The sequence below is a fragment of the Procambarus clarkii genome, chromosome 37 (genome assembly GCF_040958095.1).
Source record: "Procambarus clarkii isolate CNS0578487 chromosome 37, FALCON_Pclarkii_2.0, whole genome shotgun sequence".
Taxonomy (NCBI): domain Eukaryota; kingdom Metazoa; phylum Arthropoda; class Malacostraca; order Decapoda; family Cambaridae; genus Procambarus; species Procambarus clarkii.
In genome coordinates, this window is record NC_091186.1 from 10,559,029 (window position 1) to 10,619,976 (window position 60,948).

A 60,948-nucleotide genomic window follows, 5' to 3' on the forward strand; every position below is an offset into this window, starting at 1 on the left:
TCCCTAACCAGAAACACAAGAAATACAGCTGTAGTCCGTCCCGGGCCAGGCACTAACCCCAACAACCTCCCTAACCTGTCGATGGTAATACATCGGAAAGCGTCAACATTACGGTGTTTTAATCGTCACTAATGCGCCTCATTTGTAACGTATTAATTGATTGCCTTGTATTGGGCATTATTTCTAGTGATCTATTGCTCTGTATTTGAACGGGCTCAGCCATAGCCCGTGCTACTTGGAACATTTTGTTCCAAGTAGCGAATCTTAAACAACAACATCCTCTGTATTTTTATTTCTCTACTTCTGTTTATCTCTTATCTCTATCTCTGTCCATCTCAGCCTGTCTGTGTTTCTCTCAGTCTGTCTCTCTGTCCCTTTTATATTATTAACGTCTAGGAATGTATTATGAGCAGCATAAATAATACTAAATTAGGCCGTTATCCACCACTAGAACTAGTAAACAATCCGGTTAATGAGATTATTGCTAGCTGTTTACTAGATACATGTTGTATTTTACCGTTCAGTAACCAAGAGTCTTGGGAGGGAGGGGGGGGGGGAGACTGTTGACGGCTGAGCGGCTTGTGTTGTGGCTGCCGGCTCCAGCGCGGTCCACGATGTTGGGTCAGGTGCGACACTTTGAGAACACTGTCCGTATACATGAGACTTTTTCATGTTGAAGGCTCTGACGCTCTAGGCACACTAGGCCGGCAGGACACTAGTGGTTACAGTGGGTGATTGTGGGAGACAGTGGGAGACAGTGGGAGACAGTGTGAGACAGTGTGAGACAGCGAGAGACAGTGGGAGACAGTGTGAGACAGCGAGAGACAGTGGGAGACAGTGTGAGACAGCGAGAGACAGTGGGAGACAGTGGGAGACAGTGTGAGACAGCGAGAGACAGTGGGAGACAGTGGGAGACAGTGTGAGACAGCGAGAGACAGTGGGAGACAGTGTGAGACAGCGAGAGACAGTGGGAGACAGTGGGAGACAGTGTGAGACAGCGAGAGACAGTGGGAGACAGTGTGAGACAGCGAGAGACAGTGGGAGACAGTGGGAGACAGTGTGAGACAGCGAGAGACAGTGGGAGACAGTGTGAGACAGCGAGAGACAGTGGGAGACAGTGTGAGACAGCGAGAGACAGCGGGAGACTGTGTGAGACAGCGAGAGACAGTGGGAGACAGTGTGAGACAGCGAGAGACAGTGGGAGACAGTGTGAGACAGTGTGAGACAGCGAGAAACAGTGGGAGACAGTGTGAGACAGCGAGAGACAGTGGGAGACAGTGTGAGACAGCGAGAGACAGCGGGAGACTGTGTGAGACAGCGAGAGACAGTGGGAGACAGTGTGAGACAGCGAGAGACAGTGGGAGACAGTGTGAGACAGCGAGATACAGCGGGAGACAGTGTGAGACAGCGAGAGACAGCGGGAGACTGTGTGAGACAGCGAGAGACAATGGGAGACAGTGTGAGACAGCGAGAGACAGTGGGAGACAGTGTGAGACAGCGAGATACAGCGGGAGACAGTGTGAGATAGCGAGAGACAGCGGGAGACTGTGTGAGACAGCGAGAGACAGTGGGAGACAGTGTGAGACAGCGAGATACAGCGGGAGACAGTGTGAGACAGCGAGAGACAGCGGGAGACTGTGTGAGACAGCGAGAGACAGTGGGAGACAGTGTGAGACAGCGAGAGACAGTGGGAGACAGTGTGAGACAGCGAGATACAGCGGGAGACAGTGTGAGACAGCGAGAGACAGCGGGAGACAGTGTGAGACAGCGAGAGACAGTGGGAGACAGTGTGAGACAGCGAGATACAGCGGGAGACAGTGTGAGACAGCGAGAGACAGCGGGAGACAGCGACCACGGAGAGAAGAAGAGGAGAGAGAGAGAGAGACGGGGAGCGACAGGTGTGAGGAAGATGGCGTCAACACCTGTACGGGTCCACCTGTCCACTTCCGGCCACCTGCCTCGCTGCAGAACAACAATGAACACTTACTGAGGGAGATGCTATCTGCGGGCTGCAGGTGCAACGCTGCCGGGGGGGAGGTGAAGGGGGTTCCTTACCTGGCGATGATTTCGGGGCTCAACGTCCCCGCGGCCCAGTTCCCAACCAGGTCTCCTGGTTGCTGGACTGGTCAACCAGGCTGTTGGACCTGGTTGATCAGGTATCCTTTGGAGGTGCTTATCAAGTTCACTCTTGAACACTGTGAGGGGTCGGCCAGTTATGTCCCTTATGTGTAGTGGAAGCGTGTTGAACAGTCTCGGGCCTCTGATGTTGATAGTTCTCTCTTGAACACTGTGAGGGGTCGGCCAGTTATGTCCCTTATGTGTAGTGGAAGCGTGTTGAACAGTCTCGGGCCTCTGATGTTGATAGTTCTCTCTTGAACACTGTGAGGGGTCGGCCAGTTATGTCCCTTATGTGTAGTGGAAGCGTGTTGAACAGTCTCGGGCCTCTGATGTTGATAGTTCTCTCTTGAACACTGTGAGGGGTCGGCCAGTTATGCCCCTTATGTGTAGTGGAAGCGTGTTGAACAGTCTCGGGCCTCTGATGTTGATAGTTCTCTCTTGAACACTGTGAGGGGTCGGCCAGTTATGTCCCTTATGTGTAGTGGAAGCGTGTTGAACAGTCTCGGGCCTCTGATGTTGATAGAGTTCTCTCTCAGAGTACCTGTTGCACCTCTGCTCTTCAACGGGGGTATTCTGCACATCCTGCCATGCCTCCTGGTCTCATGTGGTGTTATTTCTGTGTGCAGGTTTGGGACCAGCCCCTCTAATACGTCCCACGTGTAAATTACTATGTATCTCTCCCACCTGCGCCCGGGAGAATATTTTCTCCCATAGTTCAGAAGCAGGAAGTTGTCGTCCTCCCCCCGTGTGGGGAGGGGGAGGTGGAGGGGGAGGGGGGGGGTGGAGATGAGAGAAAACAGGTGAATGGTGGAGGGGGATGTTGGGTGGGGGGGGGCAGTGGTGAGGGAGATTAGGGTGGGGGGCTTGGGTTAGAATTTAGACGATGGGAGAGATGAGGAGGGGGTTATATATGAGGGGAGGGGGTGGTATGTGAGGGGAAGGGGGGTTATATATGAGGGGAGGGGGTTATATATGAGGGGAAGGGGGTATATGAGGGGAGGGGGTTATATATGAGGGGAGGGGGTTATATATGAGGGGAAGGGGGTATATGAGGGGAAGGGGGTTATATATGAGGGGAAGGGGGTTATATATGAGGGGAAGGGGTTATATATGAGGGGAAGGGGGTTATATATGAGGGGAGGGGGTTATATATGAGGGGAAGGGGGTTATATATGAGGGGAGGGGGGTTATATATGAGGGGAAGGGGGTTATATATGAGGGGAAGGGGGTTATATATGAGGGGAGGGGGGTTATATATGAGGGGAAGGGGTTATATATGAGGGAAAGGGGGTTATATATGAGGGGAAGGGGGTTATATATGAGGGGAGGGGGTTATATATGAGGGGAGGGGGTTATATATGAGGGGAAGGGGGTATATGAGGGGAGGGGGTTATATATGAGGGGAGGGGGTTATATATGAGGCGAAGGGGGTATATGAGGGGAGGGGGTTATATATGAGGGGAGGGGGTTATATATGAGGGGAAGGGGGATTATATATGAGGGAGGGGGTTATATATGAGGGGAAGGGGGTATATGAGGGGAGGGGGTTATAAATGAGGGGAGGGGGTTATATATGAGGGGAAGGGGGTTATATATGAGGGGAAGGGGGTTATATATGAGGGGAAGGGGGTTATATATGAGGGGAAGGGGTTATATATGAGGGAAAGGGGGTTATATATGAGGGAAAGGGGGTTATATATGAGGGGAGGGGGGTTATATATGAGGAGAAGGGGTTATATATGAGGGGAGGGGGTTATATATGAGGGGAGGGGGTTATATATGAGGGGAAGGGGGTTATATATGAGGGGAAGGGGTTATATATGAGGGGAGGGGGTTATATATGAGGGGAAGGGGGTTATATATGAGGGGAAGGGGGTTATATATGAGGGGAAGGGGGTTATATATGAGGGGAAGGGGGTTATATATGAGGGGAAGGGGTTATATATGAGGGGAAGGGGGTTATATATGAGGGGAGGGGGTTATATATGAGGGGAAGGGGGTTATATATGAGGGGAGGGGGGTTATATATGAGGGGAAGGGGGTTATATATGAGGGGAAGGGGGTTATATATGAGGGGAGGGGGGTTATATATGAGGGGAAGGGGTTATATATGAGGGAAAGGGGGTTATATATGAGGGGAAGGGGGTTATATATGAGGGGAGGGGGTTATATATGAGGGGAGGGGGTTATATATGAGGGGATGGGGGTTATATATGAGGGGAAGGGGGTTATATATGAGGGGAAGGGGGGTTATATATGAGGGGAAGGGGTTATACATGAGGGGAAGGGGGTTATATATGAGGGGAGGGGGTTATATATGAGGGGAACGGATTTATATATGAGGGGAAGGGGGGTTATATATGAGGGGAAGGGGTTATATATGAGGGGAAGGGGGTTATATATGAGGGGAAGGGGGGTTATATATGAGGGGAAGGGGGGTTATATATGAGGGGAAGGGGGTTATATATGAGGGGAAGGGGGGTTATATATGAGGGGAAGGGGTTATATATGAGGGGAAGGGGTTATATATGAGGGGAAGGGGGTTATATATGAGGGGAAGGGGTTATATATGAGGGGAAGGGGGTTATATATGAGGGGAAGGGGTTATATATGAGGGGAGGGGGGGTGGGGGGGGTGGAGGTGTGATCAGAAAAGACAAAAAAATTTACATTTAATTGTAAAACGGAAATGCGAGAAGGTTACCTGTCCCCCCCCCCCCTCCACCCCTCCCCCCTTCCCCCCCCCCCCCCCCCTCCCAGGTCTTTGTGTAGGAGAGATGTGTCATGTCCGCTGTGCTGGCCCTCTGTATGCTCCCTCCACCCCCCTTTCCCTTCTCCATCTCGTTACTTCCCTCCCACCCTCCCTCTTCCTTCCCTCTCTCTCTCTCTCCATCATTCCCAGCTTATCACCCTCCCTCCCTCCCTCCCTCCCACCCTCTCCACTAATAATAACCCACAGTAATCTCTCTCCCTCTCCCTCTCTCTCTCTCTCTCACACCCATGTTCTTACATGTCCACCAAATCTGCTCCATATTCTTAAGACTATAGACGACATATTCTTACTCCCACGTCGTCACCTGACATACAACTCCCAGGTTAACTTTCACATTCTTGTACCGTGGAATGTCTGCTCTAGAGAACTTCTGTGTACTACACAGTAGGCCTACTGCCTCCGCCAATCTGGGGCAGACATACCCCTTCACTCTGGGGCAGACATATCCCTTCACTCTGGGGCAGACATATCCCTTCACTCTGGAGCAGACATATCCCTTCACTCTGGGGCAGATATATCCCTTCACTCTGGGGCAGACATATCCCTTCACTCTGGGGCAGACATATCCCTTCACTCTGGGGCAGACATATCCCTTCACTCTGGAGCAGACATATCCCTTCACTCTGGGGCAGATATATCCCTTCACTCTGGGGCAGACATATCCCTTCACTCTGGGGCAGACATATCCCTTCACTCTGGGGCAGACATACCCCTTCACTCTGGGGCAGACATGCCCCTTCACTCTGGGGCAGACATACCCCTTCACTCTGGGGCAGACATGCCCCTTCACTCTGGGGCAGACATGCCCCTTCACCCTGGGTCAGACATATCTCTTCACTCTGGGGCAGACATATCCCTTCACTCTGGGACAGACATATCCCTTCACTCTGGGGCAGACATATCCCTTCACTCTGGGGCAGACATATCCCTTCACTCTGGGGCAGACATATCCCTTCACTCTGGAGCAGAAATATCCCTTCACTCTGGGGCAGACATATCCCTTCACTCTGGAGCAGACATATCCCTTCACTCTGGGGCAGACATGCCCCTTCACTCTGGGGCAGACATGCCCCTTCACCCTGGGGCAGACATATCTCTTCACTCTGGGGCAGACATATCTCTTCACTCTGGGGCAGACATATCCCTTCACTCTGGGGCAGACATATCCCTTCACTCTGGGGCAGACATATCCCTTCACTCTGGGGCAGACATATCCCTTCACTCTGGGGCAGACATATCCCTTCACTCTGGAGCAGAAATATCCCTTCACTCTGGGGCAGACATATCCCTTCACTCTGGAGCAGACATATCCCTTCACTCTGGGGCAGACATACCCCTTCACTCTGGAGCAGATATATCCCTTCACTCTGGAGCAGACATATCCCTTCACTCTGGGGCAGACATATCCCTTCACTCTGGGGCAGACATACCCCTTCACTCTGGGGCAGACATGCCCATTCACTCTGGGGCAGACATGCCCCTTCACCCTGGGGCAGACATATCTCTTCACTCTGGGGCAGACATATCCCTTCACTCTGGGACAGACATATCCCTTCACTCTGGGGCAGACATATCCCTTCACTCTGGGGCAGACATACTCCTTCACTCTGGAGCAGACATATCCCTTCACTCTGGGGCAGACATACTCCTTCACTCTGGAGCAGACATACTCCTTCACTCTGGAGCAGACATATCCCTTCACTCTGGGACAGACATACTCCTTCACTCTGGAGCAGACATATCCCTTCACTCTGGAGCAGACATATCCCTTCACTCTGGAGCAGACATATCCCTTCACTCTGGAGCAGACATACTCCTTCACTCTGGAGCAGACATATCCCTTCACTCTGGGGCAGACATACTCCTTCACTCTGGGGCAGACATATCCCTTCACTCTGGGACAGACATATCCCTTCACTCTGGAGCAGACATACTCCTTCACTCTGGAGCAGACATACTCCTTCACTCTGGAGCAGACATATCCCTTCACTCTGGGGCAGACATACTCCTTCACTCTGGGGCAGACATATCCCTTCACTCTGGGACAGACATATCCCTTCACTCTGGGGCAGACATATCCCTTCACTCTGGGGCAGACATACTCCTTCACTCTGGAGCAGACATATCCCTTCACTCTGGGGCAGACATACCCCTTCACTCTGGCCCAGAACCGCCGCGCAGAACCTCTCTAAACTGCTGCTCTCAGCTCACGAACGCTCGCCGACTGACATATCCGAAATCCGACCAAATCCGACTCTGGAAACTCCTCTAAAATTTCATTTCGTCGTTTATTGATATCATGAAATGATATCAACATGAAATGATATCATGGAATGATATCAACACCATCATTTCTAACTACACAACCCGTCCTCCGGTTTAGACATGAGGTATTGTGACGGGTGCCAATAGTCACGAATCCGTACGGTGTTAGCGTGTAGATAGTGCTATACTAGTTAGGATTTTCTTTTAAGTTAAATGAAGCTAAACACACATAAATATTCCTGGGTCTATTATAGTACACATATGTACTATGTTAGGCCTCAAATATCGTGTATTAGGCCTAGGGAGGTTAGGATAGGATAGTTTGTCATAGCAACACAAGTAGAAAATTGTTTTCCGGTTTGTTCAACTCAATAGTTGAGATTTGTACTTACTAATGTCGCTGTAAGTGGGTATATGTACTATGGTGCTCATGGTTGCTATTAGTACTACCACAACTGGTGGTAGTAACCAGTACCACCACAACTGGTGGTAGTAACCAGTACCACCACAACTGGTGGTAGTAACCAGTACCACCACAACTGGTGGTAGTAACCAGTACCACCACAACTGGCGGTAGTAACCAGTACCACCACAACTGGTGGTAGTAACCAGTACTACCACAACTGGTGGTAGTAACCAGTACCACCACAACTGGCGGTAGTAACCAGTACCACCACAACTGGTGGTAGTAACCACTACTACCACAACTGGTGGTAGTAACCAGTACTACCACAACTGGTGGTAGTAACCAGTACTACCACAACTGGTGGTAGTAACCAGTACTACCACAACTGGTGGTAGTAACCAGTACTACCACAACTGGCGGTAGTAACCAGTACTACCACAACTGGCGGTAGTAACCAGTACTACCACAACTGGTGGTAGTAACCAGTACTACCACAACTGGTGGTAGTACCCAGTACTACCACCAGTTGTGGTAGTAACCAGTACTACCACAACTGGTGGTAGTAACCAGTACTACCACAACTGGTGGTAGTAACCAGTACTACCACAACTGGTGGTAGTAACCAGTACCACCACAACTGGTGGTAGTAACCAGTACTACCACAACTGGTGGTAGTAACCAGTACTACCACAACTGGTGGTAGTAACCAGTACTACCACAACTGGTGGTAGTAACCAGTACTACCACAACTGGTGGTAGTACCCAGTACTACCACCAGTTGTGGTAGTAACCAGTACTACCACAACTGGTGGTAGTAACCAGTACCACCACAACTGGTGGTAGTAACCAGTACTACCACAACTGGTGGTAGTAACCACCACCACAACTGGTGGTAGTAACCAGTACTACCACAACTGGTGGTAGTAACCACCACCACAACTGGTGGTAGTAACCACCACCACAACTGGTGGTAGTAACCAGTACTACCACAACTGGTGGTAGTAACCACTACTACCACAACTGGTGGTAGTAACCACTACTATCACAACTGGTGGTAGTAACCAGTACTACCACAACTGGTGGTAGTAACCAGTACTACCACAACTGGTGGTAGTAACCAGTACCACCACAACTGGTGGTAGTAACCAGTACTACCACAACTGGTGGTAGTAACCAGTACTACCACAACTGGTGGTAGTAACCAGTACTACCACAACTGGTGGTAGTAACCAGTACTACCACAACTGGTGGTAGTAACCAGTACCACCACAACTGGTGGTAGTAACCAGTACTACCACAACTGGTGGTAGTAACCAGTACTACCACAACTGGTGGTAGTAACCAGTACCACCACAACTGGTGGTAGTAACCAGTACCACCACAACTGGTGGTAGTAACCAGTACCACCACAACTGGTGGCAGCCAGGTGTGGCAGTAGTCACGTGTGCCCCCCCCCCCCTCCCTAAGGAGATGGTTCACAACTGCCTGAAGCACTTCCAGAAACCACCGGACTAACTGCCTTACCGCACACGATGGACTGAAAAGCTGTCTCGAGAGAGATACGATGTCGTGTGGTGTTGAAGATGAAGATCTTAGTACCTGAGAGGTCGTAGACGTTCTCCCTGAACGTCTACGTTCAGGGAGAACGTAGAAACTCTCCCTTCAATTACCCGAACTCTATATTCCTCTACCATGCAGAAAATGGTCAGTTTGCCTCCTGGAAAATGGTTGGGTGAAGCCAATATTGGTGGTACCAGATGTGTGGGGTGGTAGGAGGGGGGAGATTGAGGGCCGGCACACACCTGCTGGTGGAACAAGTGGTACCACCACCACCACCACCTTCCCTCACCCCCACCACCGGCACCACAACTGGAACAGAATTAACACAACTGCAAAGGACAGCCTGGCTCTTCTCTATGTCCCTCTCTTCCAGTTGTGACTTATCACTTATACCTTCCAGACGTTGATAGGCCTTAACTTATTCTTCTCTCTCTCTCTCTCTCTCTCTCTCTCTCTCTCTCTCTCTCTCTCTCTCTCTCTCTCTCTCTCTCCCTCTCCCTCTCCCTCTCCCTCTCCCTCTCCCTCTCCCTCTCCCTCCCTCCCTCTCCCTGCCACACATACACATTCCAGTAGCATACCCGGCCAGTCTTGGCCCGTCGCATCAAAGAGAGGGACAGACAGACAGCGTGTGGGTGAGGAAGAACGCTAGCAAACATTGGTCCAGCGTGACCACGAATTAATGACTCCCGTTGTGCCCGCGTCCGGAGTATGGCGCCCTCTGTCTCCTTCACTTTCTCCTCCCTCCCTCTCTCCCTCTCCCTCTCTCTCTCTCTCTTGGACCGAGTTTGTGTCGGTCTGTTAGCTTGATACCTTCCCCCTCTCTCCCTCCCCCCCCACCACCACCCTATTACCCTTCAGGAGCGACCACTTGGCTGCCCTGACCAACCAGGCCTCGTTAGAGCGGGCCCTCACGCCACTAAGACGGGTCGTAGAGGGGCTGGGGGGGGGGGCGCCCTGCTGGACCCCCTTGTTTACGTCTGTGGTGGGGGGAGGGGGGAGGGTGCGGTCTGGTCTGTGGTGGCCACAAACATCCCTATACTGTGTTATTTACACTTTACATGTATATGTAAATATGGACACATTTACATGTTAATGTTTGAGTTTGGAGATGTCTGTTATGGACCAATAGGAGCTGTCTGGTGTGGACCAATAGGAGCTGTCTGGTGTGGACCAATAGGAGCTGTCTGGTGTGGACCAATAGCAGCTGTCTGGTGTGACCAATAGCAGCTGTCTGGTGTGGACCAATAGGAGCTGTCTGGTGTGGACCAATAGGAGCTGTCTGGTGTGGACCAATAGGAGCTGTCTGGTGTGGACCAATAGCAGCTGTCTGGTGTGGACCAATAGCAGCTGTCTGGTGTGACCAATAGCAGCTGTCTGGTGTGGACCAATAGCAGCTGTCTGGTGTGGACCAATAGGAGCTGTCTGGTGTGGACCAATAGGAGCTGTCTGGTGTGGACCAATAGCAGCTGTCTGGTGTGACCAATAGCAGCTGTCTGGTGTGGACCAATAGGAGCTGTCTGGTGTGGACCAATAGGAGCTGTCTGGTGTGGACCAATAGCAGCTGTCTGGTGTGGACCAATAGGAACTGTCTGGTGTGGACCAATAGGAGCTGTCTGGTGTGGACCAATAGGAACTGTCTGGTGTGGACCAATAGGAGCTGTCTGGTGTGGACCAATAGGAACTGTCTGGTGTGGACCAATAGGAGCTGTCTGGTGTGGACCAATAGGAGCTGTCTGGTGTGGACCAATAGGAGCTGTCTGGTGTGGACCAATAGGAGCTGTCTGGTGTGGACCAATAGGAACTGTCTGGTGTGGACCAATAGCAGCTGTCTGGTGTGGACCAATAGCAGCTGTCTGGTGTGGACCAATAGCAGCTGTCTGGTGTGGACCAATAGCAGCTGTGCGTATGCGTATATCTTCAGGTTATCATGAGATGATTTCGGGGCTTAGCGTCCCAGCGGCCCGGTCCTCAACCAGGCTTTCTTTTTGTTACACACCCCCAGGAAGCAGCCCGTAGCAGCTGTCTAACTCCCAGATACCTATTTACTGCAAGGTGAACTCTGCCCATTTGTTTCCGCCTCCACCGGGGATTGAACCCGGAATCTTAGGACTACGAATCCCGAGCGCTGTCCACTCAGCCGTCAGGCCCCCCACTGGTTGATGCGTATGTCCCAGGGTGTTCGTATTGTCACGGCCTGTGTCCACCCCTCAGCGTGTAGTTGTCTGCCACTGTCACAGTCTTCTGTATCAACTAATCTTCAGTAAGGCCCGGCCTGGCCCGTGTTAGGTCAGCCCAAGTTGGCCGTGGTCCTGGGCCACACCTCTGGTCTGGATAGTCTGGTAGTGTACTGTCTAAGGGGGTCTGAGGCGTGCAAGGGGGGGCCAGGGGGGCACTTCAAGGAGTAAGGAAGCGGCTGAGTAGAGAGATGACACAAAAGTTATCAAACAAACACACAATATATTGCACGGTATAGTTCACTGCTTACAACTCCAGGTCATTGTGAGTGTTACAACACTGTATGATATCATCCCCCTGGGGCTCCGACCCCCCCCCCCCTCTGTAGCTCTTGACCAACACTGGAACACTGCACACACACCTACCACACCTGTTAGCAGGTGACATTATATATATGTAACTAGGAAACCTGGACTCCCTTAGTAACGTACTCAGTAGACCTTTACCCCTTCTTGCAACCTTGTAAACACAACCCCGGGGCTTATCTTAAAGTTTGGCGGGAGAAATGCCTCAGTAAATCAAGGTCTACACCCCAGCTGCTCCGTGTCAGGCCAAGATGGCGTCCCTCCCTCACCTGGCACCCGCCCCTCAATACTTTATCCTTCAACATGTCTTCAACAAACCCCCTTAATGACTCTATTAACCATATTACCTGCGCAGGGTATGTGATTAAGTCCACTTTTCCTTCACACAGTTTTGTTGTAAAGTAAAACATTATTCCCGAACAATCTCCAGCTAATAGGTACTACTTTACAGGGCGGAGTAATCTCCGTCACCCGCGGCCTCCCAGGTGCCAGCTGTAGATTTATTTCAAGAAAACACTCTCCAATGCCCCCACACAACTCTGTATTAAAAGATAATTCATTACCAAGACTGTCTCCCTTTACACCTCTCCCACAGGAGGTAATTCAGGAATTGAATTGAACTATCAGGAGAAAGCCCCCAAGCCAATACGTCTATATAGCCCTGGGATAGGTCAGGATAAGGATTTGGGATAGGACAGGGGGAAAGGAATTGTACCCAACCACTTAGACGGACGAGGATTGAGCGCCGACCTGCAAGAAGCGAGACCGTCGCTCTACCGTCCAACTTAAGTGGTTGGGCATACAGGAGTAGAAAAAGGGAGAAAATGGAATAAAAAAGTTAGTGAAGGGATAACTATGTGAGACTTTGGTTAGTGAAGAGAAGAGGAGGAGGAGGAGGAGGTGGAGGAAGGTGTTAGGGAGGGTTGGGGGGGGGGGCACACGCAAAGGGGAGATCAAGGGGGGGGGAGGGGGGAGGAGGTGACGCCCACACAGTCAACACAGACATTATCAACGCTCCCGGGAGACAAAGGTCTCTTCTTTGACACGATTTCGTCCTTCGTAACCACCCCCTCGCCCCTTCCTCCTTCCTTCTCTTCCTTCCCCTCCTCCTCCTCCCTAATATTAATGGTGACACCCTTTGTCCCAATCCCTTATATTTCCCGGGCAAAGATCTCTCCCTCCTTCCCTTACCTTACTGACCCACAGACGTCAAGGAAGGGACGTTTAATGGGTAACTAAGGTATTGCGACTCTAAATGGCAATTTGTCGCACCCGAGGGCGCACCCAATTGGTCGCGGGGCGCTCCGCCTCCATTTTCTTTCAGGGCTCTCGACCGGTTTAATTTTACATTATGTATATATTTTTGGTGTAAATTTATTGTTTTGTGCAGTCCTTTCTGCATTAATATAGTGTATTTTGAAGCTTTTGTTTCGGTGTAATTGTGCAGCTTTTTACCGTATTTTCTATTGTTGTGTATTCTTTTGTATTTATATTTTGTAATTTGGAGTGATAGTTTGGGCAGGAACCCGGGGCACTGTGAGGAGTGTGTGGTGTTAGGGGTATATTGGTAGTTGAGAGGTAACTACCAGCGGGTAACTAGTACGACCATACAGCAAGTCCAACCACTTGGCCTGTCAGGGATCGAACGCCAACCTTGAAAGAAGCGAGGTTGTTCACGTGCTGACTACTTAAGTGGATGGACCTTGGAGAATAGTGGTTTAAAGTGATATATATCTTATGATGTATTAAGTTGTGTTGGGCTCAGCTGGGTGAGGTTAGTGTTGTTTATGATGTGGATAGTAGCCGTGGTGGAGGGAGCTCCACTCTCTGTTGACCCTACCACCAAAAAGACCAGTCTCCGTGGTGCAGTGGTAAGACACTCGCCTGGCGTTCCGCGAGCGCTTTGTCATGGGTTCGTATCCTGGCCGGGGAGGATTTACAAATCCTTAACTGTAGCCTCTGTTTAACTCAACAGTAAAATGTGTACTTGGTTGTAACAACGATTCTTCGCGGCGGGGATCGTATTCCAGGGACCAGCCCGAAACGCTACGCGTACTAGTGGCTGTACAAGAATGTAACAACTCTTGTATATATCTAAAAAATAAAAAAAAATACAGTAGTTAGACCCAATCTACACTTCGGAATCCCGGTGCGTCCGTGAACAAATCCGGTTTATAAGGTACAAGAGTAAGTTGACTTTCTCCACTACTCTTTACACGACTTGATAATTGGGCCAAGACTGACCCAAACGTCGTCAGTGGTTTGATATTATTTAGAGATGTTGGAGGGCAGGGGGGGGTGTTCAGTGTTCACGTCGTGGACGCTTCTGGGACAGACCGTAGTGCGTTGAACACCTCGGGTGCCGAGGCTGGTGTACCGGACACTATCTTAACACACAAGAGACGTGGCTGCCAGTGGGAGAACACGTGTCCCCTCTACCTCCCTCCCGCCCGCCCGCCCGCCATCTTGATGACGGCCCCCAAGCCAATAACAATAGCCAATATTTCCTAAAGCTGCTCCACCTTCGATATTCCCGGAGAGAGAGAAAAACACTTGGTGGGGAAACTGAGGTAAAACACTTGGTGGGGAAACTGAGGCAAAACAAAGCAGGTTTCCCAGGGCGTGAGGCAACAGAGAGGGAGGGGGGGGGGGCAGACACGAGTCCTGGTACAGATATAAAAGATATCCTTCAGCTCACAAGAGTGAAGGTATCCATCAGTTCACACGCACACACACACACACACACACACACACACACACACACACACACACACACACACACACACACACACACACACACACACACACACACACACACATATGAGCCACAGAGACGTTAGAAAGAATTTTTTCAGTGTCAGAGTAGTTAATAAATGGAATGCATTAGGCAGTGATGTGGTGGAGGCTGACTCCATACACAGTTTCAAGTGTAGATATGATAGAGCCCAGTAGGCTCAGGAATCTGTACACCAGTTGATTGACAGTTGAGAGGCGGGACCAAAGAGCCAGAGCTCAACCCCCGCAAGCACAACTAGGTGAGTACACACACGCGCGCGCGCGCATTTATCACATAGACCCAACAAAACACCTAAACTACTGGGACCGTTTCAAAGGTCTCCAAATATACTCTGGAAAGGAGACGAGAGAGATCTGCAACCCTCCGAATTAACAGTACGATTTAATACTAAGTGTAATAAGTACTTTTCCTGACTATCATACATAGTACATAATTGCACTTAGGGAGCTGTTACATTTACCTCCTCATTTATTCTCCTCGTTTTCTGTTAAGACATTCAGAATGTTAGGATGAAATTTTCAAGTTCAATTTGCTATACACAAGTTTTAAATATCAGGAATTTATTTTTCAGTTTTATTAAACAATAGAGATTTTATACAAAATTTTAAAATATCCTGAGTTACTTTACAATTTATTGAAATATTTTAGTTTTGTTTTATTAGTTTTATAAAACTGTAATATCAATATAGCTATAAGTTAAGTACTAATTGTAATTAAGAAGCAATAAAATGCTCATCTTCAAACACTAAGAAGGTTAGGTTAGGTCGTGGCTTTCTATTCAACTTTTCAGGTATAATATATATATATATATATATATATATATATATATATATATATATATATATATATATATATATATATATATATATATATATATATATATACATAAAACACAAGACGGTCAATATAACACAAGACGGTCAATATAACACAAGACGGTCAATATAACACAAAACGGTGGTATAATGCATCACGCCCGCACGGAACCTGTTCATCCCACAGACAGGTGTTGGGGAAGTGACGTCACGTGACCAGGAGCTCGGAGGGGGGGGGGGGTGGGGAGAGTGCAGACACCTGTAGTGAACATGTGTGTGACAACACCACGTAATGTTGTGTCGTATCAACACCCGCCATTAACGACGCGGCCGCTATTGGCGCCTCACTTTACAGCCAACGGCGCCGGCCTGGAGAGAGAGGGGCGAGGGAGAGAGAGAGAGAGTGAGAGAGAGAGAGAGAGAGAGAGAGAGAGAGAGAGAGAGAGAGAGAGAGAGAGAGGGGGGGGGGGGGGAGAGAGAGGGAGAGAGAAAATCAATACGAGCGGATCTTAAGACCGGAAGTCTGCTAACGCCAGGTGCATGAGGGGAAGTGAGGGACACACACACACACACACACACACACACACACACACACACACACACACACACACACACACACACACACACACACACACACACACACTTCTGTTTCTGATATATGTGAATGATCTTCCAGAGGGTATAGACTCATTCCTCTCAATGTTTGCTGGTGATGTTAAATTATGAGAAGGATTAAGACAGAGGAGGACAGCATGAGGCTACAGGGTGACCTGGACAGACTGGAGGAATGGTCCAACAAATGGCTGTTAGAGTTTAACTCGAGCAAGTGCAAAGTGATGAAGATAGGCGTAGGGAGCAGGAGGCCAAACACAAGGTACCAGCTGGGAGAGGATATCCTTCAGGAGTCAGGACGGGAGAAAGATCTGGGGGTTGATATCACACCAGACCTGTCCCCTGAAGCCCACATAAAAAGAATAACATCAGTGGCGTATGCAAGGCTGACAAACATAAGAACTGCCTTCAGAAACTTGTGTAAGGAATCATTCAGCTAGTATACCACATATGTCAGACCAATACTGTAATATGCAGCTCCAGCCTGGAGTCCACATCTTGTCAAACACAAAACGAAGTTAGAAAAGGTTCAGAGGTAAGCCACCAGGCTAGTCCCCGAGCTGAGAGGAATGAGCTATGAGGAAAGATTACTGGAACTGAACCTCACGACACTAGAAGACAGACGAGTTAGGGGAAACATGATCACTACGTACAAAATTCTCATATGAATTGACAGGGTAGATAAAGATAAACTGTTTAACACTGGTGGGACGCGAACAAGGGGACACAGGTGGAGACTGAGTACCCAAATGAGCCACACGGACGTTAGAAAAAACTTTTTCAGTGTCAGAGTAGTTAACAGGTGGAATGCATTAGGCAGTGATGTGGTGGAGGCTGACTCCATACACAGTTTCAAATGTAGATATGATAGAGCCCAATAGGCTCAGGAATCTGTACACCAGATGATTGACGGTTGAGAGGCGGGACCAAAGAGCCACAGCTCAACCCCTGCAAGCACAACTAGGTGAGTTCACACACATCTTAAAAAACACACAAGGAAGCTGGAAAAGGTGTAGAGGTTTACAACGAGACTCGTCCCAGAGCTGCGAGGGACGACGTTCGACGACAGACTGAAGGAACTAAACCTGACCACGTTAGAAACAAGGATGGAGATGGCGGGGACATGATACAGACGTATAAAATATTTAGAAGGATTGACAAGGTGGAAACATGAATTGTTTACAATGAATAACAACAGAACAAGGGGGCAGATGGAAGCTTGAGACTCAGATGTGTCATAGAGATGTTACAAAGTTTACCTTGAGCGTGAAGGGAGTGAGTAAATGGCATGACCTAAAGGAGCAGGTTGTAGAGGCTAACTACATTCATAACTTTAAAAGCAGGTGTGATAGGGAACTAGGCCAGGAATCATTGTATTAGACAACCAACGGCTAAAAAAATCGGGGTCCAAGAGCTAAAGTGCGATCCTGCGGGCACAAATAGGTGAGTACACACACACGAAACCAGAAAGGAAGGAACACGCAACAGGCGGGGCCCAAGAGCTGACGCAGCCTTATGCAGAGCCTGCTTGCAAGACTGAGCCTTAGGCCTATACAGGGACACAAACTCCCCATAACGAGAGGAAGACGACGGCCAGCCGTGCCTCAGGTGTGGCAGCTCTCATCTTGCTCACCACAACAGTCCTCTTGCTCAACTCAACACAGTCTTCACGCCAGCCGCCCCAACGTAACAACTGCGGTGGTTTAGACCAATTAAACCGTCAATATTTGACGGGTGTTGGCCAGTCAGCGCCACTGTTCACGCGGGAGACTTCAACGCTCACCAGATACGTATCCAAGCCAATGTCTGCTTCTGGGGTACTCACCTACTTGTGCATGCGGGGGGTTGAGTTTTGGCTCTTTGGTCCCGCCTCTGGACTGTAGGTGTGGGTGTTGACGTAGGTGTGTGCATGAGGTGTACTTGTGGCGGGGTAAGACACCTCCTCCAACCTCACAACCCTCACTGACGGGTGTAGGAGCGCTGTGTATGGAGTGAGGTGAGGTATAATACCTGCACAAGTCTTTCCTCATAGCTCACACCTCTCACCTTTGGGACTATAGTCTAGTGACATACCTCACAACTTTCTGCAGCTTCGTCTAGTGTTTAACGAGATGAGGGCTCCATGCTGGAGTTGCATACTCCAGGATTGGTCTGACATATGTGGTAAACAAGGTCCTGAACGACTCTCTTCAGATTCCTGAAGACGGTTCTTATGTTGACCAACCTTGCATATGCTGCTGATGATGTTATTGTAACTGGTAAGTTGTAGTAACCTCGGCCCCGGACCTTGGCCCCGCTCCTTGGCCCCGCTCCTCGGCCCCGCTCCTCGGCCCCGCTCCTCGGCCCCGCTCCTCGGCCCCGGACCTCGGCCCCGCTCCCCGCTCTTATTTTCTCTTTGATTCCGGGAGAATTTATTGTCTCATTTGGTTCCTTCTGTCCGGTATCTTAGTCCCAACACCAGACTCCATTACTCTGCACATGTTTCAATTAAATTCTAGTAGCCACTTGTTTGATCATTCCTTCAGTTTGTTCAGGTCGTCTTGTAATTTCTGGCAGTGTTCCATCCTACTTATACGCCTCATAATTGTTGTGCAAACATTGAGAGACAGATGTTTATTCTCCTTAAAAAGACGCCCAACCACTTGGGCTGGACGGTAGAGCGACGGACTCGCTTCATGCAGGTCGGCATTCAATCCCCGACCGTCCAAGTGGTTGAGCACCATTCCTTTCCCCCGTCCCATCCCAAATCCTTATCCTGACCCCTTCCCAGTGTTGTATAGTCGTAATGGCTTAGTGCTTTCTCCTCATAGTTACCTTCCCTTCCCTAGAAGGACTTTCACAGAGATTAGTAATGGGACTGAGGCTATTATTGATGTGTAGGACGCCATGATGGTGAGATCCCTTCGCTCTGAGCACTCTTCTGGCTCTGTGTGTGTGTCTCTGTGTTGTGGAGGTGCTCCTTAAGACACCGGAACATCCTCCGTGTTGCTGCTCCCTGTTTCTCCAGCTTGTCTCCTGTAGGGCACTGTATCGAAGGCTTCCTGCCAGTCAAAAAATAAACCCGTCCACCCATTCTCTGTCGTAGATTTGCTATCTGTGAATTCATGAATCTTGTATGGTGTCTCTCTCTCTCTCTCTCTTTGTCTCTCTTTCTCTCTCACACACACACACACACGCGCCCACACGCACACACACACACACACACACACACACACACACACACACACACACACACACACACACACACACACACACACACACACACACACACACACATATCCGCCCTCCACCTCCCGCCATTCATCTCAACACATGCAGTAAGACACAGCAGGAAGACAGGTGTCGCCACAGCCCCACACACACACACACACACACACACACACACACACACACACACACACACACACACACACACACACACACACACACACACACACAGACACAGACACCCTCACACACACACACACACACCCTCACACACACACACACACACACACACACACACACACACACACCCTCACACACACACACACACACACACACACACACACACACACACACACACACACACACACACACACACACACACACACACACACACACACACACACACACACACACACATACACACACACACACACACACACACACACACACACACACATACACACACACACACACACACACACACACACACACACACACACACACATACACACACACACACACACACACACACACACACACACACACACACACACACCCTCACACACACACACACACACACACACACACACACACACACACACACACAGAGACCAGCCGCATCACCACCACCCGCCACACTGGTCTTAACACCACCACCACGAACACCACCCTAGATACCAGGAGGCTAAAGAGGAGCAGGAGACGAAGAGAGAGAGACGCGTGCCTCTCCTCAACAGGAAGAGGAGCTCCAGGGAGGGGTGATGGGGAGGGGTGATGGGGAGGGGGTGTGGGAAGCGTTATACTTGTGCCCTCAGTAATGGTGGGAACCCGCGCGTGGCCTCTGACTAAGGGAGGGGGAAGCAGGGGAAGGGGGGGGAGGTAGCAGGGTGCAAGGAGGGAATTGAAGAGAGTTAAGGAAGGGAGAAAGAAATAAGAGAGGGTGAGGTAGAGAGGGGGTGAAGTAGATGTAGAACCGAAGTAGACAAGATAACAACGTCTACCCGTCTACTAACCTTCCCACTTGTCTCATACAAATGTTTTCCTCTAACGACACTTTTTGTTTCTTAGAATTTCCCTATGACTCTCCGAGGTTATTGTGCACGATGTTATACTTGAGTGGCGCCTTACCAGGGGCACCATCTGAGCACCTTGTTGCTGGCCAAGTGTGAAGGCAACTGTTTTGAGCAAGTGGTCCCAGTACTGGGCCTTGAGGGACCCCGCTCCTCACCCCAACCCTGATTCACGAAGCAGTTACGCAAGCACTTACGAACCTGTACATCTTTTCTCAATCTTTGGCGACTTTATGTACAATTATTAAACAGTTAATGAGCCCCGAAGCACCAGGAGGCTGTTTATAACAATAACAACAGTTGATTACCAAGTTTTCGTGCTTGTAAGCTGTTTATTAAATGTAAACAAAGCCGTCAAAGATTGAGGAAAGATGTACACGTTCGTAAGTGCTTGCGTAAGTGCTTCGTGAATCTGGCTCCTGGCTCCTTCACTATAACCCTCTGTTTCCTATACGCCGGGTACTCTTCTGTTTTATTTTCGTTCAGTGATTTCTCAGTTGCTCACGGCGGCTTTGGGCTTTTGCTGAGACGGTATAGAAAGGCTTTTAATTTAGCCATGTTGCAAGATGTTTAGCACATGCATGTCTATCTTGGGTAATCGAGGTTGGAACTTCACAACATGAGGTTGTTGTTGTTATCAACAACCTCCTAGTGCTTTCCAGCTCGTAGACTGTTTAGTACAGGAAAATACAGCCGTCGGGATTGAGGCAAGATGCAGCGGTTTCGTTAGTGGTCCCGTAAATGCTTGAGGAATTCTTCTGTGAGGAATTTGAGGGTTACTTGTTAACCTTGTCCTGTTACTGTGGTACCTGGAGCTGCGTGCTAACTCCAAGATATATCTAAGACTATTAATCAATGTTTACCTTGCAGTATTTACCTATCACTGCCTTACCTACCAGTACCTCACCTACCAGTACCTCACCTACCAGTACCTCACCAACCAGTACCTCACCTACCAGTACCTCACCTACCAGTACCTCACCTACCAGTACCTCACCTACCAGTACCTCACCTACCTGTACCTCACCTACCAGTACCTCACCTACCAGTACCTCACCTACCAGTACCTCACCTACCAGTACCTCACCTGGTAGTACCTCACCTGGTAGGGACTACAGGAAGAGTGAGATCTAACTGCACCCAACTTTTGGGGTTCAAGTTCTCGTTATAGCTATTCTCCGTTCTAGCGGAAGTGGCTTCGTCACCTTGGTGCTCTCATTTGCCTCTCTCTCACGCGACTCTAGCATCCACCCCTAGCGTCTCCACCACTTTTCTCCCCTGCACCTACAAGGAGCTGGGGTATGGGGACCAGGAGCTGGGGTATGAGGACCAGGAGCTGGGGTATGAGGACCAGGAGCTGGGGTATTGTTACGTTATCGACACCGTCGCTGAAGTATGGAGTAGCGATTTCTGCGCCATCTATGGACCTGCACTTCAACTCCCCGGTATTGGGTGCAACGCAGACAACGCCATCTGTTGGTGGTGCGAGGCATCGGTGAAAGGCTCCGGTCTCCTGCCTCAGTTAGAAGGTGAAGTCGATGATGATTACCTCTGGTGGGCGGCGTAATGGTATCAACGCCATCTGTTGGTGGTGCGAGGCATCGGTGAAAGGCTCCGGTCTCCTGCCTCAGTTAGAAGGTGAGGTCGATGATGATTACCTCTGGTGGGCGGTGTAATGGTATCAACGCCATCTGTTGGTGGTGCGAGGCATTGGTGAAAGGCTCCGGTCTCCTGCCTCAGTTAGAAGGTGAAGTCGATGATGATGACCTCTGGTGGGCGGTGTAATGGTATCAACGCCATCTGTTGGTGGTGCGAGGCATTGGTGAAAGGCTCCGGTCTCCTGCCTCAGTTAGAAGGTGAAGTCGATGATGATTACCTCTGGTGGGCGGTGTAATGGTATCAACGCCATCTGTTGGTGGTGCGAGGCATCGGTGAAAGGCTCCGGTCTCCTGCCTCAGTTAGAAGGTGAGGTCGATGATGATTACCTCTGGTGGGCGGTGTAATGGTATCAACGCCATCTGTTGGTGGTGCGAGGCATTGGTGAAAGGCTCCGGTCTCCTGCCTCAGTTAGAAGGTGAAGTCGATGATGATTACCTCTGGTGGGCGGTGTAATGGTATCAACGCCATCTGTTGGTGGTGCGAGGCATCGGTGAAAGGCTCCGGTCTCCTGCCTCAGTTAGAAGGTGAGGTCGATGAGGATGACCTCTGGTGGGCGGCGTAATGGTATCAACGCCATCTAGGTTGTGGCTACAAGTTAGTTTCAATTCCCTGGTGGAAGGGTATTATCCAAGGGTGACCCAGTATACTGTCTGTCTAGTTAATGACGTTTTATGTTCACAGAGGTGACGTAAGAAGGTGATTGCGTCGAGGGGGCAGTTCAACTTGGGCAGTCCAGAACTCTTGACTTGGTCCTGTGAGAGGACAAAGTGGCCGCCGTCGGGTACAGCAGTGTGTTAGCTGCGGGTTTATGCGGTGTTGTATGGGCTGACGTACCCGGGATTGGCCAGGAAGAGTTATGAGGTGACAGTGGTGCGTCTGTTGAGAAGTGCTGCTAGTGAGCGACTAGAGACTTCTGCCAGGGTGTCCACATACAGGGGTGTTAGCTACCCCTGGCTGTCATTATTTGAGACCCCTGTCAGCGTGTTGCTGAAACCCTCTGCCAGTGTGTCTCTGGAGAGCGGAGGTGGGGTATGGGCACGTCGTGACGATACTGTGTGTGGGGACTGGCCCATGTTGAAGGTGAACTCGCCGGTGTTTACCATTAAGTGTGGACGACGGGTACCTGGAAAGTGGGTTTACCGGGATTTGATGAACACTGCCGATGTGTTGTGTCCTGAGTGGAAGACACTAAAGGAGCTGGCTTGCACCATTCTTGTTGCTTTGGTGTCAGGTTCTGTTTTACTTGAAAACAGATTATCTGCTTGTCTTGAATGCGTGCGTGTACTCGCCTAGTTGTGCTTGCAAGAGTTGAGCTTTGGCTCTTTGGTCCCGCCTCTCAACTGTCAATCAAGTGGTGTGTCTACACCATCAGGCAGGAGGAAGGGCTGGAGGAGGGGGTGGTGGAGGAGGGTAGGAGTAACAATCACCCCCCCCCTTCCTCGTTCCTCCTCCTGCTGCACCTCCTCCTCCTCCCCCCTGAGGCACTGGCCGGGGCGGAAGTGGTTTGGTCATTACCTGGCGTGTGGCAGCAGGACTCCAAGACACCCGGCAGGTGTGGGGGGGGGGGGGGTGGCGCGTGCCGCTGGTGGGGGGGGGGAGGCGGCTGGCGTCGCACAGGGGAGGGAGAGGGGAAGAGACACTTGTATACACGTCAACATGTATACAAGTGAGATAGAGATCTTTAGTATAAACAGGGTGACATGTTCTCCCTTATGTATGGCAAGTTATTGACTCATGTTGCTTGTCTCTTTCCCTACCTCCCTCACCCTACCTCCCTACCTCCATCCCTCCCTCCCTCCATCCCTCCCTCCCTCCCTCCCTCCCTCCCTCCCTCCCTCCCTCACTAAAGGAACCATTTGGCCCGGATGTTCCGGATCCCAAGATCACCCTCACCCCCCTCCCCCCTTGCGTTATTTTAATTCACGTTATTCCTATTTATCACGACTTTTACCTGTTCCGTATTTGTCAAAGTTCTGTCATTATTAGTTCTACGACGGTTAACTCTGTTCGTTATTTGCCAGCACCAACAGTGAGGTTACCTACGTCGGAGAGTCCTCATGGTAGGAGGGAGGGAGAGAGAGAGAGAGAGGGAGAGAGGGAGAGAGAGAGAGAGAGAGCGAGCGAGCAGGTGGGAGCGTGGGAAGACAAGAACCAGCTGAGCATAAGCCATAATCAACGAGAAGGTGAAGCTGAAGAACTGTTTTTCCAGCGTCCCCTTGTCTCTCCTGGCTGTCAGCTACTGTTGTCCCCTTGTCTCTCCTGGCTGTCAGCTACTGTTGTCCCCTTGTCTCTCCTGGCTGTCAGCTACTGTTGTCCCCTTGTCTCTCCTGGCTGTCAGCTACTGTTGTCCCCTTGTCTCTCCTGGCTGTCAGCTACTGTTGTCCCCTTGTCTCTCCTGGCTGTCAGCTACTGTTGTCCCCTTGTCTCTCCTGGCTGTCAGCTACTGTTGTCCCCTTGTCTCTCCTGGCTGTCAGCTACTGTTGTCCCCTTGTCTCTCCTGGCTGTCAGCTACTGTTGTCCCTTGTCTCTCCTGGCTGTCAGCTACTGTTGTCCCCTTGTCTCTCCTGGCTGTCAGCTACTGTTGTCCCCTTGTCTCTCCTGGCTGTCGGCTACTGTTGTCCCCTTGTCTCTCCTGGCTGTCAGCTACTGTTGTCCCCTTGTCTCTCCCCTGGCTGTCAGCTACTGTTGTCCCCTTGTCTCTCCTGGCTGTCAGCTACTGTTGTCCCCTTGTCTCTCCTGGCTGTCAGCTACTGTTGTCCCCTTGTCTCTCCTGGCTGTCGGCTACTGTTGTCCCCTTGTCTCTCCTGGCTGTCGGCTACTGTTGTCCCCTTGTCTCTCCTGGCTGTCAGCTACTGTTGTCCCCTTGTCTCTCCTGGCTGTCAGCTACTGTTGTCCCCTTGTCTCTCCTGGCTGTCAGCTACTGTTGTCCCCTTGTCTCTCCTGGCTGTCAGCTACTGTTGTCCCCTTGCCTCTCCTGGCTGTCAGCTACTGTTGTCCCCTTGTCTCTCCTGGCTGTCAGCTACTGTTGTCCCTTGTCTCTCCTGGCTGTCGGCTACTGTTGTCCCCTTGTCTCTCCTGGCTGTCAGCTACTGTTGTCTCTCCTGGCTGTCAGCTACTGTTGTCCCCTTGTCTCTCCTGGCTGTCAACTACTGTTGTCTCTCCTGGCTGTCAGCTACTGTTGTCCCCTTGTCTCTCCTGGCTGTCAGCTACTGTTGTCCCCTTGTCTCTCCTGGCTGTCAACTACTGTTGTCCCCTTGTCTCTCCTGGCTGTCAGCTACTGTTGTCCCCTTGTCTCTCCTGGCTGTCAGCTACTGTTGTCCCCTTGTCTCTCCTGGCTGTCAGCTACTGTTGTCCCCTTGTCTCTCCTGGCTGTCAGCTACTGTTGTCCCCTTGTCTCTCCTGGCTGCCCAGCTACTGTTGTCCCCTTGTCTCTCCTGGCTGTCAACTACTGTTGTCCCCTTGTCTCTCCTGGCTGTCAACTACTGTTGTCCCCTTGTCTCTCCTGGCTGTCAACTACTGTTGTCCCCTTGTCTCTCCTGGCTGTCAACTACTGTTGTCCCCTTGTCTCTCCTGGCTGTCAACTACTGTTGTCCCCTTGTCTCTCCTGGCTGCCCAGCTACTGTTGTTGTTAGAGATGAGGTAGAGATGAGGTAGAGATGAGAGATGAGGTAGAGATGAGGTAGAGATGAGAGATGAGGTAGCCGGAGCGTGAACTCATGACGTGACGGTAGCAGCGGAGTCTTTCTAACGGTTGTCAACACTCCGGCTGTGAGGCGGGGGTGAGGGGGGTTGGGGAGGGGGGTAGGGGAGGAATGTATGGGGTGTTTTACATGGTTATGAGGCGGGGGGGAGGGGGTGTGGGGGGAGAGGCAGGAAGGTGTAAGGAATAATCTTGCTAATGCTATATTTTGGAGCTGTTGTAAAGGGAGGGGATAGGAGGCAGGGACAGGAGGGTAGGGGGATAGGAGCCAGGGACAGGAGGGCAGTGAGACAGGAGGCAGGGACAGGAGGAAGGGGACAGGCAGGATTAACAATGTGACAGACGACCAACAACACGTCCCCAGCAAGATGGTGACTGGGAGCTGTCTGTCTACACACCGAGACAGCTCCCTATACCAGCCCTCTCCACCTGTCTACTCTCACACCACTCACCTGTCTCTACTCATCTGCAAAGACTGAGCCTCAGCTCCTGGGCTCCGCCGCAGTCCCTTCATAACAACCAAGGAGTTTTGAGCAGGTAGGCCTAATAGGGTGGAAAGGCCTATCACATGGGTGGAAGTCATCGCGTGACGGGCCCGTCACATCCTGAGAGTGACGGGGCCCGTCACATCCGGGCCATCGCTGCCGTCACAACCTCTTGTGGTCAGACATAAACGATCTTTTCACAACTTTGTTATGACTTGTTGGGTATAAGTTTAATACTGACTTACTTAGGCCGCATTCCCTCCCTCCCTAAATCCTTCCCTGCCTCCCTTTCTTACTTCCTTCCTCCCTTCCTTCCTCCCTCCCTGCCTCTCTCCCTGCCTCCCTGTCTCTCTCCCTGCCTTCCTCGGAGCCTGCCATCCACCTCAACACTCCGGCACACGCCGACAGTGATGATCAGCTACGCTCAGCTGGGTGGAAAGATGAATGTGGTCTCTCTCTCTCCACCACCACCTGCCTCCTTCTGCCACCACCTGCCTCCTTCTGCCACCACCTGCCTCCTCCTGCCACCACCTGCCTCCTCCTGCCCCAAATCCACGCACACTCTCCCACAATCATCCACAACATCCCACAATCTGGGATGGAAAATGAAAAAGGAATCTGTTGCAGCTGAATGTGTCAAAGGCTATTGGACCTGACAGAATCTCACCGTGAATACAAAAGGAAGGTGCAGAAGCACTAAGTGTGTCACTCTCTATGGTGTATAACAGGTCACTGGAAACAGGAGACCTTCCGGAAAGTTGGAACACAGCTAACGTTGTCCCAATATACAAAAAGGGCGACAGGCGAGAGGCACTGAACTACAGGCCTGTTCCCCTAACTTGTATACCATGCAAGGTGATGGAGAAGATTGTGAGGAAAAGGCTCGTAGAGCATCTGGAGGGAAACAGCTTTGTGATACACCACCAGCATGGGTTCAGGGATGGTAAATCGTGCCTCACAGACCTAATAGAATTCTATGACCAGGCAACAAAAATTAGGCAGGAAAGAGAAGGGTGGGCAGACTGCATTTTCTTGGACTGTCAGAATGCCTTTGACACAGTACCTCACAAAAGGCTGTTACAAAAGTTGGAGCAACAGGCAGGAGTAAAAGGTAAGGTGCTCCGGTGGATAAAGGAGTATCTAAGCAATAGGAAGCAGCGAGTAACGGTGAGGGGAGAGACATCAGAGTGGCGAGATGTCACCAGCGGAGTACCACAGGGCTCTGTACTCAGACCCATCCTGTTTCTAATATATGTAAACGACCTTCCGGAGGGTATAAGACTCATTCCTCTCAATGTTTGCTGATGATGCAAAAATTATGAGAAGAATCAAAACAGATGAAGATAGACAGAGACTACAGGACGACCTGGACAAACTGGAGGAATGGTCTAGAAAATGGCTGCTAAAGTTCATCTCAGGAAAGTGTAAAATAATGAAATTAGGCGAAGGGAGCAGAAGGCTGAACACAAGATACCATCTGGGAGGTGAAATCATGCAAGAGTCAAATAGAGAGAAAGATCTGGGGGTCGATATCACACCAAACCTGTCCCCAGAGGCCCACATCAAAAGGATATCATCAGCGGCATATGCTAGACTGGCCAATATAAGAACTGCCTTTAGAAACTTGTGTAAGGAATCGTTCAGGACCTTGTATACCACTTATGTAAGACCAATCCTGGAGTATGCAGCTCCAGCCTGGAGTCCATACCTAGTTAAACACAAGACGAAGTTAGAGAAGATTCAGAGGTATGCCACCAGACTGGTCCCGGAACTGAGAGGAATGAGTTACGAGGAAAGGCTAAGGGAGCTGAACCTCACAACCCTGGAAAACAGAAGAGTAAGGGGAGACATGATAACCACCTACAAAATTCTCAGGGGAATTGACAGGGTGGACAAAGACAAACTCTTTAGCACAAGTGGAACACGAACAAGGGGACACAGGTGGAAACTTAGTACCCAGATGAGCCACAGAGACGTTAGAAAGTTTTTTTCAGTGTCAGAGTAGTTAACAGGTGGAATGCATTAGGCAGTGATGTGGTGGAGGCTGACTCCATACACAGTTTACAATGTAGATATGATAGAGCCCAGTAGGCTCAGGAACCTGTACACCAGTTGATTGACAGTTGAGAGGCGGGACCAAAGAGCCAAAGCTCTATCCCCGCAAGCACAACTAAGTGAGTAAAACTAGCCGAGTACAATCATCAACAACCTCCCACAATCATCCACAACTTCACACAACCTCACACTCCCTCCCACAACCTCTCACAATCATTCCCAACCTCACACAACCTTCCACAATCATGCACAACCTCACACAACCACCCACAACCTCCCACAACCCCCACAATCACCCACAACCCCCACAATCACCCACAATCACCCACAATCACCCACAACCACCCACAATCACCCACAATCACCCACAATCACCCACAACCACCCACAACCACCCACAACACCCACAACCTCACACAACCACCCACAACCTCCCACAACCCCCACAATCACCCACAACCACCCACAACCACCCACAACCACCCACAACACCCACAACCACCCACAACCACCCACAACACCCACAACCACCCACAACACCCACAATCACCCACAACCACCCACAACCACCCACAACCACCCACAACCACCCACAACCTCACACAACCACCCACAACCTCCCACAACCCCCACAATCACCCACAACCTCCCACAACCACCCACAACCACCCACAACCACCCACAACACCCACAACCACCCACAACACCCACAACCACCCACAACCACCCACAACACCCACAACCACCCACAACACCCACAACCACCCACAACACCCACAACACCCACAACCACCCACAACACCCACAACCACCCACAACCTCACACAACCACCCTCAACCTCACACAACCACCCACAACCACCCACAACACCCACAACACCCACAACCACCCACAACACCCACAACCACCCACAACCACCCACAACACCCACAACCACCCACAACCACCCACAACCACCCACAACACCCACAACCACCCACAACCACCCACAAGCACCCACAACACCCACAACCACCCACAACCACCCACAACACCCACAACACCCACAACCACCCACAACCACCCACAACACCCACAACCACCCACAACACCCACAACCACCCACAACACCCACAACCACCCACAACCACCCACAACCACCCACAACCTCACACAACCACCCACAACCTCACACAACCACCCACAACCACCCACAACCACCCACAACCTCACACAACAACCCACAACCACCCACAACCTCACACAACCACCCACAACCACCCACAACCTCACACAACCACCCACAACCTCACACAACCACCCACAACCACCCACAACCACCCACAACCTCACATATATATACTGGAGGTTCGGATAAGCCAAAGTCGTTAATTACCAAAGCGGTGATGACCAGTTTCCGGGAGTAGTTGGGGGAGGTAATTGTGGCAGCATCCCCCCAGAGGGAGGGAGAGAGGGAGGGAGAGAGAGAGGGAGAGAGAGGGAGGGAGAGAGGGAGAGAGAGAGGGAGGGAGAGAGGGAGAGGGAGAGAGGGAGGGAGAGAGGGAGAGGGAGAGAGGGAGAGGGAGAGAGGGAGGGAGAGAGGGAGAGAGAGAGGGAGAGAGAGAGGGAGAGAGAGGGAGGGAGAGAGGGAGAGAGAGAGGGAGGGAGAGAGGGAGAGGGAGAGAGAGGGGGGGACAGGTACCCGCCACACGGGACAGCTGTGCAGCAAGGAACCCCTCAACACCTGTTCTCTCAGATTACAATACAATACAGGTGATAATATGTGGGAATGTTGGTGCAGGTGTGTGGAACAGGTCTAGACAACAGGTGGCAGGTGTGGAGGAGGGGGCACAGGTGTACATCGGCACCAATACTCAGGGGGCCTCGTGGCTGAGTGGACAGTGCTCTGGGGTCGTAGCCTTAAGGGCCTGGGTTCGATCCCCGGTAGAGGCAGAAACAAATGGGCATAGTTTCTTTCCCCTTGTTGCACCTGTTCACTTAGCAGTAAATAGGTACCTGGTACCTATTTACTATAAGGTACCATCTGGGAGGTGATATCCTGCAAGAGTCAAATAGAGAGAAAGATCTGGGGGTTGATATCACACCGAACCTGTCCCCAGAGGCCCATATCAAAAGGATATCATCAGCGGCATATGCTAGACTGGCCAACATAAGAACTGCCTTTAGAAACTTGTGTAAGGAATCATTCAGGACCTTGTATACCACTTATGTAAGACCAATCCTGGAGTATGCAGCTCCAGCTTGGAGTCCATATCTAGTTGAACACAAAACAAAGTTAGAGAAGATTCAGAGGTATGACACCAGACTGGTCCCGGAACTGAGAGGTATGAGCAAAGGCTACGGGAGCTTAATCTCACGTCCCTGGAAAACAGAAGAGTAAGGGGAGGCATGATAACCACCTACAAAATTCTCTGAGGAATTGACAGGGTGGACAAAGACAAACTGTTAACACTGGTGGGACACGAACAAGGGGACACAGGTGGAAACTTAGTACCCACACGAGCCACAGAGACGTTAGAAAGAACTTTTTCAGTGTCAGAGTAGTTAACAGGTGGAATGCATTAGGCAGTGATGTGGTGGAGGCTGACTCCATACACAGTTTCTAGTGAAGATATGATAGAGCCCAATAGGCTCAGAAATCTGTACACCAGTTGATTGACAGTTGAGAGGCGGGACCAAAGAGCCAGAGCTCAACCCCCGGAAACACAATTAGGCGAGTGCAATTAGGTGAGTATACACACACACACACACTCTCTCACTCACACCAGGGCAGGTGCGACCAAGGAAGCATCGATCGATATGTAGCCAAAAAATTCTCCCACGATACATCCTCTTCCTCTCTCTCTCTCTCTCTCTCTCTCTCTCTCTCTCTCTCTCTCTCTCTCTCTCTCTCTCTCTCTCTCTCTCTCTCTCTCTCTCTCCTTATCTCTAACCTCCCCTCCCTCTTTAAAAACTTCAAACACACACACACACGCAAATCAAAACGCCGAAAAACTTTTTGGACTGCCAAAAAGCCTTTGATACAGTACCGCACATGAGACTGCTGTTCAAACTCGAGAGGCAGGCGGGGGTGGGGGGAAAGGTCCTAGCATGGATAAGGAACTACCTAACAGGAAGGAGCCAAAGAGTTACGATAAGGGGCGAGAAGTCGGACTGGCGAACAGTAACAAGTGGAGTACCACAAGGATCGGTGCTGGGACCAATTCTATTTATTGTATATGTTAACGACATGTTTACAGGAGTAGAGTCCTACATGTCGATGTTTGCGGATGACGCAAAGTTGATGAGAAGAGTTGTGGCAGATGAGGATTGTAAGATCCTCCAAGAGGACCTGAACAGGTTGCAGAGATGGTTAGAGAAATGGCTACTGGAATTCAACACGAGCAAATGTAAAGTTATGGCAATGGGACTAGGAGATAGGAGACCAAAGGGACAGTACACAATGAAGGGGAACTGCCTACCTGTGACGACGCGCGAAAGAGACCTGGGCGTGGACGTAACACCTAATCTATCTCCTGAGGCACATATAAATAGGATAACGACAGCAGCGTACTCTACACTGGCAAAAGTTAGAACATCATTCAGAAACCTAAGTGAGGAGGCATTTAGGGCGCTTTACACTGCCTACGTGAGGCCAGTCTTAGAGTATGCCGCCTCATCATGGAGTCCCCACCTGAAGAAACATATAAGGAAACTGGAAAAGGTTCAGAAGTTTGCAACGATACTCGTCCCAGCGCTACGAGGGATGGGGTATGAAGAGCGCCTGAAGGAACTGTGCATTACGACACTAGAAAAAAGAAGAGAGAGGGGGGACATGATAGGAATATATAAAATACTCAGGGGGATTGACAGAGTGGACATAGACGAAATGTTCACACGGAATAATAACAGAACGAGGGGGACATGGGTGGAAGCTGGAAACTCAGATGAGTCACAGAGATGTTAGGAAGTTTTCTTTTAGCGTGAGAGTAGTGGGAAAATGGAATGCACTTCAGGAACAGGTTGTGGAAGCAAATACTATTCATAATTTTAAAACTAGATATGATATGGAAATAGGACCGGAGTCATTGCTGTAAACAACCAATGCTCGAAAGGCGGGATCCAAGAGTCAATGCTCGATCCTGTAGACACAAATAGGCGAGTACAAATAGCTGAGTACATATATATGTACGTAGTAGCCAGAATTCAGTACTCGGCCTACTGTTCAAGGCCTGATTTGCCTAATAAGCCAAGTTTTCCTGAATTTATATATTTTTCTAATTTTTTTTATAAAATGATAAAACTATCCATGTCAATATGTATGAGTTCATTTATTTTAAATTGCATTGAAACTAACGTAGATATATGACTGAACCTAATGTACCCTGCCTAATCAGCCCTAACCTAACCTGCCTAATCTAACCTAACCTAAACTAACATAACTAAGTCAATAATTTACCTTCTTAATATAATATAATAATAATAATTCAAATAAATCAATTGGAATAAATTTTTAAAAAATAAAGAAAATCGCTCAACCTATTAGGCAAATCTGGCCTTGCATAGTAGGCCGAGAAGTGCGTTCTGGCTACTAGGTACGATATATATATATATATATATAAACAATGGAAGGGAGTACCACCTCTAGCTGGAAGAAGGGGGACCCATAGCCTCGGAGGAAACCACACATAACGCATTAGAGGGAATGTTTAGATCCCCTCCAATACAGTTTCTGTGTGCTTTTCTCCTACCACCCCCTTCCTTTTTTATTTTTTGTGCTTTATTATGCATTTGATGGTTACAAGATATACATGGGTTGATACAAAAATAATAATGCAAAAAGGTGCTTAAAGGTTATGGATCTCTTGAAAAACACAACAATGGGAAACATTGATGAATGTCACAGACGGGTTCGATCATTGTTGCAAGTCAAACACTTCTTCGAATTCCTCTGAAGTTGGACTAGTGCCCAAGACGCAACAGGCATTTCCCCTCTGAATCGCAACACTGAGGCGCTGGAACAAGAAACTTTTTGCTCTCTGGTCTTTTGTAGCGCTGATCAATTTGTCCCCCAATTCCTTCAGGAACTTCAATGCACATTTTCCCCACGAACCGAGGGTCTCCGAGCCGATCGGAACAAAGCTGTCATATATATATATATATATATATATATATATATATATATATATATATATATATATATATATATATATATATATATATATATATATATATATGTGTGTGTGTGTATATCACGAAAATAAACACGTGATTAAGAATGTGACAATGTCAGACCACGGAGGAAAATGAAACAGGAATTTCCTTAAGTACTTTCGTATATTAAATACATCTTCAGAAGGAATGAAAGAAGAAAGGATTCCTTCTGAAGATGTATTTAATATACGAAAGTACTTAAGGAAATTCCTGTTTCATTTTCCTCCGTGGTCTGACATTGTCATATATATATATATATATATATATATATATATATATATATATATATATATATATATATATATATATATATATATATATATATATATATATCTTGAAGTGGTGCAGAGGTAACCTGCTTATGGAGCTGCATGAAATTCTCTGCCTTTGCCGGAGAGAAGGAGAGGTGCCACAGGACATGAGGGACGCCAACATCGTCACGCTGTACAAGAATAAAGGTGACAGGGGTGACTGCAACAGTTACTGGGGCATCTCCCTCCTCAGCATTGTCGGAAAGCTGTTTGCTCGAGTCGCACTGAAGAGGCTCCAAGTACTTGCAGAGTCTGTCCAGAATCACAGTGTGGATTCCTAGCTAACAGGTCTACCATGGACATGGTCTTTTCCCTCAGACAACTGCAGGAGAAATGCAGGGAACAAAAGCAGCCACTCTTTGTAGCCTTCATAGATCTGACGAGGTCGCCTTCGACCTCGTCAGCAGGGATGGCCTGTTCAAGATCCGCCCCAAGATCGGATGCCCACCCAGGCTCCTCAGCATCACCAGATCCTTCCACGAGAGCATGAGGGGCACCGTGGTCTTTGATGGCTTAACATCAGACGCCTTCGTCATCCGAAGCGGAGTAAAGCAGGACTACGTCCTGGCTCCAACCCTATTCATGATTTTCTTCGCAGTTATGCTGCAGGACGCCTTCGGATCTGCCACGGAAGGCATCTACCTCCGACCAGGTCGGACGGAAAGCTCTTCAACCTCGCCAGGCTAAGAACCAAGACAAATGTTCAACTGAGGTGTCTGCGCGACTGCCTTTTAGCCGACGACGCATCAGTCACTGCCAACTCGCCTGAAAACCTCCAACGGCTCATGACCCGCTTCAACGAGGCCCTGTCAGGCCTTCGGACTCACCATCAGCCTGAAGAAAACACAAGTCCACAAGGAGTGGACTCCACAAGGATCTGACATCGGCATCGATTACAAAGTGGAAATCGTTCACGACTTCGTATACCTGGGCTCCACAATCTCTGACTCCCTCTCTCTTGACACGGACCTCAACAAACGCCTCAGTAAGGCATCTACTACCATGTCCAGACTGACAAAAAGAGTGTGGGCCAACAATAGGCTAACTGAGTATACTAAGATTCAGGTTTACAGAGCCTGTGTCCTGAGCACTCTCCTTTATGGCAGTGAGTCTTGGACACTCCGCGCCCGTCAGGAAAGACAGCTGAATGCCTACCACATGTGCTGCCTTAGACACATCTTGGACATCACCTGGCAGGACAAGGTGACAAACAACAACGTCTTGAGGAGAGCAAGAATCACCAGCATGTACACAATGCTGAAACAGAGACGAATGCGCTGGCTCGGGCACGTTGTGCGAATGGGCGACGGCAGGATCCCCAAGGATCTCCTGTATGGAGAGCTGAGGCAGGGAAAGCGTCCAACAGGCAAGCCCCAGCTACGGTACAAAGACGTATGCAAGAGGGACCTGAAAGCCATGGACGTCGATCTAGCTATATGGGAGACACTGGCTGCAGACCGTTCAGCCTGGAGGCAGTCTGTTCAAAGAGGTCTCTCCAAGTTCGAGGAGTCACTTGCTAAGGAATCGGAGGCAAAGAGACAGAGAAGGAAAGCCGGTAGCCAGGAAGACAGACCAGAATCGGACTTCGTTTGTGCTCGGTGTGGGATGGACTGCCACTCTCGGATTGGCCTCATCAGTCACACCAGACGCGGCACCAGGATTGACCACTAGGGCGCAACTCCATAGTCTCCGAGACTGAAGGATACCTACTACTGTGTCAATATATAACAATATTAATTTATATTTGAGAAAATTCCCATTTTGAATAAACAGCATGTTTGTATATTCTGTTCATTTAAAACGGGAATGTTCTCAAATATAAATTAATATTGTAATAACATATTGTGCATATATAGGCATAGGTTAGGTTAGGTGTATAGGTTCTGTTGGCGATTATTTGTATTTGTAGTACGTGGGTGGAGCATTTACAGCGTTGTGGTTCGAACAAAATTCGTCAGTGAAACACTTGTTCCGGATATGTTCGAACGTCAGCAGTTGTGAGTCGTGTGTAAACCGCTTTTCATTCATAAACAGGGGGTTTGGCGGGTGGATGGAATCACTTTTGGGTCTTTGTTTGGCGGACGGGCTGGTATTGGAGATTGTGTTCATTTTTGCACATTCATTCATTCACATTGGGGGGTGGATATTGTGTCCACCCCCACCCCCCTGGTGTGGTTGTGTCCACCCCCACCCCCCTGGTGTGGTTGTGTCCACCCCCACCCCTCTGATGTGGTTGTGTCCACCCCCACCCCCCTGGTGTGGTTGTGTCCACCCCCACCCCTCTGGTGTGGTTGTGTCCCCCCCCTGGTGTGGTTGTGTCCACCCCCACCCCCCCTGGTGTGGTTGTGTCCACCCCCCCTGGTGTGGTTGTGTCCACCCCCCACCCCCTGGTGTGGTTGTGTCCACCCCCACCCCCCCTGGTGTGGTTGTGTCCACCCCCACCCCCCCTGGTGTGGTTGTGTCCACCCCCACCCCCCCTGGTGTGGTTGTGTCCACCCCCACCCCTCTGGTGTGGTTGTGTCCACCCCCACCCCTCTGGTGTGGTTGTGTCCCCCCCCTGGTGTGGTTGTGTCCACCCCCATCCCCCCTGGTGTGGTTGTGTCCACCCCCACCCCCCTGGTGTGGTTGTGTCCACCCCCACCCCTCTGGTGTGGTTGTGTCCCCCCCCCCTGGTGTGCTTGTGTCCACCCCCACCCCCTGGTGTGGTTGTGTCCACCCCCACCCCCCTGGTGTGGTTGTGTCCACCCCCACCCCCCTGGTGTGGTTGTGTCCACCACCACCCCCCTGGTGTGGTTGTGTCCACCCCCACCCCTCTGGTGTGGTTGTGTCCCCCCCCTGGTGTGGTTGTGTCCACCCCCACCCCCTGGTGTGGTTGTGTCCACCCCCACCCCCTGGTGTGGTTGTGTCCACCCCCACCCCCTGGTGTGGTTGTGTCCACCCTGGTGTGGTTGTGTCCACCCCCACCACCACCCTGGTGTGGTTGTGTCCACCCCCACCCCCACCCTGGTGTGGTTGTGTCCACCCCCACCCACCTGGTGTGGTTGTGTCCACCCCCACCCCCCCTGGTGTGGTTGTGTCCACCCCCACCCCCCCTGGTGTGGTTGTGTCCACCCCCACCCCCCCTGGTGTGGTTGTGTCCACCCCCACCCCCCCCCCCCCTGGTGTGGTTGTGTCCACCCCCCACCCCATGGTGTGGTTGTGTCCACCCCCACCCCCCCTGGTGTGGTTGTGTCCACCCCCAACCCCCTGGTGTGGTTGTGTCCACCCCCACCCCCCCTGGTGTGGTTGTGTCCACCCCCACCCCCCCTGGTGTGGTTGTGTCCACCCCCACCCCCCCTGGTGTGGTTGTGTCCACCCCCACCCCCCTGGTGTGGTTGTGATCACCCCCACCCCCCCCTGGTGTGGTTGTGTCCACCCCTACCCCCCCTGGTGAGGTTGTGTCCACCCCCACCCCCTGGTGTGGTTGTGTCCACCCCCACCCTGGTGCGGTTGTGTCCACCCCTACCCCCCCTGGTGAGGTTGTGTCCACCCCCACCCCTGGTGTGGTTGTGTCCACCCCTACCCCCCCTGGTGTGGTTGTGTCCACCCCCACCTCCCTGGTGTGGTTGTGTCCACCCCCCCCTGGTGTGGTTGTGTCCACCCCCACCCCCCCTGGTGTGGTTGTGTCCACCCCCCCCTGGTGTGGTTGTGTCCACCCCCACCCCCCACCCCCTGGTGTGGTTGTGTCCACCCCCACCCTGGCGTGGTTGTGTCCACCCCTACCCCCCCTGGTGTGGTTGTGTCCACCCCCACCCCCACCCTGGTGTGGTTGTGTCCCCCCCCCCCTGGTGTGCTTGTGTCCACCCCCACCCCCTGGTGTGGTTGTGTCCACCCCCACCCCCCTGGTGTGGTTGTGTCCACCCCCACCCCCCTGGTGTGGTTGTGTCCACCACCACCCCCCTGGTGTGGTTGTGTCCACCCCCACCCCTCTGGTGTGGTTGTGTCCCCCCCCTGGTGTGGTTGTGTCCACCCCCACCCCCTGGTGTGGTTGTGTCCACCCCCACCCCCTGGTGTGGTTGTGTCCACCCCCACCCCCCCTGGTGTGGTTGTGTCCACCCCCACCCCTCTGGTGTGGTTGTGTCCACCCCCACCCCCCTGGTGTGGTTGTGTCCACCCCCACCCCCCTGGTGTGGTTGTGTCCACCCCCACCCCTCTGGTGTGGTTGTGTCCCCCCCCTGGTGTGGTTGTGTCCACCCCCACCCCCTGGTGTGGTTGTGTCCACCCCCACCCCCTGGTGTGGTTGTGTCCACCCCCACCCCCTGGTGTGGTTGTGTCCACCCTGGTGTGGTTGTGTCCACCCCCACCACCACCCTGGTGTGGTTGTGTCCACCCCCACCCCCACCCTGGTGTGGTTGTGTCCACCCCCACCCACCTGGTGTGGTTGTGTCCACCCCCACCCCCCCTGGTGTGGTTGTGTCCACCCCCACCCCCCCTGGTGTGGTTGTGTCCACCCCCACCCCCCCCCCCCTGGTGTGGTTGTGTCCACCCCCCACCCCATGGTGTGGTTGTGTCCACCCCCACCCCCCCTGGTGTGGTTGTGTCCACCCCCAACCCCCTGGTGTGGTTGTGTCCACCCCCACCCCCCCTGGTGTGGTTGTGTCCACCCCCACCCCCCCTGGTGTGGTTGTGTCCACCCCCACCCCCCCTGGTGTGGTTGTGTCCACCCCCACCCCCCTGGTGTGGTTGTGATCACCCCCACCCCCCCTGGTGTGGTTGTGTCCACCCCTACCCCCCCTGGTGAGGTTGTGTCCACCCCCACCCCCTGGTGTGGTTGTGTCCACCCCCACCCTGGTGCGGTTGTGTCCACCCCTACCCCCCCTGGTGAGGTTGTGTCCACCCCCACCCCTGGTGTGGTTGTGTCCACCCCTACCCCCCCTGGTGTGGTTGTGTCCACCCCCACCTCCCTGGTGTGGTTGTGTCCACCCCCCCCTGGTGTGGTTGTGTCCACCCCCACCCCCCCTGGTGTGGTTGTGTCCACCCCCCCCTGGTGTGGTTGTGTCCACCCCCACCCCCCACCCCCTGGTGTGGTTGTGTCCACCCCCACCCTGGCGTGGTTGTGTCCACCCCTACCCCCCCTGGTGTGGTTGTGTCCACCCCCACCCCCACCCTGGTGTGGTTGTGTCCAACCCCCACCCCGCCCTGGTGTGGTTGTGTCCACCCCCCCTTGGTGTGGTTGTGTCCACCCCTACCCCCCCCTGGTGTGATTGTGTCCACCCCTACCCCCCCTGGTGTGGTTGTGTCCACCCCTACCCCCCCCTGGTGTGGTTGTGTCCACCCCTACCCCCCCCCTTGGTGTGGTTGTGTCCACCCCCACCCTGGTATGGTTGTGTCCACCCCCACCCCCACCCTGGTGTGGTTGTGTCCACCCCACCCCCCCTGGTGTGATTGTGTCCAAGCCCCACCCCCCCTGGTGTGGTTGTGTCCACCCCCACCCCCCTGGTGTGGTTGTGTCCAACCCCCACCCCCCCCTGGTGTGGTTGTGTCCACCCCCACCCTGGTGTGGTTGTGTCCACACCCCCCCCCCCTGGTGTGGTTGTGTCCACCCCTACCCCCCCCTGGTGTGGTTGTGTCCACCCCCACCCCCCTGGTGTGGTTGTGTCCACCCCCACCCCCGCCTGGTGTGGTTGTGTCCATCCCCACCTCCCTGGTGTGGTTGTGTCCACCCCCCCTGGTGTGGTTGTGTCCACCCCCACCCCCCTGGTGTGGTTGTGTCCACCCCCCCCCCTGGTGTGGTTGTGTCCACCCCCACCCTGGTGTGGTTGTGTCCACCCCCACCCCCCCCTGGTGTGGTTGTGTCCACCCCCACCCCCCCCTGGTGTGGTTGTGTCCATCCCCACCCTGGTGTGGTTGTGTCCACCCCCACCCCCCCTGGTGTGGTTGTGTCCACCCCCACCCCCCTGGTGTGGTTGTGATCACCCCCACCCCCCCTGGTGTGGTTGTGTCCACCCCTACCCCCCCTGGTGAGGTTGTGTCCACCCCCACCCCCTGGTGTGGTTGTGTCCACCCCCACCCTGGTGTGGTTGTGTCCACCCCTACCCCCCTGGTGAGGTTGTGTCCACCCCCACCCCTGGTGTGGTTGTGTCCACCCCCACCTCCCTGGTGTGGTTGTGTCCACCCCCCCCCCTGGTGTGGTTGTGTCCACCCCCACCCCCCCTGGTGTGGTTGTGTCCACCCCCCCCCCCTGGTGTGGTTGTGTCCACCCCCACCCCCCCTGGTGTGGTTGTGTCCACCCCCACCCCCCCCCCTGGTGTGGTTGTGTCCACCCCCACCCTGGCGTGGTTGTGTCCACCCCTACCCCCGCCCTGGTGTGGTTGTTTCCACCCCCACCCCCACCCTGGTGTGGTTGTGTCCAACCCCCACCCCCCCCTGGTGTGGTTGTGTCCACCCCCCCCCCTGGTGTGGTTGTGTCCACCCCTACCCCCCCCTGGTGTGGTTGTGTCCACCCCTACCCCCCCTGGTGTGGTTGTGTCCACCCCTACCCCCCCTGGTGTGGTTGTGTCCACCCCTACCCCCCCCTTGGTGTGGATGTGTCCACCCCCACCCTGGTGTGGTTGTGTCCACCCCCACCCGCCCCCTGGTGTGGTTGTGTCCACCCCCACCCCCCCCCCCCCTGGTGTGGTTGTGTCCACCCCCCCCCTGGTGTGGTTGTGTCCACCCCTACCCCCCCTGGTGTGGTTGTGTCCACCCCCCCTGGTGTGGTTGTGTCCACCCCTACCCCCCCCTGGTGTGGTTGTGTCCACCCCTACCCCCCCCCCCTGGTGTGGTTGTGTCCACCCCCACCCCCCCTGGTGTGGTTGTGTCCGCCCCCACCCTGGTGTGGTTGTGTCCACCCACCCTGGTGTGGTTGTGTCCACCCCTACCCCCCCCTGGTGTGGTTGTGTCCACCCCTACCCCCCCCCCTGGTGTGGTTGTGTCCACCCCCACCCCCCCTGGTGTGGTTGTGTCCACCCCCACCCTGGTGTGGTTGTGTTCACCCCCCCTGGTGTGGTTGTGTCCACCCCCACCCCCACCCTGGTGTGGTTGTGTCCAACCCCCACCCCCCCCTGGTGTGGTTGTGTCCACCCCCCCCCTGGTGTGGTTGTGTCCACCCCTACCCCCCCTGGTGTGGTTGTGTCCACCCCTACCCCCCCTGGTGTGGTTGTGTCCACCCCTACCCCCCCCCTGGTGTGGTTGTGTCCACCCCTACCCCCCCCTTGGTGTGGATGTGTCCACCCCCACCCTGGTGTGGTTGTGTCCACCCCCACCCGCCCCCTGGTGTGGTTGTGTCCACCCCCACCCCCCCCCTGGTGTGGTTGTGTCCACCCCCCCCTGGTGTGGTTGTGTCCACCCCTACCCCCCCTGGTGTGGTTGTGTCCACCCCCCCTGGTGTGGTTGTGTCCACCCCTACCCCCCCCTGGTGTGGTTGTGTCCACCCCTACCCCCCCCCCCTGGTGTGGTTGTGTCCACCCCCACCCCCCCTGGTGTGGTTGTGTCCACCCCCACCCTGGTGTGGTTGTGTCCACCCCCACCCGCCCCCTGGTGTGGTTGTGTCCACCCCCACCCCCCCCCCTGGTGTGGTTGTGTCCACCCCCCCCTGGTGTGGTTGTGTCCACCCCTACCCCCCCTGGTGTGGTTGTGTCCACCCCCCCTGGTGTGGTTGTGTCCACCCCTACCCCCCCCCTGGTGTGGTTGTGTCCACCCATACCCCCCCCCCCTGGTGTGGTTGTGTCCACCCCCACCCCCCCTGGTGTGGTTGTGTCCACCCCCACCCTGGTGTGGTTGTGTCCACCCCCCCTGGTGTGGTTGTGTCCACCCCTACCCCCCCTGGTGTGGTTGTGTCCACCCCTACCCCCCCCCTGGTGTGGTTGTGTCCACCCCCACCCCCCCTGGTGTGGTTGTGTCCACCCCCACCCTGGTGTGGTTGTGTCCACCCCCCCTGGTGTGGTTGTGTCCACCCCCACCCCCACCCTGGTGTGGTTGTGTCCAACCTCCACCCCCCCCTGGTGTGGTTGTGTCCACCCCCCCCCTGGTGTGGTTGTGTCCACCCCTACCCCCCCCCTGGTGTGGTTGTGTCCACCCCTACCCCCCCTGGTGTGGTTGTGTCCACCCCTACCCCCCCCCTGGTGTGGTTGTGTCCACCCCTACCCCCCCCTTGGTGTGGATGTGTCCACCCCCACCCTGGTGTGGTTGTGTCCACCCCCACCCGCCCCCTGGTGTGGTTGTGTCCACCCCCACTCCCCCCCTGGTGTGGTTGTGTCCACCCCCCCCTGGTGTGGTTGTGTCCACCCCTACCCCCCCTGGTGTGGTTGTGTCCACCCCCCCTGGTGTGGTTGTGTCCACCCCTACCCCCCCCTGGTGTGGTTGTGTCCACCCCTACCCCCCCCCCTGGTGTGGTTGTGTCCACCCCCACCCCCCCTGGTGTGGTTGTGTCCACCCCCACCCTGGTGTGGTTGTGTCCACCCCCCCTGGTGTGGTTGTGTCCACCCCTACCCCCCCCTGGTGTGGTTGTGTCCACCCCTACCCCCCCCCTGGTGTGGTTGTGTCCACCCCCACCCCCCCTGGTGTGGTTGTGTCCACCCCCACCCTGGTGTGGTTGTGTCCACCCCCCCTGGTGTGGTTGTGTCCACCCCCACCCCCCCTGGTGTGGTTGTGTCCACCCCCACCCTGGTGTGGTTGTGTCCACCCCCCCTGGTGTGGTTGTGTCCACCCCTACCCCCCCTGGTGAGGTTGTGTCCACCCCCACCCCTGGTGTGGTTGTGTCCACCCCCACCTCCCTGGTGTGGTTGTGTCCACCCCCCCCCCCCTGGTGTGGTTGTGTCCACCCCCACCCCCCTGGTGTGGTTGTGTCCACCCCTCCCTGGTGTGGTTGTGTCCACCCCCACCCCCCCTGGTGTGGTTGTGTCCACCCCCACCCCCCCCCCTGGTGTGGTTGTGTCCACCCCCACCCTGGCGTGGTTGTGTCCACCCCTACCCCCCCCTGGTGTGGTTGTGTCCACCCCTACCCCCCCCTGGTGTGGTTGTGTCCACCCCCACCCCCCCTGGTGTGGTTGTGTCCACCCCCACCCCCCTGGTGTGGTTGTGATCACCCCCACCCCCCCTGGTGTGGTTGTGTCCACCCCTACCCCCCCTGGTGAGGTTGTGTCCACCCCCACCCCCTGGTGTGGTTGTGTCCACCCCCACCCTGGTGTGGTTGTGTCCACCCCTACCCCCCCTGGTGAGGTTGTGTCCACCCCCACCCCTGGTGTGGTTGTGTCCACCCCCACCTCCCTGGTGTGGTTGTGTCCACCCCCCCCTGGTGTGGTTGTGTCCACCCCCACCCCCCCTGGTGTGGTTGTGTCCACCCCCCCCTGGTGTGGTTGTGTCCACCCCCACCCCCCCTGGTGTGGTTGTGTCCACCCCACCCCCCCCCCTGGTGTGGTTGTGTCCACCCCCACCCTGGCGTGGTTGTGTCCACCCCTACCCCCCCCTGGTGTGGTTGTGTCCACCCCCACCCCCACCCTGGTGTGGTTGTGTCCAACCCCCACCCCCCCCTGGTGTGGTTGTGTCCACCCCCCCCCCCCCTGGTGTGGTTGTGTCCACCCCTACCCCCCCCTGGTGTGGTTGTGTCCACCCCTACCCCACCTGGTGTGGTTGTGTCCACCCCTACCCCCCCCTGGTGTGGTTGTGTCCACCCCTACCCCCCCCCCTTGGTGTGGATGTGTCCACCCCCACCCTGGTGTGGTTGTGTCCACCCCCACCCGCCCCCTGGTGTGGTTGTGTCCACCCCCACCCCCCCCCCCTGGTGTGGTTGTGTCCACCCCCCCCTGGTGTGGTTGTGTCCACCCCCCCCTGGTGTGGTTGTGTCCACCCCTACCCCCCCTGGTGTGGTTGTGTCCACCCCCCCTGGTGTGGTTGTGTCCACCCCTACCCCCCCCTGGTGTGGTTGTGTCCACCCCTACCCCCCCCTGGTGTGGTTGTGTCCACCCCCACCCCCCCTGGTGTGGTTGTGTCCACCCCCACCCTGGTGTGGTTGTGTCCATCCCCCCTGGTGTGGTTGTGTCCACCCCTACCCCCCCCCTGGTGTGGTTGTGTCCACCCCTACCCCCCCCCCTGGTGTGGTTGTGTCCACCCCCACCCCCCCTGGTGTGGTTGTGTCCACCCCCACCCCCCTGGTGTGGTTGTGTCCACCCCCCCTGGTGTGGTTGTGTCCACCCCCACCCCCCCTGGTGTGGTTGTGTCCACCCCCACCCTGGTGTGGTTGTGTCCACCCCCCCCTGGTGTGGTTGTGTCCACCCCTACCCCCCCTGGTGAGGTTGTGTCCACCCCCACCCCTGGTGTGGTTGTGTCCACCCCCACCTCCCTGGTGTGGTTGTGTCCACCCCCCCCCCTGGTGTGGTTGTGTCCACCCCCACCCCCCCTGGTGTGGTTGTGTCCACCCCCCCCTGGTGTGGTTGTGTCCACCCCAACCCCCCTGGTGTGGTTGTGTCCACCCCCACCCCCCCCCCTGGTGTGGTTGTGTCCACCCCCACCCTGGCGTGGTTGTGTCCACCCCTACCCCCCCCTGGTGTGGTTGTGTCCACCCCTACCCCCCCCCCTGGTGTGGTTGTGTCCACCCCCACCCCCACCCTGGTGTGGTTGTGTCCAACCCCCACCCCCCCCTGGTGTGGTTGTGTCCACCCCCCCCCCCTGGTGTGGTTGTGTCCACCCCTACCCCCCCCTGGTGTGGTTGTGTCCACCCCTACCCCCCCTGGTGTGGTTGTGTCCACCCCTACCCCCCCCTGGTGTGGTTGTGTCCACCCCTACCCCCCCCCTTGGTGTGGATGTGTCCACCCCCACCCTGGTGTGGTTGTGTCCACCCCCACCCGCCCCCTGGTGTGGTTGTGTCCACCCCCACCCCCCCCCTGGTGTGGTTGTGTCCACCCCCCCCTGGTGTGGTTGTGTCCACCCCTACCCCCCCTGGTGTGGTTGTGTCCACCCCCCTGGTGTGGTTGTGTCCACCCCTACCCCCCCCTGGTGTGGTTGTGTCCACCCCTACCCCCCCCTGGTGTGGTTGTGTCCACCCCCACCCCCCCTGGTGTGGTTGTGTCCACCCCCACCCTGGTGTGGTTGTGTCCACCCCCCCTGGTGTGGTTGTGTCCACCCCTACCCCCCCCTGGTGTGGTTGTGTCCACCCCTACCCCCCCCTGGTGTGGTTGTATCCACCCCCCCCTGGTGTGGTTGTGTCCACCCCTACCCCCCCCTGGTGTGGTTGTGTCCACCCCTACCCTCCCCCTGGTGTGGTTGTGTCCACCCCCACCCCCCCCCCCTGGTGTGGTTGTGTCCAACCCCCCCCCCCTGGTGTGGTTGTGTCCAGCCCCACCCTGGTGTGGTTGTGTCCACCCCCCCCCTGGTGTGGTTGTGTCCACCCCCCCCCTGGTGTGGTTGTGTCCACCCCCCCCTGGTGTGGTTGTGTCCACCCCCCCCTGGTGTGGTTGTGTCCACCCCTACCCCCCCTGGTGTGGTTGTGTCCACCCCTACCCCCCCTGGTGTGGTTGTGTCCAAGCCCCACCCCCCTGGTGTGGTTGTGTCCACCCCCACCCCCCTGGTGTGGTTGTGTCCACCCCCACCCCCCTGGTGTGGTTGTGTCCACCCCCCCCCCTGGTGTGGTTGTGTCCACCCCCACCCCCCTGGCGTGGTTGTGTCCACCCCTACCCCCCCTGGTGTGGTTGTGTCCACCCCCCCTGGTGTGGTTGTGTCCACCCCCACCCTGGTGTGGTTGTGTCCACCCCCCCCCTGGTGTGGTTGTGTCCACCCCCACCCCCCCTGGTGTGGTTGTGTCCAAGCCCCACCCCCCCCCCCTGGTGTGGTTGTGTCCAACCCCCACCCCCCCCTGGTGTGGTTGTGTCCAACCCCCACCCCCCCCTGGTGTGGTTGTGTCCACCCCCACCCCCCCTGGTGTGGTTGTGTCCACCCCCCCTGGTGTGGTTGTGTCCACCCCCACCCCCTGGTGTGGTTGTGTCCACCCCCACCCCCCCCTGGTGTGGTTGTGTCCACCCCCACCCCCCCTGGTGTGGTTGTGTCCACCCCCCCCCTGGTGTGGTTGTGTCCACCCCCACCCCCCCCTGGTGTGGTTGTGTCCACCCCACCCTGGTGTGGTTGTGTCCACCCCCACCCCCCTGGTGTGGTTGTGTCCAACCCCACCCCCCTGGTGTGGTTGTGTCCACCCCCACCCCCCCTGGTGTGGTTGTGTCCACCCCCACCCCCCCTGGTGTGGTTGTGTCCACCCCCCCCCCCTGGTGTGGTTGTGTCCACCCCCACCCCCTGGTGTGGTTGTGTCCACCCCCACCCCCCATGGTGTGGTTGTGTCCACCCCCCCCCCCTGGTGTGGTTGTGTCCACCCCCACCCCCCCTGGTGTGGTTGTGTCCACCCCCACCCCCCCTGGTGTGGTTGTGTTCACCCCCACCCCCCCTGGTGTGGTTGTGTCCACCCCCCCTGGTGTGGTTGTGTCCACCCCCACCCCCCCTGGTGTGGTTGTGTCCACCCCCACCCCCCCTGGTGTGGTTGTGTCCACCCCCACCCCCCCTGGTGTGGTTGTGTCCACCCCCACCCCCCTGGTGTGGTTGTGTCCACCCCCACCCCCCCCCTGGTGTGGTTGTGTCCATCCCCACCCCCCCCTGGTGTGGTTGTGTCCACCCCCACCCCCCCTGGTGTGGTTGTGTCCACCCCCACCCCCCCTGGTGTGGTTGTGTCCACCCCCACCCCCCCTGGTGTGGTTGTGTCCACCCCCACCCCCCCCCCCCCTGGTGTGGTTGTGTCCATCCCCACCTCCCTGGTGTGGTTGTGTCCACCCCCACCCCCCCTGGTGTGGTTGTGTTCACCCCCACCCCCCCTGGTGTGGTTGTGTCCATCCCCACCTCCCTGGTGTGGTTGTGTCCACCCCCACCCCCCCTGGTGTGGTTGTGTCCACCCCCACCCCCCCTGGTGTGGTTGTGTCCACCCCCACCCCCCCTGGTGTGGTTGTGTCCACCCCCCCCCCCTCTGGTGTGGTTGTGTCCACCCCCACCCCCTGGTGTGGTTGTGTCTACCCCCACCCCCCCTGGTGTGGTTGTGTCCACCCCCCCCCCTGGTGTGGTTGTGTCCACCCCCACCCTGGTGTGGTTGTGTCCACCCCCACCCCCCCTGGTGTGGTTGTGTCCACCCCCACCCCCCCTGGTGTGGTTGTGTCCATCCCCACCCTGGTGTGGTTGTGTCCACCCCCACCCCCCCTGGTGTGGTTGTGTCCACCCCCACCCTGGTGTGGTTGTGTCCACCCCCACCCCCCCTGGTGTGGTTGTGTCCACCCCCACCCCCCCTGGTGTGGTTGTGTCCACCCCCACCCCCCCTGGTGTGGTTGTGTCCACCCCCACCCTGGTGTGGTTGTGTCCACCCCCACCCCCCCTGGTGTGGTTGTGTCCACCCCCACCCCCCCCTGGTGTGGTTGTGTCCATCCCCACCCTGGTGTGGTTGTGTCCACCCCCACCCCCCTCTGGTGTGGTTGTGTCCACCCCCACCCTGGTGTGGTTGTGTCCACCCCCACCCCCCTCTGGTGTGGTTGTGTCCACCCCCACCCCCCTCTGGTGTGGTTGTGTCCACCCCCCCCCCTGGTGTGGTTGTGTCCACCCCCACCCCCCTGGTGTGGTTGTGTCCACCCCCACCCCCCTGGTGTGGTTGTGTCCACCCCCACCCCTCTGGTGTGGTTCTGTCCCCCCCCCCCTGGTGTGGTTGTGTCCACCCCCACCCCCTGGTGTGGTTGTGTCCACCCCCACCCCCTGGTGTGGTTGTGTCCACCCCCACCCCCCCTGGTGTGGTTGTGTCCACCCCCACCCCTCTGGTGTGGTTGTGTCCACCCCCACCCCTCTGGTGTGGTTGTGTCCCCCCCCTGGTGTGGTTGTGTCCACCCCCACCCCCCCTGGTGTGGTTGTGTCCACCCCCACCCCCCCTGGTGTGGTTGTGTCCATCCCCACCTCCCTGGTGTGGTTGTGTCCACCCCCACCCCCCCTGGTGTGGTTGTGTCCACCCCCACCCCCCCTGGTGTGGTTGTGTCCACCCCCACCCCCCCTGGTGTGGTTGTGTCCACCCCCCCCCCTCTGGTGTGGTTGTGTCCACCCCCACCCCCTGGTGTGGTTGTGTCTACCCCCACCCCCCCTGGTGTGGTTGTGTCCACCCCCCCCCTGGTGTGGTTGTGTCCACCCCCACCCTGGTGTGGTTGTGTCCACCCCCACCCCCCCTGGTGTGGTTGTGTCCACCCCCACCCCCCCTGGTGTGGTTGTGTCCATCCCCACCCTGGTGTGGTTGTGTCCACCCCCACCCCCCCTGGTGTGGTTGTGTCCACCCCCACCCTGGTGTGGTTGTGTCCACCCCCACCCCCCCTGGTGTGGTTGTGTCCACCCCCACCCCCCCTGGTGTGGTTGTGTCCACCCCCACCCTGGTGTGGTTGTGTCCACCCCCACCCCCCCTGGTGTGGTTGTGTCCACCCCCACCCCCCCCTGGTGTGGTTGTGTCCATCCCCACCCTGGTGTGGTTGTGTCCACCCCCACCCCCCTCTGGTGTGGTTGTGTCCACCCCCACCCTGGTGTGGTTGTGTCCACCCCCACCCCCCTCTGGTGTGGTTGTGTCCACCCCCACCCCCCTCTGGTGTGGTTGTGTCCACCCCCCCCCCTGGTGTGGTTGTGTCCACCCCCACCCCCCAGGTGTGGTTGTGTCCACCCCCACCCCCCTGGTGTGGTTGTGTCCACCCCCACCCCTCTGGTGTGGTTCTGTCCCCCCCCCCTGGTGTGGTTGTGTCCACCCCCACCCCCTGGTGTGGTTGTGTCCACCCCCACCCCCTGGTGTGGTTGTGTCCACCCCCACCCCCCCTGGTGTGGTTGTGTCCACCCCCACCCCTCTGGTGTGGTTGTGTCCACCCCCACCCCTCTGGTGTGGTTGTGTCCCCCCCCTGGTGTGGTTGTGTCCACCCCCACCCCTCTGGTGTGGTTGTGTCCCCCCCCTGGTGTGGTTGTGTCCACCCCCACCCCCCCTGGTGTGGTTGTGTCCACCCCTACCCTCCCCTTGGTGTGGTTGTGTCCACCCCTACCCCCCCCTGGTGTGATTGTGTCCACCCCCACCCCCCCCCTGGTGTGGTTGTGTCCACCCCCACCCCCCCCTGGTGTGGTTGTGTCCACCCCCACCCCCCCCCTGGTGTGGTTGTGTCCACCCCTACCCTCCCCTTGGTGTGGTTGTGTCCACCCCTACCCCCCCCCTGGTGTGGTTGTGTCCACCCCTACCCTCCCCCCCCAGGTGTGGTTGTGTCCACCCCTACCCTCCCCTGGTGTGGTTGTGTCCACCCCTACCCCCCCCTGGTGTGGTTGTGTCCACCCCTACCCCCCCCCCTGGTGTGGTTGTGTCCACCCCTACCCCCCCCCCTGGTGTGGTTGTGTCCACCCCTACCCTCCCCTTGGTGTGGTTGTGTCCACCCCTACCCCCCCCCTGGTGTGGTTGTGTCCACCCCTACCCTCCCCTTGGTGTGGTTGTGTCCACCCCTACCCTCCCCTTGGTGTGGTTGTGTCCACCCCTACCCTCCCCTTGGTGTGGTTGTGTCCACCCCTACCCCCCCCCCTGGTGTGGTTGTGTCCACCCCTACCCTCCCCTTGGTGTGGTTGTGTCCACCCCCACCTTGGTGTGGTTGTGTCCACCCCTACCCTCCCCTTGGTGTGGTTGTGTCCACCCCCACCCTGGTATGGTTGTGTCCACCCCTACCCTCCCCTTGGTGTGGTTGTGTCCACCCCCCCCCCTGGTATGGTTGTGTCCACCCCTACCCTCCCCTTGGTGTGGTTGTGTCCACCCCCACCTTGGTGTGGTTGTGTCCACCCCTACCCCCCCCCCTGGTGTGGTTGCGTCCACCCCCACCCCCCCTGGCGTGGTTGTGTCCACCCCCCAATACGTCCCATCTATGGCATCGACAAATCCGTTCAAAATACGAGGCATTATTCCTCATTTTAAACCTCCGTAACTTTAACGGTCTCTCTACCTCGGCATCATTGGGTTTGGTGGGGTGCTAGGGTTGGCGCGCTTCTGGTTGGGCCAAAACAGTTCTATTTTTTACGGAGTGACCACAGAGGCCATCCTTGGGGGGGGGGGGACAGCAGCTGGTCTCCACAGGACCCAAATTAAACAACACAGGACTTAATCTGGTCATGTTTATTCCCAGTACAAACAAGGCGGCCCAGGACGGACCTTCGTATATACATGTAAACTGTGTTAACTCCGGTGCTTTGTACATGTGTAGAGGCTGGGGGGGCGGGGGCCTCGGTGACTAGCGGGGAGGGAGAGAGGGAGATACTGGGAGGAGTGAGGGAGGGAGAGAGGGAGATAGAGGGTGGAAAGAGGGAAGAGTGTCTGTGATACTGAGAGAGAGAGAGAGAGAGAGAGAGAGAGAGAGAGAGAGAGAGAGAGAGAGAGAGAGAGAGAGAGAGAGAGAGAGATGGGGGGCGGGGGGCGTGATGGAGGGGGTGGTCAACACAGCCACATAATACTGATCACAACAATACAGTCAACACTCTCCAACATAACAGCGGTCAACATTAACCAATTAACAATAACATCAATGGTAACTTTTACCACAAACCTCAGATAAAGAAGTGAATTAAATGCCTCCAATATGAACACATATCATTACTTTATATTAATAATTAATAAGTTTATTTATAATATTATCGACAATTTATGATTACCAATATTTATTATATAATATATATTATATAATATTATCGACAATTGAATAATGATAAAAAATAATTTGAGTAATATATCAATATAAAATATAGTTACATTTAATTAAAAAATTGCGCTTTAGAACATTCTTAATCAGTTTAAAATGTCAAAAAAAAATTATAACATTTAAATATTAAGAAACGAGTATTTGCGTTTTTAAAGTATTTGAACATTTGTGGAATTTGCTGAAACACGAACAAAAGTCTTCGTTGATCTCACTCGTTGGTCGCGTTTGTTAATCACATTTAAATGAGTCTACGCTTTTGTTGACAGTTTACTCTCAGAAGCACTTAAGACAGTCTCCAGTTATTGTCGCTATGGTCGTCCAGTCACCAGGACCCAGTTTGTTCAGGACTCCAACATGTGAAGACTGAGCCGTCCAGAGTCAGTTCAGAGAGCTGTGTGACGCTTCATGTGAAGACTGAGCCGTCCAGAGTCAGTTCAGAGAGCTGTGTGACCCAACATGTGAAGACTGAGGCGTCCAGAGTCAGTTCAGAGAGCTGTGTGACCCAACATGTGAAGACTGAGCCGTCCAGAGTCAGTTCAGAGAGCTGTGTGACCCAACATGTGAAGACTGAGCCGTCCAGAGTCAGTTCAGAGAGCTGTGTGACCCAACATGTGAAGACTGAGCCGTCCAGAGTCAGTTCAGAGAGCTATGTGACGCTTCATGTGAAGACTGAGGCGTCCAGAGTCAGTTCAGAGAGCTATGTGACCCAACATGTGAAGACTGAGCCGTCCAGAGTCAGTTCAGAGAGCTATGTGACCCAACATGTGAAGACTGAGGCGTCCAGAGTCAGTTCAGAGAGCTGTGTGACCCAACATGTGAAGACTGAGGCGTCCAGAGTCAGTTCTGAGAGCTGTGTGACCCAACATGTGAAGACTGAGCCGTCCAGAGTCAGTTCAGAGAGCTATGTGACGCTTCATGTGAAGACTGAGGCGTCCAGAGTCAGTTCAGAGAGCTATGTGACCCAACATGTGAAGACTGAGCCGTCCAGAGTCAGTTCAGAGAGCTATGTGACCCAACATGTGAAGACTGAGGCGTCCAGAGTCAGTTCTGAGAGCTGTGTGACCCAACATGTGAAGACTGAGGCGTCCAGAGTCAGTTCAGAGAGCTATGTGACGTTTCATGTGAAGACTGAGGCGTCCAGAGTCAGTTCAGAGAGCTGTGTGACCCAACATGTGAAGACTGAGCCGTCCAGAGTCAGTTCAGAGAGCTGTGTGACCCAACATGTGAAGACTGAGCCGTCCAGAGTCAGTTCAGAGAACTGTGTGACCCAACATGTGAAGACTGAGCCGTCCAGAGTCAGTTCAGAGAGCTATGTGACCCAACATGTGAAGACTGAGGCGTCCAGAGTCAGTTCAGAGAGCTATGTGACGCTTCATGTGAAGACTGAGGTGGTCTGACCTGGAGAAAGCCCGCTCACATAGTCGACACTGGAAAGGTCGATCTCCAGTGTGTTTACGGTAGTGTCGAGTCAGTTCGTCGGACCTGGCGAACTTCCAGCCACAACCCTTCCACTTACAGGTGTAGGGCTTCTCCCCGGTGTGAGTCCTCAGGTGGGCCTTCAGGTGGGAAGACTTGGTGTAGGTCTTCAAACATCCGGGTTGTGGGCAGTTGTGGATGATTAGTCGTCTGCGGGCGCGGCGTCTTCGTGGGCGTGGGGGCGTGGGCGTGGTCGATGGGGGTAGCGTGGGCGGGCATAGAACAGGGGCGGCCACAATACCAGGGGCGTGGGGGGATGATGGGGGGGTTAATACCACGCCCGTGCCGCCCCAGTATTGGTACATAGTGCCAAACGTCGCCTGCGTTGAGGGCGTGGAGGACTGCGTGGTGGTGTAGGCGTGGGTGGTCGTACTGGGGGCGTGGCACGTGGTGTAGGCGGCGTGGGCGGCTGTACTGGGGGCGTGGGTGGCTGTACTGAGGGCGTGGGCGGTGGTGAAGGCGGCGCGGGCGTGGACGGTGGTGGTATAAGCGGTGGTGATAGCCGCGGGGTGAGGGTAGTGGTGGTAGTGGTAGACGGGACGCCCCGTGCCCTCAGCGTACCCATACTCCTGCTGTGGGTACTGCTGCTGTTGTCGCTGCTGCTGCTGCTGCTGCTGCGGTCTGTGGTGTGGCTCCTGCTGGAGGCGCGGCGGAGGCAGGAACTGAGGAACCACCTGCTCATAATCAGCTTTAGCGGAGCCAAAAGCTGCAGCGATGGAGGGTAGAGCCACGTGTCCGGCGCCCTTGTGGTCGGCCTCCTCCAGCACCTGCTGCTGCTGCTGCTGCTGCTGGTGGTGCTGGTGGTGGTGGTGGTCGGGTATTGGAGGCGTGGGAGGGTAGGGCACGGGGGAGTGTACACTCGTGTCCCCCTTCACGAAGGTCTCGTGTTGCTCAGCCTGCAACACGACAGGACTCGTCTCCTCCAGCAACACAGACTCTAGATCAAGCCACATCTGCAACACAAACAAATCTAAAATAAGATTTCAATTCCGGGTTCGTCATTAAGTAGAATAAGCCAATTTAAAATCAAATTAGAACACGTAAGTCCTTCTGAAAGGCACTTAATTAATTATATAATATTTTCTCACTAATGGATCACGAATTTATACAAAAACAAAATAGCATCTGCTTTCACAAACGAGGTTTGAGTCCATTGTGTGAGGAAGTACATATTGAGTGCATGGTTTGACTTACCTCATTAAATTCTGAGAGGCAGGAGGACGAGGGCACTTGGCCATAGGAAGGCGGCCGCTCCGTCGCTAGCTCCATCCCGCACCGCTAACACTCGCTGTCGGCCACTTGCGTAAAGCAACTTAGTACACAAGGAAGTGTTATTTTAGGACGCGGGAGGATGCCTTACACAGGTCCTTCAAGCATCAACCTCCGGAGGTAACTGACGGGCCGCCACACCTGCTGTTCTGCGCTCCACCTTGCGCACCACGACAGTTGCCATATGGATAACTATTCTAAATTTATCGTAACATTTATTCAAAATTTTGCCTTAAATTGAACGCTCTTGAGTCCATAAATATATTTTATATACAAAAATAAAGAAGCTAGATATTTCATCAATGATATTAAGGGTTAATTTATTATTAACAAAGCCAAATAGAAACGCAATCACTCAAGCATGACATCACTGTCCACCAATCAGCGCTCATCGCAGCATCACCAACCAATGAGAACGGAGCAAGTGGGCGGGACCAAAAAAATCACCGCTAAGGCCCCGCCCCTTAGCAGTCTCAATGAACGGAAATCTCTGTTGGTTCCATTTTCCGCGTGTAATATTAAAAAACATTTTAGGAAGCAAAACTAATCCGGCAGGTTGGCGCTGCCGATAGAACAGTTGTGAGGCTTGTTCTCGTTGAATGCTGAGCGGGAATAATTTGCATAAGAAGCAGTGAAGATATGTAAATTTTGGCACACATGAATTTCTCCCATGCAAGATGGATGCCTTTGATCTGTTGATACTTGACGGGTAACTAATGTGGATGATTTTGACCTCCAGCTTAGTATTAGCGGCCTGTGTCTGTGTGTGTGTGTGTCTGTACTCACCTAGTTGTGTTTGCGGGGGTTGAACTCTGGCTCTTTGGTCCCGCCTCTCAACCGTCAATCAACAGGTGTACAGGTTCCTGAGCCTATTGGGCTCTATCATATCTACACTTGAAACTGTGTATGGAGTCAGCCTCCACCACATCACTTCCTAGTGCATTCCATTTGTCAACCACTCTCACACTAAAAAAGTTCTTTCTAATATCTCTGTGGCTCATTTGGGCACTCAGTTTCCACCTGTGTCCCCTTGTGTGTGTGTGTGTGTGTGTGTGTGTGTGTGTGTGTGTGTGTGTGTGTATGTGTGTGTGTGTGTGTATGTGTGTGTGTGTGTGTGTGTGTGTGTGTATGTATGTGTGTGTCTGTGTGTCTGTGTGTGTGTGTGTGTGTCTCTAGATGGGAGCGAACTTGTGCTTCATATAAGGCTGTGCAGCCCTTGCTGTCAAGGTGTGAGATGCGCCGTGGAGCTGTAAGTGTCCTGGCTGACGTTTGGGCTAGGTTGAGCACGTGGCTCTTCGTTGTCATTGAAGAGTCGAACTTCATTCCTAAGATGTCATTTCTTTTGTGAACTCGAGGGTTTTGTCACCCATTTGCAAGCGTGTCTGATTCGCCTAGTGCAGTCCAGTTATCATCATCGCTTGTGTCTTCTCGGCCACAAATGTGACCTGCCATCTCCTGCCCCGAGGTAGAAATTGCTGAAAGTTGGTGATTGATGATTCTTGCGGCAGTTGGCATTTCCTCCTTGCTGTATGTGAAGGTCAGAGTGCAGTCATCAGCATAGGCTTGAGCTTCAGGAATGAGATGAAGTAGATCGTTGCAATAAACATTCCACAGCAGAGGGCCAAGCACACTACCCTGTGGAACGCTGCCACCAGTTTAGTGGCTTACAGATTCTATACCATTGAGGACTGCCCTTAGAGTCCGTTCTTGAAGGTGGTCTTTTATTAACACTAAGATGGTGCCTGAGATGCCTAGTGCTTGAAGCTTCACTAGTAATCCAGAGTGCCAGACCCGACCACAGGCTCCTGCTGTGTCTAGAGCAACAACACAGCTGAGCTTGGACTCATCCAGTGACTGATGCCACTTAGTTCAGAGGTTTAGCGAGAGATCAGCAGCAGATCAGCCTTTTCTAACACCATACTGTCGATCACATATTAGCCGATGACGGTCACAAAATGATACAATTTGCTGAGGGATTAATGATTTAAGGATCTTGCCAGTACTGGAGATCAGTGACACAGGTCTGTAGTTACCAACTACTGAGCGGCGGACCACATTCCTTGAGCCAGGCAGAGTTGGTAGAGGCAGGTGAGAGGTGGAGCCGACAGGTCAGCGCAGCTGCGTAGTAGTGGTGGACTGACCTTATCTGGCCCCCACAGCTTGGGTTGTGTCTAGTGTGTTAAGGTGATGGAGAACATTCTCTCTCTCTGTGTCTCTCTGTCTCTGTCTCTCTCTTTCTCTCTCTCTCTCTCTCTGTCTCTCTCTTTCTCTCTCTCTCTCTCTCTCTCTCTCTCTCTCTCTCTCTCTGTCTCTCTCTCTCTCTCTCTCTCTCTCTCTCTCTCTCTCTCTCTCTCTCTCTCTCTCTCTCTCTCTCTCTCTCTCTCTCTCTCTCTCTCTCTCTCTCTCTCTCTCTCTGTCTCTCTTTCTCTCTCTCTCTCTCTCTCTCTCTCTCTCTCTCTCTCTCTCTCTCTCTCTCTCTCTCTCTCTCTCTCTCTCTGTCTCTGTCTCTCTCTCTCTCTCTCTCTCTCTCTCTCTCTCTCTCTCTCTCTCTCTCTCTCTCTCTCTCTCTCTCTCTGTCTCTCTCTCTCTCTCTCTCTCTCTCTCTCTCTCTCTCTCTCTCTCTCTCTCTCTCTCTCTCTCTCTCTCTCTCTCTCTCTCTCTCTCTCTCTCTCTCTCTCTCTCTCTCTCTCTCTCTCTCTCTCTCTCTCTCTCTCTCTCTCTCTCTCTCTCTCTCTCTCTCTCTGTCTCTGCCTCTGTCTCTGTCTCTGTCTCTGTCTCTCTCTCTCTGTCTCTGCCTCTGTCTCTGTCTCTCTCTTTCTCTCTCTCTCTCTCTCTCTCTCTCTCTCTCTCTCTCTCTCTCTCTCTCTCTCTGTCTCTGCCTCTGTCTCTGTCTCTGTCTCTCTCTCTCTCTCTCTCTCTCTCTCTCTCTCTCTCTCTCTCTCTCTCTCTCTCTCTCTCTCTGTCTCTGCCTCTGTCTCTGTCTCTGTCTCTGTCTCTCTCTTTCTCTTTCTCTCTCTCTCTCTCTCTCTCTCTCTCTCTCTCTCTCTCTCTCTCTCTCTCTCTCTCTGTCTCTGTCTCTGTCTCTCTCTTTCTCTCTCTCTCTCTGTCTCTCTCTTTCTCTCTCTCTCTCTCTCTCTCTCTCTCTCTCTCTCTCTCTCTCTCTCTCTCTCTCTCTCTCTCTCTCTCTCTCTCTCTCTCTCTCTCTCTCTCTCTCTCTCTCTCTGTGGCAGGGGTGAGGATGTTCCAGAGTGTAGAGTTGGTTGTGGGGGCGCGGGGTGGGGGCCTGCTCCCCCTCCAGGTCCACCAGCCACACCAGGTGAAGGACCTCAACACAACAATACACTTTAGGTGTATTACACCTACAGTAGAACTCTAAGAAACACAATAAATAATAGTGTCGGGGGGACAGGAAGCCAGAGTGTATGCATGCATGTTAGGCTTATATTGCCCCTCCCCCCCCTCAGGGTAGAATTACTGACCCCACCGAGGATGCAACCCCCATAACGAGCTGACTAACTGCTGAGTACGTACTCACTGCTAGGTGAACAGACGCATTAGGTGATAAGACATGCGCCCAACCATTTATGTCCCGCCTGGGATTCGATACCGGAATTCTCGATTGTGCGTCGGGAACGAAGCCCACTGTGCTACGAGGAAATATAGAGGACATAAACGCTGTTGCCTTCACAGTGACCCCGAGATGTTATTGTAATAACCGAGACGTAGATGAAGGTAGACAACAGGCAACTATTAACTCAATATCAGTTAAAGAGATTCAGATATTTCACACAGACATGTTAGAGGCGGCGGAGAGTAGCCATATAGAGCACGTCGTCATAAACAAAGGACAAGCGTGGTCCAGACACCTGCCAACACCTGCCAACACCCACCAACACCCACCAACACCCGCCAACACCCACCAACACCCACCAACACCCACCAACACCCACCAACACCCACCAACACCCACCAACACCCACCAACACTCGCCAACACCCACCAACACCCACCAACACCCACCAACACCCACCAACACCCACCAACACCCACCAACACTCGCCAACACCCGCCAACACCCACCAACACCCACCAACACCCACCAACACCCACCAACACTCGCCAACACCCACCAACACCCACCAACACACACCAACACTCGCCAACACCCACCAACACCCACCAACACTCGCCAACACCCACCAACACCCACCAACACTCGCCAACACCCGCCAACACTCGCCAACACCCGCCAACACCCACCAACACCCACCAACACCCACCAACACCCACCAACACTCGCCAACACCCACCAACACCCACCAACACCCACCAACACCCACCAACACCCACCAACACTCGCCAACACCCGCCAACACCCACCAACACCCACCAACACCCACCAACACCCACCAACACTCGCCAACACCCACCAACACCCACCAACACTCGCCAACACCCGCCAACACCCGCCAACACCCACCAACACCCACCAACACCCACCAACACCCACCAACACCCACCAACACTCGCCAACACCCACCAACACCCACCAACACTCGCCAACACCCACCAACACCCACCAACACCCACCAACACCCACCAACACCCACCAACACCCACCAACACCCACCAACACCCACCAACACCCGCCAACACCCACCAACACCCACCAACACCCACCAACACCCACCAACACTCGCCAACACCCACCAACACCCACCAACACTCACCAACACCCACCAACACCCGCCAACACCCACCAACACCCACCAACACCCACCAACACCCGCCAACACCCACCAACACCCACCAACACCCACCAACACCCACCAACACCCGCCAACACCCACCAACACCCACCAACACTCGCCAACACTCGCCAACACTCGCCAACACCCACCAACACCCACCAACACCCACCAACACCCACCAACACCCGCCAACACCCACCAACACCCACCAACACCCACCAACACCCACCAACACCCGCCAACACCCACCAACACCCACCAACACCCACCAACACCCACCAACACCCGCCAACACCCACCAACACCCACCAACACCCACCAACACCTGCCAACACCCACCAACACCCACCAACACCCACCAACACCCACCAACACTCACCAACACCCACCAACACCCGCCAACACCCGCCAACACCCTGTAATGATCTGGGGCTCAGCTCATTGGTTCTCCCTTCTCCCCTCTTTTCCCTCTCCTTCTCCCCTCCTTTCCTTCTCCCTCTCCCCTCCTTCCTTCTCCCCTCCCCTTGGCCGTCATTCGTCTCCTCTCCTCTTCCCCCCCCCCCCCTGCCGCCCATTTGTCAGGGTCAAGAGGTTGACCTGAGGGTAGGGTGGTCGTGGATACCTTGGCTTCTCCCACTCAACTTCCCCACTCAGATATTTCCCTCTCCACCCCCTCTCATCCCACCGCTGCCACCATTGTAATGACCGCTTACCCTGTCGTAATAACCGCGGCCTCTATTGTAATAACCCAATGTTCCCCAGTATTAATCCTGTTATCTTGTGATCTCTCATAATCGTACTATACGCTCTCTATTGTAAATCTCTGTCTCTCTCCACTCAATACCCCAGCTTAACACTGTTACAGGCCAGCATGACCCCTCACTGGACGGCCACGTATATAAGAGGAATATTAAATGAGGAAGATACACCAAGGACAGTTGGCCAGGGCCAAAATAATGGGTGGAGCCCTGGGGCTGTATTAGATGGTGGGAGGAGCAATCCTTCCCAGCAATAAGTTGGAAAAACTAAATTTCATGAGTGTGTCTTGGGAGTGTATTAGGAACAGGGCCGCAAGCCCGTATCCTCGGGGCTGAGGGCAGCCATCAACATCTTGGCCGTGGTGCGGGTATTTAAGGTATAGTAGCACTTGAGTTTTGTGTCCTCGGTAAATATCCATTGTGCCTCTAGGGAAATAGAATAGGTTATGTGTTCAAATTGTCTTAATTTACATGTTTCATAAAATAAATTGTATAGCTTGTCCAGTGGTATTCACTTAACTTCCCTTTTATATATTTTGCTACTTTGTCATTTTTAGGTGTTGTATTGGAAGCCCCCATGTTCTCCTACTATTAATCGATACTAAAGTTGCCCTTGGATTTAAATTAGTAACGTAAATTACACAAACTAATTTTCCAGAATTTACTACTGAAATTCATATTACCCGGAGTCCCATGATTACTGATTCCTTGCCTTCCTGGGGGATCGGTGATTGACACATTCAGGTATGGTTGGTCGGGAAGGTGGTGGCAGTGTAAATGTGTTATGTTATTGTTTTTAACTAATAACCCTTGTCCTTGGTGTATCTTCCTCATTTAATATTCCTCTTATATACGTGGCCGTCCAGTGAGGGGTCATGCTGGACTGTAACAGTGTTAAGCTGGGGTATTGAGTGGAGAGACAGAGATTTACAATAGAGAGCGTATAGTACGATTATGAGAGATCACAAGATAACAGGATTAATACTGGGGAACATTGGGTTATTACAATAGAGGCCGCGGTTATTACGACAGGGTAAGCGGTCATTACAACCCGCCAACACCCGCCAACACCCACCAACACCCGCCAACACCCACCAACACCCACCAACACCCACCAACACCCGCCAACACCCACCAACACCCACCAACACCCACCAACACCCACCAACACCCACCAACACCCACCAACACCCACCAACACCCGCCAACACCCACCAACACCCACCAACACCCACCAACACCCACCAACACCCACCAACACCCACCAACACCCGCCAACACCCGCCAACACCCACCAACACCCACCAACACCCACCAACACTCGCCAACACCCGCCAACACCCACCAACACCCACCAACACGCACCAACACCCACCAACACCCACCAACACCCACCAACACCCACCAACACCCACCAACACCCACCAACACCCACCAACACCCACCAACACCCACCAACACCCGCCAACACCCGCCAACACCCACCAACACCCACCAACACCCACCAACACCCACCAACACCCACCAACACCCACCAACACTCGCCAACACCCACCAACACCCACCAACACTCGCCAACACCCACCAACACCCACCAACACCCACCAACACCCACCAACACTCGCCAACACCCACCAACACCCACCAACACCCACCAACACTCGCCAACACCCACCAACACCCACCAACACCCACCAACACCCACCAACACCCGCCAACACCCACCAACACCCACCAACACCCACCAACACCCACCAACACCCACCAACACCCACCAACACCCACCAACACTCGCCAACACCCGCCATGTTTATCAATGGACCATGTTAGGACTCAACAGTGGAGTGTTGTCGCTGTACTCAGGAACGGATATAAACTCACTTGAACGCGTCCAGGGTAATCATGACGCAGTTAATCCCACAAGTTACAAAGCTGTCATACGAAGAAAGATTGACAAATCTTACATTCTCTTGAAAGGTGAAGAGTTAGGGATGACATGACTCAAGTGTACGAGTGTATGATGGGGCATAACAAGAGAGATATTAATAAGGTATTAAATATATCAACACATAATACTAAAAAATGGATATGCACTCGATAAGTTTAGTATTTGGAAAGACTTGGGTAAATACTGGTTTGGAAACAAGGTTGCTGATTTATGGAATAAACGTTGGATCACTTGATTGTTTCAAGCGTAGGTTAGACATATGAATTTTTTTAATATAAATGAAAGCGTCTATGTATGGGCCAATCGGCTTAATGTAAATTCCTAAATTGTTATGTTATTGTGATATTTGTCCAATCAAGATGTTCCACCACCATCTTTCTCATTCATGTCTCCAGCACATGTAGGGTT

General features: G+C 54.0%; 2 protein-coding genes across 2 annotated transcripts; one reads left to right on the forward strand and one right to left on the reverse strand.

The window, feature by feature from the left end:
• The first annotated feature begins 34,052 nt into the window (after window positions 1–34,052).
• Window positions 34,053–51,674, forward strand: LOC138372129 (uncharacterized). Its single transcript, XM_069337441.1, has 4 exons — window positions 34,053–34,218; window positions 34,302–34,374; window positions 50,661–51,531; window positions 51,633–51,674. The coding sequence occupies exons 1-4, from the start codon at window positions 34,053–34,055 to the stop codon at window positions 51,672–51,674; spliced, it is 1,152 nt and encodes a 383-aa protein (XP_069193542.1).
• LOC123765788 (Kruppel-like factor 3) lies at window positions 49,744–53,244 on the reverse strand. The gene is made up of 2 exons (XM_045754539.2): window positions 53,009–53,244; window positions 49,744–52,767 (listed from the first exon to the last, which is right to left on the reverse strand). Exons 1-2 carry the CDS (start codon window positions 53,081–53,083, stop codon window positions 51,691–51,693), a joined length of 1,152 nt encoding a protein of 383 aa, XP_045610495.1. The 5' UTR covers window positions 53,084–53,244; the 3' UTR covers window positions 49,744–51,690.
• Between the last annotated feature and the right edge of the window lie 7,704 nt (window positions 53,245–60,948).

Coding starts and splice junctions, on each gene's coding strand:
- LOC138372129 (XM_069337441.1), top strand. CDS start 34,053: ATGAGGGGCACCGTGGTCTTTGATGGCTTAACATCAGACGCCTTCGTC. Junction 34,375..50,660: donor ACCCGCTTCAACGAGGCCCT/GTCAGGCCTTCG, acceptor ATGGTCGTCCAG/TCACCAGGACCCAGTTTGTT. Junction 51,532..51,632: donor TGAAGACTGAGCCGTCCAGA/GTCAGTTCAGAG, acceptor TGAGCCGTCCAG/AGTCAGTTCAGAGAGCTATG.
- LOC123765788 (XM_045754539.2), bottom strand. CDS start 53,083: ATGGAGCTAGCGACGGAGCGGCCGCCTTCCTATGGCCAAGTGCCCTCG. Junction 52,768..53,008: donor GCCTCTCAGAATTTAATGAG/GTAAGTCAAACC, acceptor TTTGTGTTGCAG/ATGTGGCTTGATCTAGAGTC.